This window comes from Mixophyes fleayi, chromosome 2 (assembly GCF_038048845.1).
Source record: "Mixophyes fleayi isolate aMixFle1 chromosome 2, aMixFle1.hap1, whole genome shotgun sequence".
NCBI classification, from domain to species: Eukaryota; Metazoa; Chordata; class Amphibia; order Anura; family Limnodynastidae; genus Mixophyes; species Mixophyes fleayi.
This window is the reverse complement of record NC_134403.1, coordinates 69,595,095-69,667,183: the sequence shown is the minus strand read 5'-3', so window position 1 is coordinate 69,667,183 and position 72,089 is coordinate 69,595,095. Positions and strand designations below refer to the sequence as shown.

At 39.8% G+C, this 72,089-nt stretch overlaps 1 protein-coding gene across 4 annotated transcripts; it reads left to right on the top strand.

Moving 5' to 3' along the window:
- The first annotated feature begins 13,885 nt into the window (after nt 1-13,885).
- On the top strand, nt 13,886-55,829 carry SMUG1 (single-strand-selective monofunctional uracil-DNA glycosylase 1). Of its 4 annotated transcripts, XR_012688612.1 has the most exons (9): nt 13,886-14,066; nt 16,602-16,887; nt 19,020-19,139; nt 20,514-20,666; nt 22,528-22,706; nt 26,842-26,985; nt 52,660-52,778; nt 53,444-53,524; nt 55,219-55,829. XR_012688612.1 is itself a non-coding variant. In XM_075199225.1 (4 exons), exons 2-4 carry the CDS (start codon nt 16,624-16,626, stop codon nt 20,535-20,537), a joined length of 408 nt encoding a protein of 135 aa, XP_075055326.1. In that variant the 5' UTR covers nt 13,886-14,066; nt 16,602-16,623; the 3' UTR covers nt 20,538-21,396. The 4 variants fall into 4 exon arrangements, 2 of the variants coding, with proteins under 2 accessions (XP_075055326.1, XP_075055325.1); XR_012688613.1 differs by lacking the exon at nt 22,528-22,706 and having other exon boundaries at nt 55,219-55,824; XM_075199225.1 differs by lacking the exons at nt 22,528-22,706; nt 26,842-26,985; nt 52,660-52,778; nt 53,444-53,524; nt 55,219-55,829 and having other exon boundaries at nt 20,514-21,396.
- The last annotated feature ends 16,260 nt before the right edge of the window (nt 55,830-72,089 follow it).

Below are 72,089 nucleotides of genomic sequence, written 5' to 3'. Positions count from 1 at the left end.
CTGCTCGTGTTACGTGTGAACCCATTGGTTTTGCAGGTGGAAAAAGCAGCGTCCCTAGAATTTCATATACTCTACTTTAAAACCTCTATCCTCAAACAGCCGAGAGTCAATAGGAATATAATCTTTCATCCTACTTGTTGGTTAGCATTTGACAGGTCCATGTCACAGCGGCCTTTCTTCATTACAGAATATAATACTTGGTAATAGTCAAATATGTTTGTTAAAAAAAAACCTGTTTAGTTGATTGATCATTAAAAAAACAAACACTGAATGACAACTCCCACCTATTATGTACACGAATAAGCCTACAAGCATATAGGTTAGTTTGCTTCGGCAATATGTCATTGACTCGTAGCTTTATATATATTTGTTTCTCTCCTTCGCCTGCTTGTTTTCCACTTACGCTATTGTGAACTCTTCCATCTCTTGTCTATTAGGTCTCGATCATTCTCTGCGACCTCACGGTGAACCCAGGCCCGGGTTCAGAGGTCAGCATTGGAGGGAGGATGTGTGTGAGATGTGTAGAGATGTGACACGTGCACAGCCACTCACCAGCACAGGTCTCTGGCTGGCGAGGGGTTAATGAAGTAATGCTGTGCACAGGACAGGGGTACAGAAGCCGGAGTTATCAAAAGGTAATTACTGGGCGCATTTTAATAAATGGCCTATAGAAAAATGTGACCTAAAAGATAAGCATCCTTCATTTAATCTGCAAAAGACTTAGATAACAAGAAATCTCTTAATGACGCTAGACAATTCTCACCTCCCAACAGCACCATACATCTACTAGGTGAGGAACATGGTTTTTGTCTCAACATTTTGTATCATTACAGCAGTCTGAATAGCAAGGTGATCCATTCTGCCTTTGACCAGGAGAGACGTATAACAGTTCCAACAGCTATATAAGACCAAGCCAAGTGATAGACATCACCATATAATGCAAATTTAGATAAACACAGAGCCTATATTATTAATCTTTTCTGCCATTTCCAGATAAAAATAATTCCTAAATAATATGAAGCGAAGAACGTTTTAAGTGTCTAAACAGCAACGTGTACCCATTACAGCACGAACAACTCTTTCCACACATAATAACAAGTCCCTAAAGCTGGACAGTTTTGCAGGACATGTTGGGACACTACGAAGAGACATAAGAAGTGTAGATTGAGTTTGTTACGTGGTTTAGCCAGTAAAGCCAGGTAGAGACGGTTGATCTGCAGATGGAAACTCTGGCAGAATCTGAGAAATTCAGTTGCAATATCTGTGTAGTTGAACTCCCTTCCCTGACATGTCTCATACACTAACTTCAATAGAGTTCAAATTCTCCAGGTCAAGAGGTGCAAGATCTCACTGGGAGTTTGACAGCTTGTAAGTGGCAAATCTCCTCACAACCCTAATTGGGCTGGTGTCTGTATCAAAAGCAGGAGAAGATTATCATTTTCAGATAGCGACCGTTTTAAATACGAGCAAACGATGAAAGAATAAGAGATGTAAAAAAAAAAAAAAGAAAAGCTAAAAAAGAATGACAGAATTTGAAATATAAATTTTAAAAAAAATATTAAATAGACATTTTGTAATGGAAAGTTCTGTGAAATTCCTACAAAATTAAATTTCACAACTATGTATAATTATGTCCTGGTTAGATTAGTTGGACTGTTGCACCAGCCATGTTTTTACCGATCACAATAAAATTATTTGTGTCATAGAACTTCACAATTCGTCTCCCAACTCTTCACAAACTAGATTGCGACTTCACCTATTATTAGTGTCAAGTGCTTGTAATGATACGAACTGAAACATTTAAGCATCTCCATGACCAGTATCCGACTGAAGAGAAGACCTGCCTCACGTTTAAAAATGCAGTCGGTGCTTTAAAATACTTGCATCCCAAATCCTTCCAGACAGATTTGCATTTACAGCATAATTACAAAAAATAATGAAATGTGAAAACTACATAATTACTGTCCAAATATTTATCCCCTTTTCAACATTGCATATGACCAACTGTAAAATTGGTATTTATATGTGGTGATAATACGGAAGTAAAACCATTGTTTCAGAGTTAAACATGATGGTATAATAATTCTTATAAAAGGATTATTTTTGTTTGTGCAATAAGTGTAAGGATAATAAATGCAACAAATAAAAACGGGAATGTAAATGGAAATCTGAAAAATCAGCGAGTCACAATTTCTTTTTAAAAAGGGGTCTCTAGAAAACAATCATTTCTAGATTCTCAAATTCAAAGAGTAATACTTTTCAGTCAGCAATCTGGTGTAAAAATGTATAAGACTGTGGAACGTCTTTTTTTTAATATATTAAATTAACAGAATTGTACAATATTGAATATATCAATCATTATACTTTCTTTTAAATCTACCTCACTATAAATGTTATATACTATGTGCTTAAAGGTCAGAAACAAACTAAAAAAATATTTTAGATAGATAGATGGCAGAAATATTGAGAATGCAAAGTCTGGATGTACCAAAGGATACCTACGATAATTCTCAGCTTTGTACCTCAGTTATTCACAAAGGGGCATATTTTCAGAATTTCCCTAATCACGCACAGGTGAACTCATCTGCTTTACTGGGTCAGAAATGGTCTTATCTGTTATACCAGATGGAAATGTTCAAAAGCTGACCTGTTGGGGGTTCTTGAGGTCCGGAGAGGAGAAGTCATGGTAAAGACGACAAAACAGAACATTCATCAGGATCGGAAACAAATGTTTATGATAAAGGGGAAGAGAAAATGGTCCCAGAGTGACAAAAGAAGACAAAATATTTATATTGCATGAAAACCACAGTAAAAGCAATACCAAAAACACCTGTTAAACAGTGTAAACTCTTTGTTCAAGAAAACGGTGACCCGTATAAAATGCAATGCTTAAAAAGGACAAATCACAGCTACTAGTAATAAACATACATGATATGACCAACTCCATAACAGAACACTACATTTGCATGTGTCATTAAAATGATTTCACCAACTAGAAGATGCTGGAATTACTTGAAAAGTTTCTCAGTCACATCTCTGTCCTGATAAAACATCTATGAACCATTATACCTGCGGACAGCATCAAAAGTCCTTTAGTAGTGTGAACAATGAATCCCTCTCAATGTAACATATAATAAAGATCCACTAATGACCTCTTAAGTACAACTGTCGTCATACATCATATTTGTTCTCTAATTTCATGTAACACTGTCCACTAAACTCTGGAGAGGTGAGTAATATGTATAGTCGAAGAAGGATTGTCCTGCAAGCGCTTGCTGCGATAAAAACCTTTGTTCGCTGTCCAGCTAACTGAAAAGGTATGACCTGGAAGTCAATGTCACAAACTACCTATCCACTATAAAGTGGCAGATGCTGTTTAAAGGTTTAACATCACGCATTGCTCGGTCACAAACACCACAAAAATGATATTAGCTATTTTTGTCACATTAAGATAATACCACTACGGGTTTTGTAAGATTCATGAATGGAATTAAAAAAAAAATTATGACAACTTTTTGAGTTTCCGCAGTTTGTGTGTTCCTTCAATTTAAATTGGATCTTATCACTACCCAGGGAAGTGGGAGAAAAGTTTCAGAATTTAGTTTTTCTTCTTTGACTTGGACGTTCTCAATTCCTGACTACTGTCTCCATACCTTTAACCACACTTCCTTGTGACTTGACTAGATTGCAGTGATCTCTATGTTGCCCAGAAAAAAAAATTATATTCAATATTAAAACTACTAAAATAAAAGAATCAATGAAAATCAATCGAAATAGAATGTTTTATGTGACCTTTTAAGGCTGGTTGGTACTTTTAAGTCATAGTCTAGGCCTGTAACATTCTGCTCGTAGAAAGATACCATTTTTGTATAGAACTGCACAGAAATTAGTGAGATTATGCGCACAGAAGGTTAAAACAAAGACTGTGGGCAAAATGCTGTGAGAACAGGCACCATATATTTAACCAAAATGATATTCAAGTCTCATTGCTGTACAAAGCACTTGCCGTCAATCGTGCCAATTAAAAGGTTAAAAATCACCAAAATTATAAAAAGGGAAACATTTAACATTGTACTGAGAAAATAGAGGAAACAGGAGGTAGACTGGATGCCGCAGGGCCCTGTTTAATGGATCTTGGGAAGAAGAGTAATTAACCCCTCAGCTGCCAGGTTGCCTATGTATATGCCTAATTAACCCCTTCCAGTAATATATCCCAGCTGATGTTCACAGCAGCACTGCCCTTGTTCCTTGCTTCCCCTCCCATCTTTTTCTGCTGAAATAATCCCCTCCAGGGTCAAAGAGAGAGAAAAATGAGCAGGAGAAAGAAGCAGGAGCGATGGGTCCCTGTACCACTCACTTATCTTCCGTCGGTTCAAGAGTTCAGTCATGGCCTCGGTGAAGAGACCCATTCCTCTCCACCGGACAAACACATGGGCACGGACATCAGGAGAGAATTCAGGGCAAGGGGGGGGGGGTGGGGGGGTAATTGGGAGCTAGCTGAGAGCATAGAGAGAAGAAATTCAATTACAACAGAAAAAGGCACCTAAATAGTAACGTCAAAAACAAGAAAAGCAAACAGAGGCCCCAAAAAAATCAACATACTTTAGAAAGACCCAGAAACTAAGAGGTGGCAAAATAATTGTGAGGCAACGATTACAGAACATATTCTAACACAGGTGGGGGTTAAAGGAGCACAATATTATAATTTTATTGTTTATATAGTGCAAACATCCACACACACCTTACGGTGACTTTTTTAACCAGATTTTGCAGGTACGCAGCAACTAACACTTTACATATTGTTATACATAACTTGAGATGCAAGGCTTAAAGCCGACTTATAAAGTCACAAAGAGTCACAGATCAGAGGCAACGGCAGGACACCTGGTCTGATACTTCTGTAACTCTCCACAGCCAGTATGGGTAGCAGTAACAAGGAAAGGAGGAGAGATGCTGAACACCAGATAGAAATAACATCAGGTGATCATTACGGCCTGTCTATTCATAGACATTCCAAAATATCACTAACAATGAGAAAGTACCCCTCAAAAATGGAAATAACTATGGTGCTTGACTTAGTGTTAAGCATGATGCTTAAATAAAAAAAAACATGTATGGGCTGTAATTGTGATCATTACACGTCCACCTATTCAATAAGAATAAGTGCAGGACATAAACCGTATGATGTTTCAGAAAGCTAGCTAAGCTAACATGTACACAACATGTATACACCAGCCTGGACATTGTCTGTCTGTCTATACGAACACAAGTATAACCCACACAATCCATCTGTAGAAATATTGTAAGCCCATTAGGACACACAAAAAAAAAAAGACTATGACCTGAAAATAATATTTTGGACTACTGTAATATTGGAATAGGAAAGGGCAAGGTCTGAATGGTGAGCAACCATTAAGAAATCACTTACTTAGATCCTGGACCCAGCGCTGTTGAGCAGATTTTAAGGACACCCAACAAAGCAGTGCCTCAGCTCTGTCTTAGCCACAAATCTGCTTAACAGTTCCTTGACTCAGGGACTAAGTGGGTTAGTGCTTGATGGCCTTTAAACCCTAACAATCTAACAAAGCTTAAATACCAAGAAAAAGGGGGGCAGCATGCCCCAAATGCAAAAGGGTGTCCATGGGTAGACTGAACAGCGGATCTGTTCCCTCCGCCCTCTGAGATATAAATGAGATTTTGAGGTAGGGGAGCAGCACCTCAGGGAAGCGCAGGGACGTGTGTTGACTGATGAATCCTTCATAACTTCCTCCGTGTTGCCGGGCGGGTTCATCTGCAGGACAAAGCTATCCATCTCCTTTCCGCTCTCCCTGCAGCGCTCACCCCCTCCTCTTCTGCTTTCCTCCTCACTACTCCTCTTCTGCTTTCCTCTTCGTTTTTCATTACGCTCATCTCTCCCTCTACCAACTTAATTTCCTCACCTCTTTCTCAATTTTCTGTCCCTACCCTCCCTCACTCTTTTTTTTTCTTTTTTTCCCTCTAATCAACTTCAATGAAGGTTCCTCTCTATAGCAATCAATGAGAAACAAAATGAGTAAAGGTGAAGAGAGTGATGATCTGTACTGTTACCACTGCGAATGGGTTATCTGTGAAATGCTCTGCTGTCCCCCCTTCAGAGGTTTGGATGAAATATGTAGAGTGTGCTATCCAATACATATGCATTTCATTTTTTATGAGGCACAAAACACATTTCCAGACTCTGGCTCATTCTCCAGATAAGTCATGGACACGTACTTCTCATTCCACTCCTGAAGATGCAAGGACATATACCGACAACGTACCTGAGAGTCCCAATCCTACCATATCCTACTCTGGGTCACACCCTTATTTTTATTCCAGATGTACATGAGATATATATACCTCTCACATACACAAGAGGGACTCAAATCTGAAACTTCTCTCCTAAAGATTCATTAGGGGCAGATCTTTCTCACTTCCCATCACAGAGATTTATCAAGGACACCGACCTCTCACTTCTCCTCTCAAAGATTCACTTGGGACATACGTCATACCCTATCAGACAGTCAGCAATGACACATACCTTGTTCATGCTTCCCCCATAAACAGCAGGTGCCTACACCCCGTACACACCAGACAAGTGCCAGTCCTATTCTAGCAAACTTTTTTGACTGGTTCACCCAGGAGAACACATACTGAGACATAAGCTCGCTTATGTCACTTTACTACACTGGCTAAATCCGAGTCACATACTGTTCTTGTCATTTATTTAGAAAGCAATCCGAATCCACTTCCCTTTCAAAGTGTACACATGGACAGCTGTGCGTTTCTCAATTACCACTGGGAGAGACTAGCCATATATTTCATTTCACCGCCACATACGTTCTATTGACTATGAAGACCACTCCAAGGTGGCAGATGCAATTAAGCGCGAGGTTCCCCCACTTGATGTTCATCGCTAAAAACTTCACTCAGTTTTGCTTGCACCTCATAGTGAAGCGAGCGAAAACGAGACAAAATTTCTGTACCGTAATTGACGGTACAGCGCACACTATCACCTCGCTCAAGGCTGACTTCGTTCTCAACTTAAATCTGTCCTTAGAAAGACAGTGTCGAGCACACCATTGAACCCAAAGTTAGCCATAAACATCGGCCAGTAAAACTTTGTTAAAGTTAATTACATACATTTGTAAAACTAGATAATTCTCCAATAATGATAACTGCTTAATGCTCTCTGACCTAACTAGCAGGCAGTGGGTGTGAATCTGAGGGAGATACAGCAAACTCATTTGCATGTCTGAATATGATCTACATACATAATATTACAACACGGACACTTGTTTTTGTGTTTTAGTGCTTCCTAGCTGTTGGGCTTTATTAATCACTTCCTGGTTCTGCAGGTGCATTTTCTAATTTAACCACTAGTATTTAAATATCTTTGGTGGTGAAGGTGAGGACAGACAATCCTCCAGAGAGTGCAGAAAAGATATTTGGCTAGAGACAGTCCCTCACCTCCCTGAGAATTCTGCTCTGTGTTGGCACTATGCCACACTCTTGCCCTGATTGCTATCACAAATAGTCGGGACAGAAAGTGGGGGCACATTTCCGAATTACCAGCTGAAATTATGAGCAGAAGTAGATAGGCAGGTTTCACACTTTGCAGAAAGTTGGGAGTTGGACAGAGACAGCAGCAACACAAACCTCCTACAACTGCATAAACAAACCATCTCTCAGTCACAAGTGCAAGACAGATTCCGAGTCCCCCTCTGTAGTGTTCAGCATTACAACTAGATATTTGCAAATAAAGCCAGTTGGAGCAATATTTTTATTTTTAGAGGCTTGTATGACTATAGAGTATTGACCACAACGGCTCAGAAAGCAGCCTCACAAATCATATTCTTTTCCAGGCCAGTTACAAAAAAAAAACATTAACGTCCCCTGATTTTGTCAGGCAGAAGTGTGTCTGTTTCAGCCGCATAGAAATCCAAAAGGCCTGCTAGCATCAGCAAGCTCTTAACAGCTCGGTGATGTTAGTCATTAGATGGCGCTCTAAGCACAATGCAGGGTCTCCACTTCCACTGCATCTGTAAGTATACTGGGAAGGGGGAGGGGTTAACCCTTCCTTTGTCCTGCTGGATCATAACCAATTGTATTCTAGGACTGGAGTGTAACCTGCAAAGCGTCCTAAAATATCACATGCAGACTTATACCGCTATGAATTTTCTTGGCTAGACGCTTTTCCCTTCACTGTATTGTGTCACCTTGTTATGTAACGCAAAACCTCAGGATATACACTGCTCAACCCAAAATGTTACAGCTGGGAATATCATGCCACAAAGTTCCCCATCTACAGCATTATATCTGGGAACACTGCAGCGTGCAGCAGACAGTTCAGTGACAGTTTGCCAATGTAAAGGCAGCACTGCCAGAAATGTATTACTGAAACTGTTTCAGCCCCATGAGTTAATAGTATTCAATGCATCACTATCAAAGCATACTCAAATATCATACATAATATACAAAACTGTCTACATAAAAAGCAACACGGAACTATTTGTCATGTTACATTTTATGAATATTGCTGACATGGAGAAATAGAGAAAATAAAACTCTGTATAGTTCTGTGTAAATCAACCCAAAAGCGCAATTCATACACCAGCAATAAGCATTGTTGAATAGTGCAGAGGGGGACTCAGTATCTGTTGTGCCTACAATTCATACACCTACGATAAGACCACCAGCAACCAACAGAAATAAACTCTGTAAGGTGGATATTGTTACATAAACAACTACAACTCTTACCTTCTTCCCTGAATCTGGGTGTCAGTACACTCTGTCTAAATGTTACTTGCCATATGTAGATACACAATCATCATCATCACCACCATTTATTTATATAGCGCCACTGATTCCGCAGCGCTGTACAGAGAACTCACTCACATCAGTCGCTGCCCCATTGGAGCTTACAGTCTAAATTCCCTAACATACACAGACTGCAGTATACACACAGGAGTCTGTTCACTAAAAGGTCACATCAGAGCACGTAAAAAAATGTTTACATTATAAAATAAATGGACAACGTTTAACAGTATAATCATTAATAAAAATATGGATTAAAAATATATATTTTTTTATGCTAAATACATAAATCAAGATGCTTTTAATGTGTACTGTACATACAATGCATTTATATATTCTATCTTCTTTGCATACACATTTTCTGTGCTAGCTAGGAGCATGCATATCTGCAGTTTGTAATACACAGACTATACCATGCCAGTCGGCACTTACACCTGTCCTGTAGCTGGTGCCAGCAATACGGCTGAAACCATGCGTACTTACGAGAAAGACAGGACTTGTATCGGCTGCATTTACGTTGGCACGTCCTTCTTGTACAAGGCCTGGGTTCACCCGCTCCTTCCCTCATCCGTTCCGCCTCTCAGTCACAGGTAGTCATAGGTGTCATTTGCGTTCAGACATGAATTGCATACAATTGCTTTATTGATGTGAGGTCCATTTCTGAGCATGTACAGAGCTATTTCACTCAAGATACGGCATGCAAACTGACTTACGTCCGAACATGAATCAGGCCCAGTATGTGAAACTAAGAAAGGAGCAGTTACAAATGTGCAAAAATGCTCACTCTGTTTGTGGCTGTTATTGCTCAAATTCACCCATTTCTATGCAACGTACACAGATTTTACATCTGAAAATGGTGACATCTGCGGGGGAGCAAAATTTAGTATCTTCGATGAGAGCAACTGCACGGATTGCAAAATCCCCCCCTGCAGGCTTGACGCATTTCGTTTCGTGGGATGTGATCATTTAAAGAAGTAGAAGAATAAAAGTGTGTAGAAAGTGCTGTTTAACCAGGGACCGCATAACCACAGCCTATACTTTTCATGTGACCCTTCTGCCACTTTCCAGGTGGACTTCATACAAGTGCACTTCAGCTAATGTAATAAAACATTCAAACACACAAAGTGAAACATGTAATAAAGACAGCCCAGGTTTTCCCTCGCTGCCATGATTCATATAAACGTAAATGGGGAGAAACCAAGCAGTATTTAAAGAGAATAAATGAGCAATAGAAAATAATGAAGGGGTGCCGCTAAAGGGGTAGTATACCGCCCAACTGTCCCAATTTAGGTTGGACAGTACCATTTTGAGGGCTCTGTTCCGCTATCCCGATCGGGACAATGTGAAAAATTAGGGGGCATGGCAGAGCAGCAGTGAATGGGTGCCGGAAGTGGTGTTTGGAGAGGAAGAGAGTCACGCCCCCATTATGACGTGGCCACGCCCATGTCCTGCTGCCAGAGAGACTAATGTTGGGAGGCATGGGGTGGTAGGATGGACTTTGTGGTGTTCTTACTCTTTGGGGCAGCACAATAACACACTGGTGTTAGCATTGCTGACTTACAGCGCAGGGGTCATGGGTTCGACCCCATGTGTGAGGAGTTTATATGTTCTCCCTGTGTTTGTGTGGGTCTCCTCCTGGTGCTCCTGTTTTCTCCCACACTCTGTGTGTATCTGTGTGGTAGGGAATATAGACTGAAAGTTCCAGGGGAGCAAGGACTCCCCTGTATATGAATGATTAAATATTTTCTGTAAAGCACTACATTATATGTAGATGCTATGGCCCTTGTTATGCGTAAGGTGGACAATTATGCACATTTGTACAAACAGAAATGAATTGTGAGACCTATGCATATTTTGAAGTTCATAAATTCAGTCTATAATTTTTATACATAACATAAAACATCCACACATGGAGATCTTACCTTTGACGCAATTAGGAGATGGCCATCTTGTCAACATTTAATTTGCGATATGGGGGGGAAATAGAAATGACAGGAACATAAAAAAAAAGCCTGATTAGCAGAAGCAGTGTATGACTGAATTTATAATAATGTTTAAACTTAAATATTTTCCACAGTACAGAAAAATAAACTAACAATTCAGCTCCAGATCTCCTATTAAACTGGAGGCAAGTCTATACTGAATAGTGGTGCAGAAATAAAGACGTGCCAGTTCTGTTAACACTTTACAGCTTATCTGCTAATTTGACAGCAATCAAGTGGCTACCACCCTCCTCTCTCTCTATAAGCTTGTCTGTGATGTGTCCTAGGCTTAAACAAGTGACAATGGCTGGGTCACACACAGACATGCCTTCTAACCCTGCTATCACAACCTAAACATGTTATCTGCTGGAACAGATTGAGCTGGTGCAGAAACCCAAGTAAGAATGAATGATAAAAAGAACACTAAATGAGAGTACAACACTTTTTATACATAACCTGCAAGAAAGATGTATTATTGAATTATTCAATATGCTACTTGTTTAAAAAAAAGTATTTCAAGTGTCATTGCTGAAAAACATATTCTATTAAAAAAAAAAAACAACACCCCCCCTTAACAATAAAATGAATGTCATTAGTAATACCATTTTCAACCCTTAAAACATATTTTTTAAAAGGATAAGTCCATATTTGTGGATTTTTTTTTATTGCCTATGCAAAACAGACCCAAGGTTCTATTCTGAAAGGATATTTTAAGGGATAATCGTGGGTTACATAGGTCCACTCTGCTAGAGAGTGGACCTAACAGTTAACTTTTTATGAAGAACCTAGATCAGTCCTGGACAACCTTTGGCTCTCCAGGTGTTTTGAAACTATAACTCCCAGTTACCAGATGTCTGTTAGCTGGCAAAGCATGCTGGGGCTTGTAGTTTCACAACACCTGGAGAGACACAGGTTGCCCAGGTCTGATGTAGATCTTTAGTAGGCCAGGTATGCAATCCTCTGCATATACTCAAACACAACACGATGTCCTTTGCTCAACATCACAAGTTTGACTTGACCATAGCGTAAAAGCTACTTGCAAAAGTCAGTTTGAACCTGATGACACTGATTACATGATGTGGTGGTAAGGAATAAGTTATGCAAAAGACAGCATACGCCCAGTCTACCTAAGGCTGAATCTTCCCATACATGTAGTAAAATACACTGTAATTACAGAAAACATAGGAGTTAAAGGGGTATCGCATGTAGCAAGCATATTGTTTCTACAAATCTGTAAGAAGCAGCATTTTAAAGTATAATTCAAACCAAAACTAAGAAAAGGTAGTTTTCTGTAGAGCTGGGTATGACACATTTGAATAAAAACTAATATTGCCCAGTCATCTCCAGATTCAATGGCTGCCCGTTGACTCCCAACAGTTTGGCACCAGAGATACTCTCTTCTGCTTATTCATACTTGTTTGTTTAAAACAACAACAGGGTTGTCTTAACCCCCCTGCCACCATTTGCGTCAATAGGAAGTTCAAGGAGATAGGGTTTTGACAGCTCCACTGTTAGAAGAAAAAAGTCTGTCCAAGCAGTAAGAGAGGATCTCCATCATTAGACCATTACAGCCATAAGGAACCTGGTGATTGCAGAAGCTCAAGTAAGTATCATTTTGCATATTAACGTATCATACCTGATTCTACACAAAACTACATTTTTAGCTTTGCATTGAACTATCCTTTAATTGCCTTACATATAGCAAAAATATGTCCTAATAGTTTCAGTATTTTTGCTTTATTCCAGTAACTATTACTGATATCATTAGTGGCCATGATACAGCATTTTCTAGTATCACTATCAATTTCCAACATCGTCCACTCTTTCATGATTTTCCTATGCTTCAAGTGGACCCATCATTCCTCAGGCATGTCAAAAGTTCCAAGCTAAATGATAGACTGCATTCTCATGGATATTGCTCAGCCCACAAAACGTTTGCCTCCACTGTGTGGAAGTGATGGGTGCACTTTAATTCCTCTCCATCATCCACCATGCCAGACATTTCTTCTCCATCTTTTCACATCATCATCTATTTCCACTACACCCCTCAATCAATATTCCCCCTTCTTTATCCAACAATATTTTCTTACCTTTTCCCCATTTCCAAGATGAACAAACTGTTCACCCCCACCATCCACAAAACATTAGGCATCATTTGCAGCTTCACAGGACAAGTAACATCATTCACCTAGAAAAAACTGAATGCTGATGTTCATGGACCATGGAGGATTGCTAAAAGCATCAATTGGAAAGTTGCTCTATAGGTTTTGGGGCCAGCACATCTAAAGCTTGTCACAAATGTAACCACTTGGTCTTCTAGAACAGTCTGAATACCCCACAACTTATGTTTTAACAATTTCTCTCTTTGGAAAGAACTGGTATAATATCTGGCCCTGTGTATTAAATTAACTCATTTGTGCATGATTAAAGAAATTCTCAATTTATAATTTATGACATGTTGAGGGCACTGATGACCTGAGTTGTGTAGAATAATAATGCTTAATTAAACTGTACATGTATTGATATGTATATGAACAATGAAATCTAGCTGACCAAGCTTCAAAGCAATGTATCTATCAGTTCTCTACATTTGTGTGTTCAATAAAACTAGCTTAACTTCTCTGGTGATTGCTTGGTTCACATTAAACCACTTTACCATTTTTTTTGCTTGTTCTGTGGGTGAAAGAGTTCGTCATGAATATGATCAATTGTTTAGGATGGAGCAGCTGAATACATGAATCACATGTGTATCACTGTATACACTATACAAGTATGAATGGTTCATGTATGAAGTGCAACTACACTAATTTCACAATCACAAAAAAATATTATTAAAAGCAAGAACCTAGTTTCAATTACTCCGAGGAGTAAACTAAACTGCAATATAAACATATGGCAATAATCTCTGCAGCACACCCACAACACCGCCCCTTACACCTCCTGCTCTGACCCTGTCATTCTGACGCACTCAGTATAGCGCCGCCCTCAGCAGAGCCAATTTATTACGTAATGTCCGCTCTGCCTGAGACTCAACTACGAACTCATCATACGCATCTGTGGGCGGCGGCGGCCATCTTTCCGGAGACCAGCATTCGGTACAGCCATCCATCTGGCAGTAAAGACATTTCGTGTCTGTGTTATTCGTAACAATATAGAACAGAACACACAATTACCATGAACTACATCCCCCATAATGCCGTTCGTGGTATGCTGTCTTCTCCGGCTATACGGAAAGCAGAGAACTGGAAGGTAAATATGTGATGGATGGATGAATAAATGTGTGTGGTGGTGTAGGATGTGATGGTGATTGTTACTTCTTATCCAGTGATATTGTCAGTCTACGTGGTAAAGGCCGCCAGTGCATGAAAATAAATACATCTGCGCTGATCTTTGTGGTTTGCTTCCTAGCACGGTGTGTTCGCAGTGCATTGTGGGAGTGTATCTAGATAGTAATAGTATTATTTGGGTTTAGAGAAACTCCTCATTAAAACATTTTTTTTCCATTCACATGCGTTTCCTAGTAAAAAAAAACAACAAATAACTTGCATCAGTAACCGGGAAATCACGTTATCTTTTTAATTACCTTTAATTAAAATACTAAAAACATGACATATAGCCACACTATAGAAAACAAACTGTTTTGACCAGGGTTTTTTTTTTGCTTTACGGTATACCATAATAAAAGTACCTTAATAAAATGTATCTTCTTGGCAACTGTGTTAGTACAATATTACCATTTTTATATTGCACAACCATAACTACAGAGAAGTTTGCATTAGTCACAGAGCTTACCATCTGATTTTCTTACCACTATGCATGGCAGCAGTTTTTTATATCACTGTATATTCATTACTTAATCCGTCCTAATAAGGGGAAAAAAAGGCTACTTGCAACAAGAAATATTTTATACTCTCATTTCTAAATGACTGGACTAATATTCATGTTTTTATTGGTTTATTTTTTGTTTATTAAATCTGGTTTGGTTGTATAAAGCTAGCCATATATTGACTGATCCAGGCGCATTGATGATCAATTTGCCCGTATTACTTACTGTATCTTAAGGTACTGCAATTGGGCCAATAGTGGGCAGGGGAGCATTTGCTCCTCCCCCAGGCTGGTCCCATAGTGGGCTACCTTCGGCGGGGTCACTGGGCCACCTGCATTTTTTTCCCTTTGAATAGGCTACTTAGTCGAGTCTTGCCCCAAGGGCTAAAATTTGCCAGCCCTCCCCTGGTCCCAACTGTATTTCTGAACGTGTGTGATAAGGATCTGATACATTTTGTTTGGATTATTGGGTATCGTGTTTGTTGTTGGACCACATATAAGACCATTTGCCTGATATTGATTGCAATATCATAGCATGTGTGGCCAGCCTAACAGTTTTTTTTGTTTGTTTGTTTTTCATTTTCAATCTGGAAGTACAATAAACTACTGGTGGTTAATACATTATATATAGTGCAATTCTGAATTAGAAATTAATACTTGATTTGCTTATTTAGGATGGCGGTCCACATGGGCTGCTATCTGCCAGCGTCGATCATATTCTTGGTGGCTCATTTCTGTACCTGTCTTGCCGAAGCTTGTCTCTCAATATAAGTTACTGGTGTGTCGCTGTCTTTTGTAAATAAAGAGCAGTTTAAAATACAGTGCTAAAGGTTATTGGTCGTGATCAGTGCAGGATTTTTACTGATGGGGCTACACATTTTGACTTTCATATACATAGGAAACATACATATTTCCTGACCTGATGACATTGTCAAAGGAGCAAGTGCAATGACTTATTTTCTGGTAACTTTTGTAGTATGCTAAGTTTTCTTAATTATAATAGCCGATCTGGGGTAGAAGGGGAATACTAAACACTGGAATCCTCCAGTATCTTAAGTCTAGTTTGTCTGTTTCATGCTTCTTCTACTTCATACTAGTGACATTGTATGCAAAGGAGAAACATGACCTCGAATGTCCAGTAGTATAATAGGAAATATGGAATTTGTGATCTTCCCTAATGACAGAAAATGTTTTGCAATATACCATAGTACATAATGTAATATTTATTAGTAGGTCAGCTAGGCAATGAAATGTGAAATTACATTAAAGATATACACTTTTAATAAAATAAATGATTGTATGTACTGGATGGAAGCCTATGCAATGAAATGTCATAAAATCAAGTAAATGCTGTTTCCACATATAGTTGTGTGCTGACGAAACACCTCGGATGGCTGTAAATTGCATTAGTTTACGAATACTTTTTATAATTCATAAGGATTGAAATCAATCATCAGTAGGACTCTGCAAAGAGAATGTTTAAGACAAACTTTTCTTGACACATCCTGTATCCCATAAGGATGCCAGCTCTAAGATCGCCTGCGCCTAGTATCTTGCAGCATGTGTCTGTTTTACCTACTGTATGTTCTTTGAGGTTCAGACATAAGGAGAAAGGTAAGATACAGTTACAGCACTAAGCCATGTTCCCCAAATATCCCAGCAACATGTACAACAATAGAGAGTTCACACTCCTATTGGATGTGCACCTAGGCAGCTAATGCCGCGTTCAACCAAACAACTGGGCGTGATTGAGATGCAATTTACTTTTTTGCCAACCCTTTTCTAAAGCCATATAGGCAACTGTGGTGTCCGTACTTATTGGTTCGTATGCAGGATATGGACCGTTCATAAGTATTTTGCTTTAAAGCAACTATATGTCTATTTATTTTTTAACTTCTTTATAGCGGATTCACAAGATCGCCAATTCACTAATGTATAACAACTGCTTAATTCTTACAGGTAGTAACATTGAGAAGAGGGAATGATTCTCTCTCAGCCCCAATCTGGGATATCCGACAACAGTTCTGCTGAAGGAGATCTTGCAAATGGATTCCTACAAGTGGAATTAGAGTTGAATTTAAAGCTGGGAAATCTCCTATTTCGGGATCCAATAAAGTATGTGTATAATCCTTTGTTATATGCCTGGGAGCCACATGAGAGATATGTGCGGACATACTGCCAATCAAGAAAGGAAGTACTTTTCTTAGGGATGAACCCTGGACCATTCGGCATGGCTCAGACAGGGGTAAGATCCTCATTGAACAAGGTTAATTTGTGCCGAGGGTAGGGACTGATTTTTTTTTTTTCACGTTTAATTGCATCTGTGCCATATTAACCTGCATAAAATTGCTCAATTAAATATGTCCTCAGCATTTTGTACCATTAACTCATCTCTGATACAGACACTTGTTAAGCATTTGCTCATCCATTCCTTTTCTGCAATAAATCTGTCAAGGTTTACTTCATTAAGCTTATACCTGCTATATACCAGGTCTGCCAACATTGTCCTACTCACTTGCCTCTACCGCTCTATTAATACCATCCCTGACACAGACACTGCGGCTCAAAGAAAAAAAAAAAAGAACTGTTAATGGCAGATGGAGAGACTGGATGGGAGTGGGAGGAGTGACTCTATATGAAAAGGTCAGACAGGCTTGCTGGCTGTGATAATTGGTTACACCTCTCTGCCCCATTCCTTTATTAAGCTGTGTGATAATTTTGAGATCATGCCAAACTGCGTCATACTTCATCTTAGGAAAAGAGTTATGTGGCTAGGTGTTGCTTCAAACTGCTAGCCATATTGTAACAAGTGGTCTTCCTAGAATTGCCCTCTCTCTAAATTATATCTTATCGGCATCTCATGTAATAGTCCTTTTCAACCTCTGCAGTTTCTTTTTTTGCACAGTACATTTGCCTAACCTGATTAGAAGAAAAGTTAGTTTTGATAATAATCTATGTGCATTTACCACATGAAACCTGTTTAAAATACATTTAATAACTGTTTGGGGGGAATTCAATTGGCCACATTACGAGTAAAAGTAACGCGCCCTACGCGTTATTACCGCTATTATGGTAATTATGCGCTTTATTACTGTTTCAACACCGGCTCAGGGAGCTGCAAGCAGAAACCCGGGTTAAAACTGCCGTAATATTGGTAATAGTTTTAACGTTGTGGAAATTCGGGGGGAATTCAATTCCCCCTTTTATGTCTTGATGCGCTACAAAAAAGGTGTCAATGTTATTCGGTTGTCTGACCCTTTATTGGCTTGTATTTACAGTCCATTGGGCTTATTCAATTAGGTGCCGGATCGCGGTAACGCGCGGAGTGCTCATTGCCAAAGGTAATACGGTACCACAATAACGCGGATTTTCCTTCACAGCCTTATGGGGTACAAGGGAAAATCATTGCGTTGCCGTGAATTGCCTTTGCATCCCGTTACTGCGCGTTACCGCGACCCCGGCATCTAATTGAATATGTCCCCATATGCGTTTGCTTATTATTTTGTTTTCTTCTCATACTCAGACATTGCAGGCTTATTACTAACCCATTTCACATAGTTCTACACACCCGTGTGACATGCTATCTGAGGGGGGGGTTCTCATCCGACACTGCCCACAAGGATGATAACACTTTTATATTTGTGCCTCCCATTTACAAAAAATGCCACATTTGGGTTACCTTACACTATGGGGTGAATTCAGTTGTGCGCTAAGTGTCTCCGTGACCATTCTGGAGACACCTCACATGTATTTTTTTTTAGAGAATTCTCCGCTGATCTTTCCTCGCGCCCCATAGAGGTGGATTTTTACTGTACTAATGGTAAAAATGTGCAGCCATTGAGGCTACTTGAATCTCCCCGTATGTGTGACATCGTTAATCCCAAAACTCTTAGGGGGATATTCAATTGTCCGCGGGATCGAGCGCGGAAAAACTATTACCGTTATTAGGGTAATCTCCTGCTGGATTTCAGCTCGCAGCTCCCTGAAATCCAGCGAGTAAATTACCATATTAATGGTTTTTCCGCGCAGGATTACGGTAATCCTGTGTGTACCGCTGGATTTTCGGCAATCCCGCCGACAATTAAATACCACCCTTAATGTCTCATATACCCACTGACAGTTTTTCTATTTAAATGTATTGCAAACTATTGTTTTTAGCGTTGCTGAACCCACTTGCGTTTTTTGCTTTGTAGTACAGGTTTCCAAAACGCTACTTGTTCTGTTTTTAATTTACCACATGTAAATGCATTGGAAAACCTACAGGGCGCTCAGAAACGCTAGTAAAAACACCAGTGTGTATGAGGCCTTATGCTGATGGGATCACTCCTTATGTTGAGAGTACTACAGCTACGTATTTGTCTTTCTTCTCTTTCTCAGGTTCCCTTTGGGGAAGTTAAACATGTGCGTGACTGGCTTCAGATTGAGGGCCTTGTCTATAAGCCAGAAGTGGAGCACCCAAAAAGGCCAATACGTGGATTTGATTGTCCCAATAGCGAGGTGAGTGGTGCCCGATTTTGGGGTTTCTTCAAGTCACTTTGTGGCCAACCTGAAACTTTTTTCCAGCATTGCTTTGTGCACAATCACTGCCCTCTCATATTTATGAATGAGACGGGCAAGAATCTGACTCCAACGGACCTTCCTAAAGAGCAGAGGGACATGCTACTGAGTATCTGTGATGAAGCCTTATGCCAAGTCGTTAAGACACTTGGGGTTAAAATAGTTATTGGAGTGGGCAGGTTCTCTGAACAACGGGCAAGAAAGGCTTTGGCTGCAGAAGGGATGGACGTGACAGTGAAAGGTATAATGCATCCCTCTCCCAGGAACCCTCAGGCCAACAAAGGCTGGGACAGTGTGGTAAGGGCACAGCTCCAGGAACTTGGACTCTTGACACTATTGACTAGCTAAAATGCTCCCCTTTTATTTTTGCTGAGTGATTCCTTATACACTACATTAATGCCACTCATGTTCAGCCAACAAATGTATGTGTTATGTATGTTTTTTTTTTAAATAACGTGTAAATCTATTGTAGTAGGAAGTGTATGTTATCAAAAATCTTATCCATTTTAAGCTATTGTGAATCATCTAACAGTGACCACTCTGCTTTCATCTGAAGACTGCCTTTTGGAAACCCTCCATAGCTCAAGACTCTAAGTGACTCTGGAACATAATAAAGAACAGATGGATATTTGATATGTATTGTTGTGTATTCCTGTGTCACCTACACACTCCATGTAACTCTAAAGCATCCAGCGCCCAGGAATCAGGCCTGTAGTATTAAGAACGTGTATTGAAGGAGTTTTTAGTCACTACAAAATATATGAAGTGCTTTATTTCACAATGCATCATCAGTATGGATTTCTCAAATTAACCTGCTTAATGTAGAAAAGGTCTCATCCATGTTTCCTGGTCAGTCTTTTGCCTGGACACGAGTTACTGTAGGTCTGCTGCAAATGTGTAGTCTAGATTAATCCCTGCTTTTAAGCGTGCAGCTAGGTTAGGAAGAGGAAATATCACGTCATTGGCCATTTTCATATTTTTTTCCATTGTTTCTTGTATTTACCTTCAGTGGACATTTTCAGATGTACCCATTGTCTACATGCAATGGAGCCTGCAGTTTTGTGAGCTGAAGCAAAGCTCATGAGAAGCACCCTATTAGTTCACTAGGAATTGTGCCACTTGTTTCAGTGTTGTCATTTGTCCGTTGTGCATAAATATTGGTTTAGCCCAGAAAGTGGTTTCCTCCACTGCATGCCGGCAACAGGTACACTTTAAACCACTTGACATTTTACTAATTCCACTTTACTTTACACCATGTTGTATTATTTATCTTTAGATAGAACACTTTAATGTTCTTTTTTTCTCTCCCAACAGCTTTTCCCCCATGAACTGATTTAAGTTTAAGCATAGAACAGTTAACTCTGGATAGGAATCATGTTTGTCAAGTAATGAGTATAAGCCAATGACCAAGATGCAGTTTGAATGACCTCATTTGAAAGCTAATGTCAGTAAATGGTACTTTTCAAGGTAAAAAATATTAATTGGTTCATAATAAAGTGTGGCACTGTGTAGCTAATAATAATAAAAAAAAAAGAAAAGCTTTTACAACGAAGATTGTAACTGTATGGGCGATACGTTTATACTTTAACCTAGCACTGTAGTTTGTTTTTCCTGAATGTTTCGTAAATGATGATGGTAAGTTATAACTATATAGCTCTAGCTTTTCCTGCAATGCTTACAGCATCATCGCTGCTGCTTCAGTAATCACCGCTGTGTGGTGAGAGAGACTGACTCATTGGTAGCAGGTGATGTGATCTCTGCTGCTGCTGCCATATGCTCTGCTGTTGGCATCTTCTGTTTTAGAACCTGGTGTGTACGGGGAAGAGCCTGGATAGCAATAAGACGAGGCGAACGGCTTGTTACAAGTCCTAATGTATGTCTGGAAGGTGCAGTGAGGCAAGGGGCACAAGCAGACTGTTTTATTGCACTAATAAAGTAGCCCATCTTGCTTCATTGCTTATCTAAACCATTCTCTCCTAATTAAAGAGAAAAAGGATTACTGTCTTGTCACGTCTGATTCTGCCTGCCAACGGGAGGAGTTTGTAATAGCTGCATGCACGGTGCTATGGATATCGCCTGTGTTTAATGAGGAACCCTTCAACTATTATTTGTGTGTAACAAGTGGGCTGTATAAAGCAACACATACACATTCTATTTATATTGGTAAACATAGTTGGTGAGTTTATTTAACTTCTGTATGGAAACTCATTGTTGGCCCCTTCATGTGTGATGTGCAGGGCCGGATTAACCCAAGGTCTAACTGGGCTATAGCCCAGGGGCCTCAGGCATCCAGGGGGCCCTTCAAAGTCCTCAGCATCATTATTGATCGGTCCGGGGGCGGGGGCGCCCCCAGCCCGATCAATGCTGCTGAGCACTGTCACTGTAGTCCTCCGTCCCCTGCGCTCAGTAATCTGCTTACTGAGGAGATCTCGCGAGTGAACTCTCGCGAGATCTCCTCAGTAAGGAGCTTACAGCGCGCCAGGGACGGAGGACTACAGTGACAGGTAAGCGCTTGGGGGGGGGGGGCTCACATTGGGGGCCTCACGGGGGAATGGAGGCGCCCTTAGCCCAGGGGCCTCCATTCCCTTAATCCGGCCCTGGTTATGTGCCACAACTTGATATACAGGGCCTGAGTCATTCAGGAGACGGAGACAAAAAAGGAGAAAATTTGATCCGGGACAAACCATGTTACAATGCAAGGAGTGCAAATTAGTTTGTTATTTTGCATGTAAGGAAAATACTGGCTGTTTTTCATGTAGCACACAAATACTTGATGGCTTAATGTTTTCACTGAACTTTAAAGTTGATCTAGGACATGCCCTACCCCAACTCTAACTCTTTACATTTACCCCCCCCCCCCTCCTCCCTCCAATGCAACATGGTTTTGTCGAGGTGCAAAGTTACTCCTTTTTTTTTTTTTTTTTTTTTTGCTTTGCTCTCCTTACTGACTCAGGCCCATAGACTGTATACATCAAAGTTGTTTCAAATGTCTGTAGTGAATGTTTCGTGTGTGTGTGTGTGTGTGTGTGTGTGTGTGTGTGTGTGTGTGTGTGTGTGTGTGTGTGTGTGGTAAAAACTGATGTAAATGACAAATATTCTCTGTACAAAGCTGGGTGATTGGTAATAAATAAATAATGATAATAGTAAATTCTAACCACTAACTCTTCACATAAATGTGAACCAATGGCACCCAGTCACTCCTCTGTTTTGATCACACAATATAAAAATCTCTCTTACTTTATCAATTTATCTTTTAATTTGCTCTTGTGCTTTATTGTATTTTAAATAGTAAAATTAGCAGACTAATCTCTTCTGCTATTTTGAGTAGTGACATCACTGAGTCATGTAGCAAGAAGCTGGTGCCGAAATGCTGGGATACAAAATGGCTGCCACAATTTTGCATAGATGAGAGCACGCGTTAATAAAAATCTAATGGGAAGACGCATTAGGAGCAAGGCGCCGCATAACATTGCCTCAGGGTTTAGATGCACATGTCCGCATATTATGGTGAGCAGTCTCCGCTGATTCTTCCGGGCACTTCAATGGGATGTGAGGGGGAAAATGAGCAGAGATTTCAGCCTCAACATCATGCAGATGTGTCTCTGCGGACTGTTTCTGCAATTATCAACTCTCTTTCTGTACATGGAAGGTTTATCACATGCAGCCACTGGTCTCTAGGTGGGATTTTTGAAGAGTGACTTGTTGAGAACTGCATTTATTGTACTGTACTCCATATAATGCTAATTACTATTAGCACTTCTTGAAAAAGTATCTATATTACCTCTTTCACATATGCAAAAGCAAAACTCAGTTTGTCACTGTTACTATACACTATGTTGTAAGTTATGAAAGTAATTACATTCAATATTAAGATCTAGCAACTAATATATAATGTGTGTGAACTAAATATATATATATACACTTTTTTTTATGTTATTTTTAACGTATGAAATCCATTTCTCTATTAACATCCTACGTTTATATCTAAATGTGCTGGCACGTTTAATCCTCATCATCATTTATTTATATAGCGCCACTAATTCCGCAGCGCTGTACAGAGAACTCGCTCACATCAGTCCCTGCCCCATTGGGGCTTAGTCTAAATACACACACACACACACACACACACACACGTCAATTTTGTTAGCGGCCAATTAACCTACCAGTATGTTTTTGGAGTGTGGGAGGAAACCCACGCAAACACGGAGAGAACATACAAACTCCTCACAGAGAAGGCCATGATCGGCAATTGAGTTCATGACCCCAGTGTTGTAAGGCAGGAGTGCTAACCACTACGCCACCGTGCTACCCATAATATAATAAGTTTAATAGTAAGTATATACCCTGCTATTTTTCAGAACATGGCAGGCCTGCTCTCATGCACACTTGTTATGACAACTTAGAAAGTCATGTGAGGCTTGAATGCTAGATTTATTAGATTTGTTAAATGGTAAATGTACAAATGTCATTATGTTTTATTAGATAATTACTAATTGAGATTAGAGGTCCTTCTTCTATGCACATTGTGTAATATCAGCTTTGTGTCATCAGTGCATACATTTGCCTGACTCAATTTAATATGATACTACATAAACAAAGTAGAGATAAATGTTTGTTCAAATAGAAATGACTATAAATACCTGGGTAATTGATAGTGAATATATATGGAAATCAAGGACAGGTGTTGCACGTACAGGTATTTTGCTGTCAATGGCTACCCAATACTCTATAGCAGGGGTAGGCAACCTGCGGCTCTCCAGGTGTTGTGAAACTACAAGTCCCAGCATGCTTTGCCAGTAGATAACCAGCAGAGAGGTGGCAAGGCATGCTGGGATTTGTAGTTTCACAACACCTGGAGAGCCACAGGTTCCCTACCCCTGCTCTATAGTCTAGTTGCCTTGTACTCTGAAGTAATTCACCAATAACATGATTGCGGCATGAGCGGTAGGTGGAAACGATAATGTCTTGCTGTTCGATTTCTGTGCATGATTTTAGACCATCTGTAAATAACATGAAACGGGGTGTTTTACCGTGTAGAGATTTTTATTAAGTAGGTGTTTGTCGTGCCCCAACCAGACTCACCCCTACCTATGAATCTTTCAATCGCTCCCTGATTTTTTTTTTTTTTTCACAGTTGCCCCCCCCCCCCTCCACCCCTATTGTCTCCATTTACTTCCTTAATCCACTTGAATATAAACTCTCATAAGTTTGGCCTCTCTACTTCCTATCTCCTCATCCTCTGTTCCAGTTGTGTTTTCTCGTGTAGCTGCTTTCTCTGTCTCTTTTTATATATTTTTACTGATCATATTGTTTTTCTTGTCCCTTACTGTCGAATTTGATCCATTTATATTTTTGTTGATTGTATGGCGCTGCGGATTCTATAGCATCATAGAAATAAAATATGAGGAATAAGTGGGTCACTAAAAAAGAGACAGTTCTGCGTAACAGATTCAGGGTACTTGCTTATCATAAACGTGGGAGGGTGGATCAAAAGTTCAAAGAGAGCTGCTCCTGGGACCTGTAGTGCACCACACCATGAAGAAGCACCCCCTACCCCCCCCCTTCCTTTTTTTTATTACAGATTTACTGAACCTAACAGGATATGGGTTATGTAAGGGGGAAGCTGAAGACATTTAAAAGTCAGAGGGGTAGATTTACTTTTAAAAATGAAAATTTGGAGGTGTTGCCGATAGCAATCAATCGGATTCTAGCTCTCATTTTCTAGTATGTACTAAATCAGTGATGGGCAACCTGAAACACTTTGGGGGTCGCATGTACAGCCCGTCAAAAGGGCCGCACATTACCCTTAATCTAAGTAATAAGTTCAAATAATACATTTGGTGAAAGAAAGAGTGACAAGTTAGAACAAACAAATCTGCCAATAAAGCAGGGGAGCTGGGGACTGCAAGTGACGGCTCTGAGGGCCGCATGCAGCCCATCACTGCTGAATAAATGATCGCTAGAATCTGATTGGTTTCTATGAGGAACGCCTCCAGTTTTCCTTTTTAGAAGTTATACTAAATCTACCCCTGTTGAAAGCAAGTCACATAGTCTCCTGCTGAATTGAATAAGAAGTATTCCATTCTTTAAAGGAGCGGCTGAATAAACTGTGCTATTTATTATCCAAGATCACATCACTTTATTAAACTTCACTTTTAATCCTTTTTTTTTTTTTTTTAGCTTTAGAATGATTTGCACTATAAAAATTGTTCTATCATTCTATAATTTTAGACCATATTCCTAAATCATTAGCAGTTTGGAGTTGTCTTGATGTCCCAGCAAATCGCCAAGTTTAAGGTCACTGTTGCTTCTTTTGGAGCTGGGATAGTATTCGTTTAACACAGATCCACTTGTGTGGAAGGCCATGCTTTAGATAGTCCCCTTCCACTTTGTATTCTACTTTTCATTTATCCAGATGTATCAGTGATATTACACTGCGCTATATAATGACAGAATATATGAGGGATCACAGTTTGTTAAGACCATGCTCAGGTGAACGTCAGTCCAACAGTAAGCCTCTCCATTTCACTGTGTACCCCTGGATGGAATATATACCCATCCGAACTAACTGAATATGTCCAGCCTATAAAGCTTAAGGACTGAATAGCTAGCTCTTCTGTCTCTAACATCCCCAGCACCATCTGACAATTGTTACACAGAACAGCTGGTTGGTTGTACAGGTAAAGTCACTGCATTAACCAAATAAATAATTTGATTATCGCATCCCCAACACAAGCTATACATTAGCAATAATTTAATTTCCGCCACTTCTAGAAGGGACCAGGTGGGCTTCTTTGTTCTAGACAAGGCTAAAAGTTTTTTTTTTAGTCTGCGGTATATGCACATGAGTTGCTAATAGCATTTTGTAAGCAGTAATGCCACTGCAGGTCCTGTCTAAGTACTGCTGCACTGCTATTTCTGCCACTGTTGAGTGCTGTCGGTAGAAGTGATGGATGGCCTTTGGTGCAGTGTGCTGGTCAAAGGCAATCAGCAGTCCCTGCTAACTTAATTCACTGCTTCATAATCTGCCATGGGTCCACATGGAATTAACTTAACCCTTTACAAGCTGCCAATCCTTCAAGTGTAGTTAACCCCATCATCAAGATAAACATTGTACTTGTTGCCATGGCTATATTCTCAATCCCATAGAAAAACAATGAACAAAAAGGCAACATCCACAACTATTTTATTGGTGTCGGGCAAATCAAATGACCAGAAAGGATGTTAACAAGGAAGTGGCCTGTGTCTAGAGAATGTATCTATGGTGTCCATGTACCGTTGGTGTTCCATGTTGTGGGTATCTGGGTTATACTACTGTGTTTCCTTAAGGTAGTGGGACACTATTGATTTTTTTTTCTTTATTAAAAAAATACTTCATTTGATTGTTCTTTAACAAGGTACATGATTGGGCTGCAGTACATCAGAAATGTAAAGGGCAAGGCAGTCATTTGTTTTTCTTTTCAAACCAAAAATTCCGAAGACTACATAAGCGTGTGAGGATGATCTGGACACACAATAACTGATGAGATCCTAAAACAAAAGTTGCAGCACAAATCTATTATGTATTATAAGATGCTCGGAGGCACATGACTGATCTGGGAACTGGTTACTGACAATGCAATCATTTATCGATTTTTCTTAGTTTCATTTGATCACATTCGCACGGATCTGTGACAGAGCAGCTGGAGGGAAGCAGGCACGCTCTGAAATAATAATTAAGGAGGATGACTTTTGCGAGACAGGTCGTAAAATGCACCAGGGGACAATTATAAAAACTGGTGCACAGGTAATTACAAAAAAAAAAAATGTTGTAACACATAGTAACCACTCAGATGCTTCCTGTCATTTTTGCCCAGTTTATTATATAATGGTTCTATTTAATGCTACATATATTTATATAGTACACCGTTTTCAATCTAGCTCTAGATCTTGGTCCAGTAGCATTTACACACCAGATAGTCCCTCTCGTAGTCATACCCCTCCTAACTGGTATTTGTGATTGCATTTATGTCAAGTCATTGATCAAAGCCGATGTGGATGATGAGAATGGGGGAAATGTGTAAACTAACAGGAGCACGGTACATCTGTACCTCCAATATGCAGATCTGGGTATGGTGTTAGCCTCACCTACATTATGGAATATCTTTGCTAAAAATGTTCTAGTGTTTACATGCATTTAAATTCAAGTGATCGCTTTATTTATTTTCTGGCCCTGCACGGCTATTATAAGGTGTATGTGGGGTGTGTTAGATGTTAAACCATCTGATTCTTTTTTTTCCCCACTTCAAAAAATGTAGATTATATATGACAATTTGTACAAAGTTCCACACATATCAGAGGTTTTAAATGGCTTTTAACAGGCGTACTATATTGACAAGTGTCTTGTACACAACATGGGGGGGGGAATTATATTATCCAATTGAGTGTAAATATGCACCTTGCAACTTGAGAAAATTAAGCACTATGGAAAGGCAAGAAGTTCAGGTGTCTGATTTACAGCTCTGGTATTAAAGTGGCAATTTGTGATACAAGAAGCTATTTGGTCTGAGGTTGGAGTCCAGGGTGTAGAGGGACACACACCTCTTCATTATAGTAGTAGTTGAATTACTGGCCTCTGCCTTTTCATTAGGCCTCTCCACCTTATTTTCAGCTTTAAGCTGGGTACACACTACAGATAATTACTTTTAGATGCAATTTCTGTAAGGATATTACCAACGACTGAAAGTCCCGATGATGATGCAGAGTTATGTGTACACACCTACACCATATACCTTCAGATCTGAGATCTTCATCTGTCATAACCCTCTGCTGAAAAGAGCGTGACTCTGCACACTCTATAGAGATCTGCCCACACTGCACACCGCACTTCCACATTTGCCCAATGTCATTCCATCGTTGATCGTGATTTTTAGGAAGTTAATAAAGCCAAATCAACAGATGCCAAGTGTTTTGGTAAGATAAAACATGATCATCAGAGCGTACGTTATATTTGACCAAACGGACACTTATTGTGTGATCTGCGTGATAATTTTTTGTAGTGTGTGTCCAGCTGTATTTGGCCAGAGCCAGCAAGAATGTTTTGCTTTGGATTTTATGCTTTGAGATACCATGTAGTGGAACATCTAGTTGTTGCTGTTGTGATTCTTCTACTTTAAATATGGCTATAAGTTGTGATCCTCTTTTCAGGTACTAATATTGATCTAGCTTTGCACTATATATATATATTGTAACAAAACCGCACCCTTCTCTTGGCACTTTTGTTACCTTCTGTTGCAAGAATACCCAGTAGACATCAGCAACACGAAACTTCTTGTTTTCAATCAAACATATTTATTGTTGGCATCACAATAAATAACACTTCTGTCAGGATGACACCAGCAAGCAATACCTTTACTTGCACCTCCTGGTGACCCTGAACATTAACTAGACATAGCCCAGCTCACTACTGACTGGCCAACTAGTTCAGCGTCGGTCACCTCTGACAAGAGACAACTCCAGGATTAAATACAGATGTCTCCTCCCACAGGCTTGGATGACTGACAGGCGACACTTCCACCTTGTCTTTAAAGGATGGCTCCTCAGGTGTTCTGTAACGCCCAATCAGCACAGCCACCCCTATCAGCTCTGTGGATACAAACACGTTAAAGCATGCAAGTAAATTACTTTTTACATTTACTTTACAGCATGTCTCTGACTTGTACATTACTGAACTTAAGCCCAGTGCTACACCTGTCTCCCAACTATTAATGATATTAGGGCTTCACTGCGGTTGCTGTTATGTAGAGGTGTAATATGCTCCATAGTGGCCAGTGTTGCTGCTTTTTCTTTTAGGTTGGGTGAAATTGATCTAGAGATTTAAAAAGAAAAAAACGTATTGGTGCTTTTAGTGCGGGATGCATTTTTTGAATGTTCAAATCAATTAAAAAAAAACAACTTAACTTTAAAATTGGCAAATGCATTGATAAAGAAATTATTAGCATTAAAAAGCAAGAAAAGTAATTTCTTGAAATTAATATATATCAAAAGTTGTGTTGTGTAATTGAACTGAATAATATCGATGACATGAATTGCGTTCCTATACTTAAATATACCCACCATGCTCTCTTTCAGTCCTTTGCAGCAAGTTGCTATGTTAGGAGGGAGATGCTTCTCTAAATAAGCAGGCAGTATAGTATAACTGACAGCTTCGAAGAGTTGATGTACAGAAATGCTCTGTGTGAATTGGAATTTCATATGGTGGTGATGTCACAGCAGCTCAGATGACTGCATTCTCAGCCTTTTGTGCTGTATGAGTTCACATCATTACATTGTCCTCAATATGTGGGAGGAGTGGGAAGATTACACACACACACACACACACTGCAGTGAAATGTCATGGTAATACTGAACACTAGACTAAAACAAAATTATCAGTGCTAGGAAAATGATGCTATAAATATATGAGAATAAGACTGGCAACCCTATTATTAAATAATGCTAAATCATCACCATCTGCCCCACTCCAAATATTGATAAACACTCTCTGCTTCTGTTATCCCAACCACAAATAAGAACCAAAAAGACATATGAAAGCACTGAGGGTAAATAACAAAAATTGTGCACTAATATACTATCCTTATATTTATAAAGTGCCACAAGGATTCAGAAGCACCCTACACAGCGATATATATCATCATCACCATTTATTTATATAGCGCCACTGATTCCGCAGCGCTGTACAGAAAACTCATTCACATCAGTCCCTGCCCCATTGGAGCTTACAATCTAAATTCCCTAACATACACACACAGACAGAGAGAGACTAGGGTCAATTTAGATAACAGCCAATTAACCTACTAGTATGTTTTTGGCGTGTGGGAGGAAACCGGAGCACCCGGAGGAAACCCACGCAAACACAGGGAGAACATACAAACTCCACACAGATAAGGCCACGGTCGCTGTGAGGCTAACCACTGAGCCACCGTGCTGCCCAATACATATATATATATATATGTTTCAAAACTGACCACAGAAGCTTTGCATGGGTAATTGCATAGATCGAAGACACATAAGTATCCTTTAATTAGGCAAAAGTCTCCTCAATCATTGAAGTCCTTAGAGTTCTGTTTGTTGTGACAGTTCTAAAACTTATAGTTGTCATCAATACAAGGGGTGTGAATCAAGGGTAAATTAAACTTTCAAGATGCTACTTTAATGAAAGACTAATCCTATGAAAATGACATGCCTTTTAGTTAATATCCATTTTTTTTTTTTATATCTGAAACTTACATTTTAGTTGTCCTTTTGAAGTCTGAAACATGCATTGCTTGAAAATAGCATCACATTAAGAGGTCAAATCTCAGTCCCCTAAAGCCCAGAAGATCTTGGCCTCATGACGCAATTATTTTATTCCCATGGCTCCCCACCGATCCAGAAGAGAACAGAGCCCAAGGAAAATACATATTTATGTGGTGATCCCAGTATTTCAGACGCACTGCTCTATCATAGCATCCCACAGTATCGGCCTGCTACTGTTTTTTGTTATAGTGTTGAGCTTGTCACAATGGCAGTGCTATCATGCATGCATCAGTCCACCACAACACAGGGGTCTGGGAATTGCCTCCAGGGAGTGACCGGGGACCAGGGCCCTCTTAAGAACATCTTGGGCCCCCGGGCACAGCAGTGCACTGGGGCCCCTATATATACAAAAAAATAAATAAAAATATTATATATATGGGCCCTGCACCCCAGGGGGGCCCGTCGGAGGCAGGAAAAAAAAAACCTGAAAAAAAAGAAGAAAATACTTCCCTTGCGGTCAGCTGGCGATCCGGCTCCCTCCATGGTCTCCTCCTCCGTTGCGCTCCGCAATGGATGTCGGGTGGGCATGATGAGGTCACGCCCGACATGCACTGGTTTGGTTTTTTTTTTTCTGCCTCCGACGGGCCCCCCTGGGCTTCAGGGCCCCCGGGCACCTGCCCATTGTGCCCAATGGGAAAGACGGCCCTGCCGGGGACTAGTTTGCAAATTGTTCAAACCTTGGCTTAGTGTACTTTTTTCTCGTATTATTCTTTAGCAGTCCTACAATCTTTTATGAATTGACATGGTCTTTTTCTAGCCCACCTTACATCTGTCATCTATACAGGATTGCCTGCAGATATCACAACTTCAGTTCACATACTGGTGTAAGAAAATAAAAATGCTGCTTAATATATTTGAACACCTCCCAACATTTAGAATCCTGAGAGCGGGACAAAATAAACCCTGCTCCCAATTTGACCAAGCTCTGCCCACAAACCGACATATTTGGCTAAAACACCACCCAATTCCAGTTAAGCTCTGCCCCTTTCACAGCCCCCCGAATCTGTGTATCCCACCAAAATCAGGACAGTTTGAAGTATTAAATTGTAATATGTCATGCTTCATATCTAGGGCAAAATGACACATTCTTTCAGAGATATTTGAATATGATTATGGATTATTTGTGTTGAATGCAAACAGATAAAGCACAGGTTTGTGTACAAATGCAACATTTGTGCTTTATGTTAATTATCAATTTCTATTTGTATATGATTAGTTCATCTAACTTTACAGTGGTATGGAAAATGTTTGCAATCTATATGACCTATAATTAGTGAGCTGCACCTTTTAAGGTACATTGATGCTGACTCAGCAGTATTATGTTTTTGTTTGGTCATGGGGTCATTCTTTTAATACAGAAATCTTCAGGTGGCATTGAACAATTCAGTGCATAGTGTTCAAATATTGCAAATGTGTCACAGCTACAACTTGGCATGATGGAAGGTTCTGCAGACGGGACAAACCTGCCTGAATAATGTTGACTGAGCAGTGAGCTCCCACCTCGATAGCTAATGCTATTAAATGTCTGTTTGTAAATGCACAACTTGGCAAAGCGATGCATGTTTGGAGAGATGAGATACGAGAGTTTAATATGCAGCCACTCTCTGTGTAAACAAAGCCCCCAAATAAATGTAATTCAGGCTGCATTCTAAGCACTTGATCTGAAAATAAGAGAGAATTCTGGGATGTGCCAGTAACAGAGCGAGCGGAGTGGCTGGCAGCTGCTTCCAGGAGGCTCGCTTAGCATGCATCTCACCTCCTCTCTGACTCGTTTGGAAGCGATGTCTCTACAGAAGGAGTGTGCACTGAATTTCATAGGTATGGGGTGAAATTCAGGTCACAGGCAGCTATTCCACTTCTTTGCCAGAGGAGACTGTAATGCTCTGTTCTCTGATATTTAGCAAAAACCTTACACAGTATAGCAGTTAACTGGTTAGATACCAAATGAGATGCTCAGTTTAGAAGCACAGCCGTCCACTAATGTCCAGCATATTAATCATTTAGCAATCTTAATATATTCCTTCATATTTAAAACCGAGGATTTATTAGACTTTGTGTGTCCATACCGCCAGGTAATATAAAGCCAATTAATCATATTCTCCAGATTTGTGTATTCAGGATATATTTCTGTTATGCAATGATACAATATGCAGCCCTGTCATGTTTCAGCACATAGGCTTCTATGTAGCTATATTCTTTCAAGTCCGCATGTTTCCATTAAACCGGCTTTCTATTAGCGAGTCTTCCAAATCTCATTCATTTGGCCCCTGGATCTCATCAACGACATAGAAGAATAAAATCGGTATAATTAATGGAGCAGCGCTCGACAGATGTCTCTTTAGCAGGTGAAACAATTACAGCTACACTAGTCTCTCGCAGCGATGGGTTTAACTAAAGGGTCTGTGCTGCTAAAAAGACCCTGCAGGGCCGTGGTAGCAAAGAGTTAATCTGGCGCTGGAATAAAATGCAATCACAGATGAAGGCGCAGAGCTGGCAGTTGCGGGTCGGTCTGCAATCTGCACCGCAGCTCGTTACATGTTTACAATTAACAGCCAAGCTGTCTCTTCTAATGAGTATGCAAATTCCAGCACAACACAGATTAACTATGTCCTTTCCACAGGTCTTATGCGCTGCTGAGTCGGATTTACTGTTTGTATTGACTGGGTTAAATCAAATGTAAATAATAATAAAGCAGGTCTGACTGGCTTGTACCCAGTGAGGTCATTTTTAACACGGCACCCTCTCTGGGGATGGATTACTGTATAGCTTCTGATTCTTTTCTAAACTTAATGACAATCTAGATTTGTTTTGATTGCATATATACTGTAATTAGGAAATATTGACTGTGTTTCCCAACCTTCTGATGATATCTGTCCAATCTTTATAACTGGATTGTGTCTATTATCCTGCTTCCTCTTTATAATGCCAGATTAAAATACAGGCCAAAACTTGTGCTATAGCGAGGGTGGCTTTATGGAGAGTACCATGTAAAGGAATTACTACGTTTTACTCTACTCTACACATACAATATACCTGATGGTAAGACTATGTGGTGTGACGGAAGTGGTATAGGGAAGGAGTACTGTATATTTTTCCTCTGTAAATTAGTCTGTCAGCTATAGATCCAGTTATAATCATTGAGGACCTAAGCAGGTAGGTTGAATATTAATATGACTTTTTCACTCACACTAAACAAGGGCATAAAAACCTCTGAATTCACCTTGACTCTACTGATATGATATAACACTTAGGTTTTGACCACACATTTCTGGATTTCATCCAAGTTCATGTTTTTTGGACATGTCAAACCGGATTTCAAATACAACAATACCACATTGATTTTATGTATTGTTTTTGTATTTTGTTTCATGCACTCAATATATGTGGTTTTGGTGCCTTCATTAGAACCAACCAGTTTCAGTGCTGTAGCATTGTGTATATCTCACTAAAATGCATCATACCATTTAGTCCTAGGGACTGGTGTCCCGGGGGGGGGGGGGGGGGGTAGTATAAATACACTTGAGGCACACTTGTCCACTCTCCCACAATGTTCAGGAAACTCCCAAATCATGGGTAGGTCTCCCATAGAGCAGGTCTTTCTCCTGCTGGATAGGGACCTTCATGAGCAGATTTGTTGCATAACTTGCAAATTTGACCCCCCCCTCCTGTTGGCAAGTATGACTTAATGGCTTATTTACAATGTATATAGTTGTGCAATATGCTCTGAACCACAGCAACCAATCAATAATTAGCTTTTATCTTGTCCAATAAAAAATGAAAGCAAGTTTCTGATTAGTTGCTGTGGGTTAGTGCAAACTTTGCACCTACATGCAATGTTAGGAAGTTAGGGGCAGATTTATTAAAGGGCTAACCGTCTTTGACCAATACACCAAAAGGGTTACTGACAACAGTAGTCCCCACTGGCTTTAGTCCTTTCGAATGTCAATAATTGCTCCAAATCCTTAAAAAAAAATAAAAAAAAAATATTCTTATAATAAAGTATTTTTTTCCTATGCAATAATATTTAAAAATCTTCTTTAAATTTTATCTATTTTGTTTTGTTTTTTTATAAAACAAAAAAAAATAAAAATTAGTGACACTGAAGCCCAAATTTGGGCTTTCAGGTCAACTGGGCATGGCTTGGTAAAGCAGTGAGTTAACCCTTAACTGCTCAGGGACTTTGCGATTTAAGTTTGTTTTTTTTGTAAAATGCAGCGATTAAGTGATTATATTTTTCATTGGTGCAATAGACTGATATAAAAAAAAATACTACTTACGACTGGGATCAAGGCTTTAATGATATTTACCTTGACCGTTCAAATTTATTTAATACATTACAGTGTAGATTTGACCGTTTGGCTTTGAAATCTGCTTCTGTTTAGAACTTCATTTTTGGAATCTTCTTTTTTTAACAAAAAATAAAAATGCCAATGAGGCTTTTTATTCATTTAAGCCCATAGATGAACTGATCAATTTCAGTTCCATGCTTTGGACTTCAATAAAGTATAGTCCATCAATTCCCATCATAAAAAAATAATGTAGGGAAAATCTACAACTGAAAACATGTATTTTTGTTATCCGTATGTTGTATTCTTTAAAAAAATGAAGGCTATTTATTGGTTTATTATAGTGTGCAATCATATTCTGGTGTGCAGTGATTAAACCCAAAATTGCACATTACAGAAGGACCGTACAATAACTAAAGGGATCTGCTTATAATAAAGAGATTAGAAATTAGGGACAATAGCCAATGAACCTGAAAATTTAATTTTACTGTTCATCTAAAAAAGTGACATGTTTTAATTCTTCACAAGTGTGGTTTTGCTGTGAAGCGATTGATTGCTTTAGTGAAAATAGTAATATTCAAACCATACAGATTATTTAAACAAGTTGGATGTATGAACTTCATTTCATACAGAGGTGCATTTGACGCTGCTATTTCCTGCATCAGTGTGACCACAGCCTCATATCACTACTCTGTGCTGTTGGACTTTGCACCTTCCACTGTCTTAAGGGGCATATTTAATAAAGCACGATAGTGCTTTTAACGGGTCATTAAGGTCCCACAGTGTCCTCCGCAAATTTATTAAGGGGGCATCGCAGCAGATATCATGGATATCTGCTGCTTTGTATTCCTCTTCGTTTTTGGGAGCAGTCACCATTCAACAGAATGGTGACTGCTCCTGGCCGCAATCTAACAAGTCCCGAAAAAACATTTTTTTCGGGAACTTGTCATGTTAATGTACGCCAGCTGCAGCTGGCGTACATCATCCGAATTGAGGAAATCTAATGCTGTCAGCTCTGGTCCGGAGAGCAGAGCTGTACAGCGCATGTGTGGAGGGATCACATGATCCCTCCCTGTCACTCAGCGCTCTCTCTCTGCAACTATCGTTGCAGAGACAGAGAGGGGATCTGTGTGCGCATGTCCAGTTCTTGGAACTGGACATGCGCACTTGAAGAGTGAAGAGAAGACCCGAAGACAGCGCTTCCGAAGAGGGGGGTAAGTATGTTTTTTTTTATCACTGAAACAGCAGTTTTTTGGAACTGCTGTTTCTGTGCACGGCTGTACATAAATGTGAGAAGTAGTTCAATCCTTATCATTGCGATAAGGATTGAAAACTACTTTTCACTTTATGTGAATAATGATAAATGTGCCCCTAAGTCAATCTAAATATTGGGATGACCGTTGGCTAACAAAGAGGAAAGAGATGAATATTGAATACAATTGGGCTGCTTAGAACCTAGTCAAATGTACCTTAAACATTTAACTTAAAATAAAAATGCATACAAAACTAATTGAATTTTACAACTTTATGAAATAATGTCATTGTTACAAAGCACTTTCCCACTCGTAATGGGAGAATAAAACTACTGCTTTTGGGCAAAAAAAAAATCTACAGTGTTTATTCAGTATTAGGAAGTATTCCACAAAGTCACAACATTAAATATGATGTTAAATGTTTATAGATTCTAGGTTTGTATAACAAGTTTTATGTACACTGTATAGAATAGAAATTCACTATTGATAATATACTAGAATAGGTTACAGGCTCTTAGGTTGGGTTAAATAACACTCGGTTGTATTGCTCCAGAAAACCCCCCCAACATAATTATAAATGCATTACAAGCCGTAAAATCTGCTGCAATAGAGAAAGCCTCTGTATCTGAGATCTGGCCTGTAAAATATAAACAAGTTTCACTACTTACCTTCCCTTGTAGTACATATTTTATTTAACAATGGAAAACCTCCCCCTTGATGGCAGCTTATAGGAAGCAAAGCTTTAAAAGAGAGAGTTTTGGTTTCATAGGTTTGCAATAGACAGTCGGTGACCAGTAAAAGAGACTCTGCAGCTGTATATCACTGTGTGTGTGTTTTTATGGAACTTTATCAAGTAATAATTTTCATGTAGCTGTTAACACGTAACTTTTATCATTCCCAATTCATCTTGAGGTTGTTCTGTAACGTGCTCTATATCTTTCATGGGGCTTAATAAGTACATACAAGTAATATCAGTGTGCTTTCGTGACTGGGGCCAAGTCACTGGTTATACACACAGAATGCAGTGTGGCTTGAAAAAATCATATTTGCTAAATGTCCCTAATATCCAGAGAGAGTCCCAGATATGAATGGTTTGCCATTTTATTTCCATATTAAACAATTGCACAGTACAATTCTTCCTATTTTGTATATAGTGGATACATACTATCTATTACTGTATGGGCACTGTAAATTAATGTTTAAAACAATAATTCCACAAAAAAATAAAAAGTAGCTCAGTGTTGAATTAGATGAGATATGTAAATTAGCAGTATATCACTGCGATCCGGATGAGTGAGGAGCTCATGTGGTTTGGTACCTTGATGATGCAGCTAGAAGTTTGGAGAAAGCTCACCCTGAGTAGGAGAGAAAGTCTTCTGCTCAGACCATTAGAGGCATTGGAGGACCCACTGGATCAGGTTGGCAGAGGCAAGAGACAGTTTGTGTGTTCGTCTTGCACATAATTATCCTTTTAATGAAGTGGCGCATTTAGAATTCCAAAATGTCTTTCCGTCAGCATTACATAATAATCAGTTCAGTAATATTATACAATTAGTATATATTCGTGAAAACTACATAACACATTACAGAAAATTTCTCCTGATGCAGTAACGTTAATGAGTTTACCAACGACTGAAAGTCCCGATCAGCATGCCGATTCATGTGTACATACTATACACATTGTACAAGATTTACCCTCAGGTCTGTGCTTTTCATCTGACATAACCATAACCGGCTCTGTAAACTCTATGGAGATATGCCTACACAGCTGATGTTCCATCGTTGAAACAGATCTTTAGTTCGGTTATAAAATCAAATGAAACGGTACAATGTTCTTTGGAACGATAAAACATGATCATGGGAGCATACTCACTTATGTGATATCAACCAAACAGTCATCTATCGTGTGATTAGTGTGTACCCAGCCTATTTGCATCTCTCATTTATCATACGTGTAATGTGGCATAAGGGGAAGGTTAATACAGTAGAAATTAGGTGTACGCAAGGGTACCTGTTATCTACATGTATGGAGGTAGCCATTTTGTGTCTACAACGATATTCAGGAGGGTAGAGCCGATCATGTTGGTGGGTGTACTATCACGAATATAGGATCAGCCCACAAAATGTCTATCTCTGCTGTGTATATGCTAACATTAAACATTTGCATTTCATGAATTTGCTGGGGGTTTTTTTTTTACTACATATTCTTTATTTCTATATGTGTCTTATTAGTACTATTGTAAACTGCAGGTTTATTTTTCTACATTCTTTTTGTTGAATAGTTAAATACAGGGTCGGACTGGCCCGCCGGTGGACCGGACTATCCACCGGTAGGCCCCGACCCTGAATCGCTCCCCTCTTCGTTGGTGGGGGGAGCTAGAAACTTTAATAGAAAAAAAACCAAAAAAAAAAAACCTCACGTGACCGCAGCGCCGGCTCCGTTCGCACTGAATGCCGGGCGTGATGACGTCACGCCCGACATTCAGTGAGGAGCGCCGGCAAGACAGAGGAGAAGAAAAGGAAGAAGCAGATAGAAAAGGTAAGTGATAGGGGAGCATGGAACAGAAATAGGAGTATGGAACAGAGAAGGGGGAACATGGAACAGAAATAGGAGTATGGAACAGAGAAGGGGGAACATGGAACAGAAATAGAAGTATGGAACAGAGAAGGGGGAACATGGAACAGAGAAGGGGGAGCATGGAACAGAAATAGGAGTATGGAACAGAGAAGGGGGAACATGGAACAGAGAAGGGGGAGCATGGAACAGAAATAGGAGTATGGAACAGAGAAGGGGGAACATGGAACAGAGAAGGGGGAGCATGGAACAGAGAAGGGGGAGCATGGAACAGAAGGGGGAGCATGGAACAGAGAAGGGGGAGCGTGGAACAGAGAAGGGGGAGCGTGGAACAGAGAAGGGGGAGCATGGAACAGAGAAGGGGGAGCATGGAACAGAAATAGGAGCATAGAACAGAGAAGAGGGAACATGGAACAGAGAAGGGGGAGCATGGCAGAGTGAAGGGGGAGCATGGCAGAGTGAAGGGGGAGCATGGCAGAGTGAAGGGGGAGCACAGACAGTATGGCAGTGTGTGAAGGGGAGCCAGGAGAAGGGGGGAACAAAAGCAGCATGGAGGGTGCAGTGTGATTATAAGGAGGCACATCATGGTGATGAAGGGGCGGAGTAATGTGTGTGTGATGGCACAACGGGCTTTTGGCAATGTAATGTATGTGTGGTAGGTGGTGGCTAAATAATAGGTGCTATTTTCTTTGTAGGGTGAAGATGGGGCAATTTAATTTTATAGTGGGGACTATTAACTTAAGATGGGGTGGTTTGGGCGCTATTGAATGTGGGGCTGAGTTTGAGGAGCATGAGGTATATTTATTAAATGTGAATATGAATTATTTAATGGCAGTGACGGTTGCAGGAAATAGGTATATTTATTATATGTAAATGTGATTAATTTATTGCAGGGGCTGTCTGTTGGGAGGGAAATAGGTTTATTAAATGGGAATACTATTACTTTTATGTTGGGGCTGGAGGAAGTCCTAAGTATTAAATGTGGGTCCTATTGATTTAACGCCGGGGCTGGTTGGAATTTTCTAAATGTACCCATAATTTTTTCCAAATAGGACCCCTCAACATTCCAGGATCCAGACAAGCCGCAGTTAAAGAAACCAGCAGCCACAGGTGGTGACAAGAACAGGTAGGACAGTCTGTCAAATGTTCTGAGTCTAGTGCAGGCTTGGCTAACCTGTGGCACTCCAGGTTTTGTGAAACTACAAGTCCCAGCATACCCTTCCAGCAATAAGCTGCTATATATTGGTAAAGCATGCTGAGGCCTGTAGTTTCACAACACCTGGAGTGCCACAGGTTAGTCAAGCCTGGTCTAGTGGGATAATCCCGATTTTTGGTGACTGTAATGCCCAATCTAAGGTGCAGATCAAGACTGTACTCTTTATACACACTGCATTCTTTATATACTACACTATTGTGCTAGCTGTCCTTTGTGGGCTGACCATTCCCCCTCTAGTGTCTGGTCTCGCCTCTTTGATGGTTGGCCACACCCCCTCTGGTGGGCCCCTAGCGTTGCTGTCCCCTGGTGGGCCCTTCATGCCATAGTCCGACAATGGTTAAATATGGTTATTTTTTCAAGCTAAAATATATATGTATGGTTTAATTTAATATATATGTATTTGTCACATCCAGAACTCACCTGAGTCAAAGGGATAATCATCATAAAACCATTTGATCTGTCTAAAAATGATTAAAATTCCCCTTTAATTCAACCTTGCATTCACTATTAATTGTCCAGTACTGCCACCACCAAGATTTGCTTCCAAACCTAACACTTTTACTGAAATTTTTTTGTTTCTCCTTGATCTGTCCTACTATAATCAAAACTTAAATTACACACTATTTCCGATTTTGACAAATACTAAAGACTGTTTCCAATTGGCGGAGCTGGAAGAGTCTTTGGACCAGGAAGACTTGTCAGATGTCAATGGATGGTGTGATGCTCTATCAATGTCCGCCTCAAAAAAAATACACGTATAATGTTCCACAGGTGGTACTATGTCCCATCTAGACTGTATAACATCTATCCACAGGTGAGCGGTACCTGCTGGAGGAACTTTGATCGCATTGGCACTTTCCTGGATGTATGGAGAAGCTAGCCTAAGCTTCATTCCTTCTGGAACCCTGTCATCTCCTTCACCTCTGTCATTCTCTGTGTCATATCCCTGATCTCCCTTCTCACACCCACAGACTATTCCGACACATTATGAGACGGTGACCTGCCAGATTGCAGCTTCTTGAAATGACTCCTCCGCCTACACTCCATTCGGTCTGCAGCCGGGTGTGGCATATTTACCAAATGGAATATATTACTAGCATCCTGAAGGGCTTTTTCGTTTTCCATAAAGTTTGGGCTCCTTACCACAATCAACCACTGCTCCGTTTTAAGACAGGACTCTGTTTAAGGCACAACCCTTAAAAACACAAAGACAGAACATTATTAAAGGGACTTTAATATGACGAAAAATGTCACAATACTTAAGGTATAAAAAGATATAATAAAATTACTATAGTGCACAATTTATTCAATCAAGTTTCAATAACGTATAGCCATCTGATCTTTTGGTATGGGGGTCAACAAGAATATGGACTGCTCCTCAGTCAGATTGACCTCCACAAAAACTGACTATGGATAAAGCTGTAATTGTAATGTACTTTTATAATATTACTTGCATACATGTTTTGTGCTAGCTAGTGGCATGCATATGTGTAATTTTTAAATCAAAGACCATGCCATGTCAATTATCACTATCAGTCGGCACTTACACCTGCCCTCTAGCTGGTGCAAATGATATGACTGAAACCAAGAGTACTTATGAGAAACCTAGGATTTGAATCTGCCGCATATGTGTGACAATGTTCTCTGCATGTCCTTACTGTACATCTCCTTCATTAGTCCATCCCTTCCCTTCCCCATTCCATACCTGAAGTCATAGGTTGTCGTAAGTGTCATTTGTGTTTGGACACAAATTGCATGCCATTGTGTCCATTGGCTTAATATCCGTTTCTGAGCATGCGCAGAGCTATTTCACGCAAAGATACACTACACAAATGGTCGTATGACCAAACATGAATCGGGCCCAGTGAGTTCAGATGTTGGGCAGCATGGTGGCTTAGTGGTTAGCACTTCTGCCTCACAGCACTGGGGTTATGAGTTCGATTCCCAACCATGGCCTTATCTGTGAGGAGTTTGTATGTTCCTGTGTTTGCATGGGTTTTCTTCCGGGTGTTCCAGTTTCTTCCCACACTCCAAAAATATACTGGTAGGTTAATTGGCTGCTAACAAATTGACTCTGTGTATGTTAGGGAATTTAGACTGTAAGCTCCAGTGGGACAGGGACTGATGTGAGTGAGTTCTCAGTACAGTGCTGCGGAATTAGTGGCGCCATAAATAAAATGGTAATGATAATGATGATGATGTTAAAAGGTGTCATATCATTTGTATACAATAAATTTTTATTTTATTAAGTCGTGATTATGCCATAATCGTGACAGTATTATGATACCAGTACAATATGAAATGTGGCAGACTAGTACAAAAAAAGAGACAAGCTCCAATAGTGGAAGTGTATGGGGTGTAGGAATACATTATGAAACGTAATTCCAAGGAGATGATGAGAGAAACAAAGTAAAATATATAGAGTTGAAAGGAAAGGACTGTTTTTTTCCAAGCTTTAAAAGAAAAATGAATGCTATCGGGAAAGGTAGAAAATCTAAATGGAAGATATAACCATAAAAAATAGTAGGAAGAAGAGCTGTACTCTCACAAGCATTGTCTTGGTACATTTTCCATCTCATCCATAACTGCATCAAAATGCCGAGCTCAGCAGAATGGATCTGTGATTCATGCAAATTAGAAGGAATGGCAGCTTCAAGTAATATGCAAAGTTAGTTTTATTAGATGATTTGGCACTTGGTCTCATTTGTCACCAGTTTCTACCCTCCCCCAATCCACTGCAAAAGAAAAAAAAATGCAAACAACCTATAAACAAAACAAAATCCTTTTGCTGTTGCTCGGGCAAATGGTCAAGAAATGATACTTCCCATCAGCTATCAAGTGTCCTGCTAGTGTGCACTGCTGGTGCAAGGGGGAGGGTGCCCCCTGAATTTCACATTACCCATACTTCTTGCACATATGTTTAGTTAGTTACAATAGCTAAATATAAAACAAAATACTTGATCACAGCTAAATATTCTAAAGCAGGAAAGAGAATAATTTTCTTTAATCCACATTCCTCAGATTTGGGATCTTTTATTTACTACAGTAAATGTAGGTACCTGTGCGGTACGGCTGTGGTTTGCAATTTCACATAACTTACTTTATGTACCTTTGAATTACGGTGTGTATCAAGCCACCATGTTACCTGCAGTAGCAAGTACAGTCACACTCTTGTCATTCACAAGATACATTGCCCCCACTGTACATTGACGTCAATCTGTGCCATTTGGATCCATTTTTCTACTAGGCAAATTGTTATTATCCTTTATTTGATGGGAAACAACCAAAACTGCACAGCCGTACATCAATGTACAGATCAATAACAAACATTAATAGAGCTTGTGTGCAAGAATCTATACAAAAACATTTGTAGTGAACAGTATAAAGTACTACCACTGCACTCTTTATTAGCACTGCCAACATGGTAGAAATCATTCTTTGTTGTCCCTACTGTCCCTTTAAAACCTGATTTGTGAGAGAGCTGCCTCATTGGCATACCTCTGTATAAAATCAATGGGAAATAGAGTAGCATATTCGGATGGACATTTGAAAGCAATTGCATGTGCATTTGCAAGTGCTGTGGTTCTGTGGATAAGCAGCACGGTGACTTAGAGGTTATCACTTCTGCCTTACAGCACTGGGGTCATGAGTTCAATTCCAGACCATGGCCTTATCTGTGTGGAGTTTGTATGTTCTCCCCGTGTTTGCGTGGGTTTCCTCTGGGTGCTTCGGTTTCCTCCCACACTCCAAAAACATACTGGTAGGTTAATTGGCTGCTATCAAATTGACCCTAGTCTGTCTGTCTGTCTGTCTGTCTGTCTGTGTGTGTGTGTGTGTGTGTGTGTGTGTGTGTGTGTGTGTGTGTTTGTATGTGTGTATTAGGGAATTTAGACTGTAAGCTCCAATGGGGCAGGGACTGATGTGAATGAGTTCTCTGTACAGCGCTGCGGAATCAGTGGCGCTATATAAATAAATGATGATGATGTGCACCTACCAGACAATTTTGTACTTGAGAACCAGTATTTAAACTAATTTCCCTCACTAGAGGTGTCCGTAGCAATTTGCATGACCAAAAGTAGGTGAACACCACTTCTAATTAGTGTGTTGGACCATTTCAGCTACATCCATTTCTAGGTGCATAAAATCAAGCATATAGCCATTCAATCTCCATAGTCAAACAGCAGTAACATGGGTCGTACTGAAGAGCTAAGAACTTTCAACATGACACTGTCATACAATGCCACCATTCCGACAAGTCAGTTTATTTAATTTACGCCTTTGTACAGCTGCCCTGGTCAACTGTTTGTTATGTTATTGTGAAGGGGAAACATCTAGGAGCAACAACAGCTCAGCCCCTAAGCAGAAGGCCACACAAGTTTACAAAACAAGACTGCCGATTACTGAAGTGCATGAAAACTGCCTGTCTCCGATTGCAACACTCATTATTACATAATTCCAAACTGCTTCTGTAAGTAACATCAGCATAAGAATTGTTAGTCAGGAGCTTCATAGATTGAAATTCCATGACCGAGAAACACAAGCCTCAGATCACCATGCACAATGCCAAACGTTGACTAGAGTGGTGTAAAGCACACCGCCATTGGGCACTGGAGCAGTGGGATCTCTTTCTCTGGAGTGATGAATGACGGTAAGACATCTGCTAGTACTGCTAACTGTAATGGTTGGTGGAGGAAGGATAATGGTCTCTGGCTGTTTTTCATGATTTGGCCCCTTGACTGGCCCCGACCTTACCCACATAGAACACCTCTGGGATGAATTATAGTGCTGACCGCTAGCCAGATCTCCTGTTAATGTTGGGTAACCGGCCACTTTTGAATTTGTTCTTATAACCGATTCCCCTTATTTGGGACCTAAATGAAAGTATGGTGTGGAATTTATGGCTTCAACAAATCTCCGGTAACGTGTTGTGTTTTTTTTGAGTAGATGCTGTTTTGTATCCTTTGTTTATATAATATAATTTCTAATAGCAAATTTAAATAATTCACTAGACATTATGGCAGTGTGTCATTCTTCAAGCTACTTTGAATACCATATGGTCTCAGTGATGCAAAACAATAATGTCTAAATATATTTAACATATTGCTAATATTATGTCTTGATAACAGAAGGGCAGTATGAGTCTTTGAGCAGTTGTGTTATTGAATCAATCATGGTTATGCATCATTCGCAGATAGATGATGCTGAACTGTGTAACCTGGTGGAATTTTGCCATATATTAAAAAAAAGTATTGATGTGGACAGATTTACATGGAAAGAGCTTTGCCCATGACCCAATATAGCCTCAAGGAATGATGCCCAGAGACAGGTCTAGGAGGTGGGGTTTACAGGCCTTTGTCATTAAAAATGCTACACACCCAACGTTGATAAAAGTTAAAGTTTATTGGACTTGCTTATTAGTCGTTATTGGGGGGTGGGGGTGGCTATTCTACAAGTGACACACCTGTGTTCATTTGCTGTATTCTTTGGATTAACCATGGATAATTATTGCTTCACAATAGTGGTTTTTAAAATTGTGATGCCAGCTTCTCTAGTGAGGCTTGAGATGAAGAAGAAATCAAAAGGAAATTGATGGCCCCAAAGCATTGGATGGAAAAATGAATAATTGATACATATTGAACTACAAGAAGGGATATAGATATACCCATCAGCCACAACATTAAAACTACCTGCCTAATATTGTGTAGGTCCCCCTCATGCCTCCAAAGCAACTCTGACTAGTTAAAGCATGGACTCTGCAAAACCTCTGAAGGTGTCCTGTTGTGTCTGGCACCAAGGCATTAGTAGCAGATCCTTTAAGTCCTGTAAGTTGCAAGGTGGGGCGTCCATGTCTGCCTCCAAGTTTCCCAGATCTCAATCTGATCAAAGTCAACATCTTGATTTCTTTGTCATGTTCCTCAAACTATTCCCGAACATTGTTTGCAGTGTGACTTGGTGCATTATCCTGTTTTAAAAAGGCCTCTGCCATCAGGGAATATCGCTGCCATGAAGGGGTGTACTTGGTCTGCAGCAATGTTTAGATGGGTGGAACATGTCAAAGTAACATCCACACGAATGTCAGGACCCAAGGTTTCACAGCAGAACATTGCACAGAGCATCACGCTGCCTCCGCTGGTTTGCCTTTTTCCCATAGTGCATCCTGGTGCCATCTCTTCCCCAGGTAAACGATGCACACCAACCTGGCCATCCACATGATGTAAAAGAAAACATAATTTATTAGATCAGGCCACCTTCTTCCATTGATCCGTGGTCCATTTCTGGCACACACGTGCCCACTTTCGGTGGTGGACAGGCTTTAGCATATGAGCACACTAACCAGTCTGTGGCTTTGCAGCCCATAGGCAGCAAGCTGTGATGCACTGTGTGTCCTAACATCTTTCTATTATGACCAGCATTAACTTTTTCAACAATTTGTGCTACAGTAGCTCTTCTGTGGGGAAGGTTAGACCAGATGGTCTAACCTTAGTTCCCAATGCACATCAATAAGCCTTGGTCTCCCATGACCCTGTCATCTGTTCACCAGTTGTCCTACCTTGGACAACTTTTTGTAGGTACTAAGAACTGCATACCATGAACACTCCACAAGACCTTCCTTTTTAGAGATGCTCTGACCCAGACGTCAAGCTATCACTATTTGGCCCTTGTAGAAGTTGCTCAGATCAATACGCTTGCCCATTTTTCTTGCTTCCAACATATCAACTTCAAGAATTGACTGTTCGCTTAATGCATAATATATTGCACCTCTTGAATGGTGCCATTGTAACAAGATAATCAATGTTATTGATTATACTTGTCAGTGGTTTTAATGTTGTGGCTGATCGGCGTATGTATCATACATATGTTATGGGCATAGTTAAGACCTATTATTTCTTTTAAATAAGTTTTTGGTTGCAGTTCATTAAATTGGTGAAAGATATCATCAAGATCATTTACTAGTTGACATGGCAACCTGTTGTACGTGTACTCATCTTTCAGTAAAGGCATAATTTTTAATGTCTGTAAGTTCTTGTTGGTAATAAGCATGTGAGACCAGGTGGGAAAAAAAGTTTGCTGCTCAGTAATGGCCGTGTTAATAGAAGCACCATTTTCATTTATAGTTTTTCCATCATAAAAAGTGTATTATTAAGCTAAATCATGTCTCAAAGTAACCAATTTACAGAACTAAGTACAGTTAAATAACAAGCCCTGTATATTTTCTGTCCCATCCCTTTAGTGAAAGCTGACATGTTCGATAATCTGCAAGGGCAGGACATATCAAGCTTTCAAACTACATGTGTGCTTAGTTGTGTATTTAGTTGGCCTTAAAAAAAAAAAAAAATAACAGGATGGCTATTTGAGCTAATCCTCATATTGTAAAATGGTTGTTATCATGGAATTGGATGAGGCCTGACCTGGCAGATTTATCTGGAAAATATTTTAAACTCCAACTTTGTCTTTGTCACAGCAAACTCCATTCAGCAGGATTGTTCATTTCATTTCCCCCACCTTTCAGCAGAATGGAAAGGATCCCTGGTACCTCTGCCTTTTGGAATATGCATAAATGTACAATTATCAAGGAGTAAAGGGGGTGAGTATCCTCCTGGACATCAGACCCTGCTTGTTCACCTACTTGCGAGTTTCATCATGATCATCAGAGATTCTGCAGCAGCGTACAGTCAGCAATACATACACAGAGCATAATACAAATAAACATTGGAGCAAGAGAACAAACAATAACAGAAGACACAATTTAGAACAGTCCACTCTCCCAGAATTTCCGGAAGACAACCAACTTGTGCGTACATCCCACTGACTCCCAGGAGACCAAGCCCTTCTCCCACATCATACCCACTTCCTAGTGTCTAATCTCTACATTAATTGTCCTTGGACATTTCAGCTCAAGATATATTCTATCCCCCAGTAGGGGACAGAGTTTTGTTTTTTTTGATTGCATGTATATTGTATATATTTGGTATGTGAATTAAATATTTATTATCCATTCAGCATCGTGTTTGATCTCAATCAGTTTCAGCGCTGTCTTAGTCTTTACAATTGTTTGTATGCATTGCATGGTAGGACCGCACAGCCCTTGACAGCTGCGTCACTCATTGGGTATTTAAATATTATATTTGGTATTACTTATCATTTAATAAAAAAACTATTGTGCCGTATGGTGCGCCAATTGGATCAAGTGTTTGTATTTCTAAAAGAACTATATTGATTAATATATTTCTATATTTGCATACTTTGTTTGGGCCATCACATGTACATTTTGTATGTATTCAATATGCACATACTTACCTACTTTTGAAAAATCATTTCAGGGAGGTTGTGAATGTAATTCCACCCGTGGGCATACCTAATCCAGGGGCATGGGTGGCACCACCAGAAGGAATCTATAACAGTGTGCGCAGCACTCCGCCATGGCGTCAGGGACTATATAGTGGACTATATACTGGGATTCTAATAATTTTATATATATATTATGCACAAAAGAGCAACAATAAAAAATTTCTATAAATTCAAGCCTTGTGCTAATTCACTTGAGTCACGAGGATCCTCACACTTCTTGCTGTTCCCTGATGTATTATTATTATTATTATCTTTAATTTATAAGGCACCGCAAAGGGTCCGCAGCGCTGTACATGGCATAGTGAAAACGGTGAGCCATGACACAACATGATACAGAAAGAACAAAAATATATACACAGACACAGGTAACATGGTAATGCAAATCAAATTATTACTGGGACAATGAGTGAAAGTGATGGTAGATATCGGCGAGAAGTAGGCCGAAGCTTAAGAAAACAGGGCTAGGGAAGCAGGCCAACAGGTACAGAGGGTGATGGAATAGTAGAAGGTGCACACAAGGAAAGAGGGCCCTGCTGCTGAGAGCTTACATCCTAAAGGAAAGGGGGAAACACAAATAGGGTGGTACAAACTGGGGGAGAGAGCCGGGACGGGACATATGCTCATACCAGCTAGTGTGCTTATGGGGGACTAAAAGAAAATGACGATCGCTCTCCTGAATGGGGACAGGTGTTGCTGTACATTAATTATATTTATTTTTCCTTTAGTGTTTCAGTAACTGACCTCAGATTGTCTATAGAGAATAGAACAAATTAAATTCAGTGACTTGTTTACTTAGCCGGATAAACATCTGTACTGCATGAAATTGGCAGTGGCTATCTAGCACACAGATGTAGTCATTACTTATGCTTCATCCCAATGTTTCATCCATGGTGGGGGACTGCAATGCTGTGAATAGCGACATCAGGCTATGATCCACCCAACGATTCTCTGCCCAGCTTATGGGAGATTGCCAGGCTTTCTCAGTAGTGTGGGAACTCACCCACTACTATGGGAGTCTCCCAGACATGCGGGGAGAGTCTGCAAGTGTGAATATGCAGCAGGGTGTACTTGTGTTCTTGGTCCACACACCTTTAGGTGACCAATTATTATGCAGTGTCCCTCTGAATATTTGGTTCATTTATTATCTGTCAATTTTACATTTATTTACTCATTATGCTTTTTCTCTTTACCACCATCATTGGGCTGTGAACGTGAATTCCAAAGGGACACACAAATAATGAAAAAAGAGATATATATTATAGATAAAGAATTGATTACTGGAAGAGAATGAGACGAGAGGCCTCTCATTAAAGAGTTAAATTGGGCCATCGGTCTTACTGTCACTGAAGAGCGTAAGATCTGTTTTTGTACTGATTGTCTTCCTATCGCTCTGTCAATAATATACTCTGCCTGCTGTGTATAATGGACCCTGGACTGTAGGGTTTGTATATATTCCTTGTTCTAACCTCACCTTTGTCCCTAGCAGATTTGTATCATGTAGACAAGGTGGCTTTCTGTGTATTTAGATTTTTATTACTGTCTGATCTACAACATTTACCAGTGCTGTTTTTAACATATGTGACCCTTTCCCCTTCACTTAATTAACAGTGCTGTTTGCTAGACCGCAAATATAGGAAGTAAAATAGCTTTGTCCCCTGCTTTCTCTGGTCGGTAACTCAACATTACTAGACATGTGATAGCAGATAAATTAGTCCCATTTATACTGATATGGTAGTTGCTATCACGAGCTAGTTATTATTCTACAAGCATTAAAAGAATTACTCTTAGGATTTGTGTGCGGAACAAGGGTGTATGCAGCTTTCGTTTCCCATCAATGCTTCGCCATGTGTTTCCCTTAAAGTGGAACTAAGCTAAAAAAAAATGAAAGCATTTATTTTAAAAATACATGTATGAGGTATCCATTCATACATGTAATAGTGATAAATGGACCTTTTATACTGAAAAGCTAAAGGAAAACCACTATTGAACAATTATATATTATTATTATTATTATTATTATAGATTTGTAAGGCGCCACAGTGCTACTCAGCGGCGTACAGGAGGGAAAACAGGACAAACATAAAGCAGGGACATACAAGGTAGACCAAATAAACGCATACATGAAAAAGAGGCTAGGGGGTAAATGTATCATGGTGCGGGTTGTACAAGTCGCCGGAAATCGTCGAGATGACAGCTTAAATTTAAAGCGGCGCTTTTAAGCTGTCATCTCGCTGATTTCCGGCGACTTGTACAACCCGCACTATGATACATTTACCCCCAGGTGTCAAAAGCTGTGTATTACTGAGCTAAATAGTATATATGAAGTAACATGTTAGGAGTAAGGTGGCCCTGTCAGCATTGGGTGAAACTAAGCCTAGGTACATACTATAGTGACAGCCGATCATCAGGTCAATAAACGACTGATTGGCTGAAATCACAGTATTATGTACCCTAGACCGATGAACGATTATCGTTCCATAGCACATGAAATCGTTAATTTGAGATTTTCAAACTGACTTGAAAATCTCATTCAACGATGGAACAATGTCGTCCCAATTCCAAAGTGATTTCATGAGACAGTGAGGTTTTGTTATTTTTATATACTTGTATATATTTGATGATAAATTGCCATAATACCTGCTAATTAAGTACATAATCCTGGTTAATTTTTTATAGTGGCTTATCTAATTAATTGGTAAATAACTGGTAGGGGAAAATCCCAGAATCAACCCATAAGTGCTCAAACTTGGGAGTACTAATCCCAAGTCTATCAAGATTTAGGTGGAAGCACTGTTCCATATTACTAAAAGGTACAGTATTACCTGGTTACAAGGGTTACATAAGTACGCTTGAATTCAACTGTATTTTTTTACACCCGTTACAGGGCAGCTGTAAATGCCGAATGATAGTGATGACCAACACAGCATAGTCTACCTCGCCCTCCCTCATCTCCCATCCCTCTTATGTACTCGTCTTGCCCTTGATCCCCTCCAGTGACACCCCCTTGTACCTGTTATGTGTATATCCCTTTAGAGTGTAAGCTCTTATGAGCAGGGTTCTCTTCCCTGCTGTCTCTACACCTATTACTTGTGCTCCAGCTACACTGGTACTAGCCTTGCTTGGAGCTTTTGGAGTCTTGGTAGTACTCGTTTCTTGTTCTGTGCTGTATACCCTGGATTGTCTACTGTTTGTAATCTGTACGGCGCTGTGGAAATCATGTGACGCTTTTATAAATAAATAATAATAGTCTTTGTATTAACGTATGCATGTCAGTAGCTATCGCAGAACAACTGTATGCTACATACTATCTAAATGCATTGTATGTACTATATGCCTCCTGTAGTTATGCAAACAATGTAAAACAATTATTACAAAAAAATAAAAATTTATATTTGAAAATAACATTTTTTTAAATTATTATAATGTTAATAGTTGTTATTTTAATTTATGACCAAATACGTTTTATGCGTTTCGATGTGAACTTGTATTGTACTTATGCATGTGCGTTTAAACAGACAAACACTGTTTAGGCAGAGCGTATTTCCACCCATATTCAAATCGTAATATATCTTGAGATACGATTAGATTTGCATAGGGGTGAACTACACACAAGTTGCACTCATCAGTGTGCTAGAAATCTCAAATCACTTCTCTGAACTGTTGGGAGGCCCTTCTCTTTGCACTGTCTAACCCATTTCGACCTTCTTTCTGCCTTCCTTCCCCCTCACAGATCTTGACATTCCCCCTGTTACATGCAGTAAATATCCTAACTTACTCACACGTTAGTGAGCAGGTCATTGCCTCTCACAATGTCAGCAAAGTAAAAAACTAAGCACATCCAATTTTGTAGCCACGGAACAACTTGTAGCCAATCAGATCAACAGAATGCTCATAGTAGCTCATTAACTGCTCATAGTAGCTCATCAACCCTGCTATTGGGAACCTTCTGATTATCTAATTGGATACATGTTGTTCTGTGACTACAAAAGTGTTGACATATGGACAATTAGGAGTTGAATATGGATTTTAAAATGGTGCTATGACCTTAGTCAAATGTGCCATAAAATAAATTCTGCTGCAACTTATTTTTGTTCCTAACAAGGCTGCCTATCAATTCATTAAAGTCAGTAAAATGAAATTTTACAGAAATATGCCGCACTCAGCAGTATTTTTAGATCCACAATAAGCCTGATAAACACACAGGATCATTTAACAAGGAGGGTGAAATGGCAAGAATATTTCAAAATATGTTTGAAAACTTGGTCCTCCTATCCTTTTCCTCCTGCCAAACACAATAAAAGCCATTACGACCGCTGGTTCACAGTGCAAATGATGATGAAGTCATGCCCCTGTTGTTGTACAATTGTGCTAATTATTATGGCTACTGTATAAATCTCTGCTCAAAAAAGATGTACTTAAGAAGTGCTTAATTTTGTATCTTCAGGTTTAAATATCTAGACGTTCCGGTTCCTTGCTCAACTCAGGCTTGTTGGATTGTATTAGGCTCGTGCAAAAAATGTGTTTTGCAGGATGAGATATACAGCACATCTAGATGCTTACTTGGTAAGTCATACTGTGACCTATACTTGTGGAAGCATTTCATATCTGAAAAATAGCGTATTTAAGGAATATTTTGGTATGTAAATCCCTATGCATTTGTTTATTTTATTCTGACATTTTATTGGGGCAGAGGGTCATTAATCATTATCCGTGTGATTATCTAACTAGTTAAGTTTGAGGCACTGCTGGGGTTCCATTAGAATTTAGGGGACGGTTTAGTGCCCACTAATATTATTTAACAGTTCTAAAAGAGTTGAGCAAGAGTGGAACAGGGAAACCAATTACATGTCGGATAAAAATGGAAGCATTCAAAATACACTATTAAAACACAGTCAGTAGTTACCGACAGGAGGTGATTTTCCCCTGCATTTCATAACTGTAGTAGACCTGATATGATGTTGCAGCTGTACGTTTAACCATTCCCTATAGACTGTTAAATGGACACTACTACTACTGCTCACACCTTGACACAACTTTTCCTTGGACTATAGAACACCAAATGTTTGGCACTAATCAACTCTATTTATAATCTACCAGCAGTGCCTGTCTTCTGCCCTGTGGTCACCTTCGGTGTCTGCTCGTTCTGCCATTGTTGGAGTACTGTAAGCAGAGCCGGCGAATCACAGTCAGTGCTCCCACGCCGAAAAGATATATTTTTTTCGCCACAGGTGCCTTCTCCCATAACCTCCGAGTCCCCGCTCTCTGAACAGAGCAGTGATCGGAATAGGACTTCACTGCGCAAATTGACGGTAAGTGTTCCTTTAAATATTTAATGCCTTCTTACACTGCATTCTTCTTTTACATGTAACCACACTTGCTGGATTGTTTTTGTGGCCTGCCATTATCTTTATCTAAATCCTGTTGGATAAGTGACCATAAGAGAATTTAACTATAGAAGTTGCAATCTGGCTCTAAATATTTACTGATATACGGAAAATTAAAGTTACTCAATGGCTTTTAGAAGTTTACAGCATATGGTAAAGGGGAGGGGTTATCTAGATAGGAAAAGCGCACACAAAACCCCCAAGCACACCGCTGTGAGCCAGTAAAACAGCTGCCATTTGTACATAAAATGCAGGAATATTGGTTAGATACACAAAGGGGGGTATTCAATTGTTCCTCCGGGCGCCGCCGGAACGAGCGCGTTAAAACTATTACCGTTTATACGGTAATTACTCTCTGAATTTCATCTCGCGGCTCCCTGAGCTGCGAGATGAATTTCTGCGAGTAAACTACCGTATTAACGTTTTTTACGTGCAAGTTTACCGTATAAAAGGTAATAGTTTTAACGCGCTCGTTCCGGCGGCGCCCGGAGGAACAATTGAATACCCCCCAAAGAATACAAAAAATATACATTACAAAGATATGATATGATAAGCCTCCAGCCACTTTACACCCATCCTGGAATGGATCTAACTCTAAACAATGAGAGTCCCTATGTTGGGTTGCATACCATGTGTTTTTAAATTGAGAGCTAACCTGGGGGATCTTCTATGTGTGCTTCTTTTCTAAATAACCCATCCCCTTTCTAGCACCTGCTGTAAACGTATAGATTGATTGCGCAACTTCCATTTCTGTAATATTGTCTGTGAGGCATGCACGTGATCAGTAGCTGACAAGCAGTGCTGGTCCTTCTATTGCCATTTTGGGTACCACTGGGTAAATTAGCTCTCCGTTTAAAAGCACATGTACATGTAACCCACCATAGGGACTCAGGTTGTTTTAGAGTCTTTTTTTTACTGGTTCTAAGCAATGTGCTGAGGGATTTTTCTGTGTATGTTACCACTTTAAACCTCTCCCTTGTTAGACTACTGACTACTCACCAGATGAATTTCACTCCATAGAGGACTCGTATCCCATACCAAGGAAAGTTGTTTTATGAAGTCCATATACAACTGGTGGTTGGCTTCATGCACATAAATGTGGGGGGCCTTTAAAAGAAAAAAAACTCCCCTTAGAAGATAGTTGGCCTATCCACACATTGCCGGACGTACTTGCCATCATATCTGAATCCTGGCTTCGTCCATCCACACCAGTCAATAGGGTCAATGGGCCTGATTCATTAAAGAAAGTTAAGCAAAAGTAAGTAAGTCAAAACCATGTTACATTGCAGTGGGAGGTAAATTTAAAAGTGAGATTTATATTTTGGGTAGGGCATGTCCTCAATCAACTTAAAATTTCAGTGTACAAATAAGTTCTCAAGTATTTGTATGCTACATGAAAAAACATGTGCAAAATAATAAACTAATTTGCAGCCCTTGAATTGTAACATGGTGTTGTCCAGAAAACTTGAGTAAGAAAATGTAGTGAAGTTTTTGCTTTACTTTCCTTAATGAATCAGGCCCAATATCCCCAACTATCTGTTTTTCAGAGCTGATAGGCTAACCAGAGGTGACGGTGTTACCATCTATGTTAACCATAATTTCACATTCACTCCTTTCAGTGGCCCTCCGCTTCATGGGATGTTCCTGTGATCCCCATCTTCAAGGTTACAGATTTGTCCCATGTAGCATCTACAGAGTACCAACACAATGGGAACACTTATACCAGGAGGCTTTAATTACTATTGGCTCTCAAGTGCATCTCTTCCACTTAAATTCTTCCATAACACTCCTGGGCTCACCCTTCTTATCAATGAACCTATTCGTAAGTAAACACCATTTATTTATTTATCTCTCGTTCGGGTCTTTTCTGCAGATTTTACTGACTGCTGCTTGTATGAGAGCAGACTCTAAGCCTACAACATCAGTAAAGTTCTATACCAAAGATCAAAACCAAATATTGACACGCTTGCCTATATCGACCTCCTGAAAGCCTCCCTGCTTTGCCAGACCTTTTATTTTGCCAAAGCAGTAGAATGGGCATATGCAGTAATTCAAAATATAGCTGCAATTTGTGTGTACGCAGTGAGAGAAACTTTACTCAAGTCACAATTTCTGTGTGGCGTAAATGGACTTAACTCTCAATCAGATCCTTAAACACTTCCACAATCTCACCATGCTCATAGCATTCAAAACCTATATATTTATACCAAGGCTGTTCACATTGCAAAACATTTATAAGCAGAGTACAATACAAAGTGTAACTTACCTGCTCTTGTAGTCACAAAAGTTAATTATGCACAAGGATATGTACTAGCAAATTAACCCAGAAAGTAAAAAAGTCCTAGGGGTATATTTACAAAACTGTGGTTTTGAAAAAGTGTAGATGTTGCCTATAGCAACCAATCAGATTCTAGCTATCATTTGTTTAGAACATTCTGCCAAATGACAGTTAGAATCTGATTGGTTGCTATAGGCAACATCTCCAAACTATCATTTTGCAGAATGTTCTAAATAAATGATAGCTAGAATCTGATTGGTTGCTATAGACAACATCTCCATTTTTTTTTTCAAACTCGCAGTTTAGTAAATATATCCCTAGTCTGGTTGTGATGGTGACATTTAATTGGTCATGTAAATAGCAACCATGTTTAAAAGACATCCTAGCCCTTACATAGTGCAAATGAGGTAAACCAATCAAATTGGAATAGAGAGTACCCCTTAGTGTTGGGGATTAATCCCACCCCTACTCCCCCTTAACACTGTGTCACCCCTGTTTTCCGGTCAGGAACTTTGGTGACCTTCTTGAGCAGAATACCTTACCATTGGCTTACGACAACTCGTTGAGTGCGTCCACTGTGGATGGGCAGGGTCCATACAATTCAATGTTGTTTTGCAAATTAGAATACTAATATTGCTCAGGTTCTTACAACGGTTACTCACTTGTACCTTTTGACAGTGGCTTCACTACACTTGCCTCAGTTAAGAAGCTTTCTTAGTTTAGGAGAATGTTTAGCACAGTTGTACAATGACACATGAATGTATTAATGTTATAGATGAGGGATCTCGCTGCACTACTCTCACACTGCATTTACTATGGTCAGGTGGAAGAGCTTATCAGCAAGGTTGCTCCATTCATAATAACAAATGTATGTGTCCTCTTTACCAGCTGCGGGAAAAAAAAAAAGTTGTCTCCTCTCATTGGCTGTACTTTATACTGTCTCTGATAACCTCACAGCACATACTGGAAGCAGTATGAATGTAGATAAGTTCTCCATTCACAATGGTAGTATTGTCATTCATTCACAACATTGATATTGTAAGAACTGTATCGTGATCAGAAAGTACTTTGGGTTGTGAAAGGGACTGCCCTGCACCACAGATCAAGAGGTCTCACTGGAGCAAGGTGTGCCCCAGTTCAGGTACACATTTTTAGCATTGTACTAACCATTCATTTTTGTGAAAGCACTGCTAAAATCTTAATGAATATGTATGCTTTCCCATCTTCAGGGCCACCAAAATGAATTTGGGGTCCCGGTACACCAAATTCCCCCCTCCACAAGCGAGCAGGGAAGGTGCTGTTTGTCGCCGCCCAGCGGTGGTGCCGCCAGTTAGGCGTGGCCACATTGTTGGGGGGCGTGGTCAACATGGGACTTGTCTGCTCTTCTTTAGACATGACATATCGGGGAGATTCAATTACCGGCGATATTACAATAGAAATCCCCACTCAATTTCCGGTGCAAGGAAAAATGGGAGGGGACTTCTGTCAAATCTCCGCCGCAAAGTGTCTTGCGGACGTTCCCAGAGACACTTTGCGGCTATTTGAATTTCCCCATTTTGTATTATGATGGTGTTCCTCTCGCCTACCTGTTATGGCAGCTGTCACAACCTGGTACTGGATTATTGCATGGATCCTGGAATGTTGGGACTTGTTGGATAATGTAAATATGGAAAACCGAGCAATACGTAAACACCGTACATAACAGATCACGCAGTATATAATATATTATAATAAGATATTACATTTATCACACCATCCCTCAGCTGTATCACGCCACCCCTCAGACATATGCAACCCCCCCGTTATATTATCATGCCACCCCAAGACATATTACAACCTCCCCAGACACTTTAGGACACCCTCAACAAGACATTAGGAGCCCCCCAGCATATCAGCGTTCCCCTCACATGCCCCCCAGCTTACCAGTCTTCCCCTCACATGCCCCCCCAGCTTACCAGTGTTCCCCTCACATGCCCCCCCAGCTTACCAGCGTTCCCCTCACATGCCCCCCCAGCTTACCAGCGTTCCCCTCACATGCCCCCCAGGCTTACCAGCGCTCCCCTCACATGCCCCCCAGCTTACCAGCGCTCCCCTCACATACCCCCAGATTACCAGTGCTCCCCTCACATGCCCCCTAGCTTACCAGCGTTCCCCTCACATGCCCCCTAGCTTACCAGCGTTCCCCTCACATGCCCCCTAGCTTACCAGCGTTCCCCTCACATGCCCCCTAGCCTACCAGCGTTCCCCTCACATGCCCCCTAGCCTACCAGCGTTCCCCTCACATGCCCCCTAGCCTACCAGCGCTCCCCTCACATGCCCCCTAGCTTACCAGCGTTCCCCTCACATGCCCCCTAGCTTACCAGCGTTCCCCTCACATGCCCCCTAGCCTACCAGCGCTCCCCTCACATGCCCCCTAGCTTACCAGCGCTCCCCTCACATGCCCCCTAGCTTACCAGCGCTCCCCTCACATGCCCCCTAGCTTACCAGCGCTCCCTTCACATGCCCCCTAGCTTACCAGCGCTCCTCTCGGATGCCCCCACAGCACACCAGCGCTCCCCTCACATGCCCCCTCTGCACACCAGCGTTCCCCTCACATGTCCTCCTTGCACATCAGCGCTTCTCTTATCTAATACACAATTAATGTCAGCAGCTGCTCAGGAACAGGTACATAACTACTGCTGCTGCAGCAGCAGACTCCTCACCTTTGTACCATGTGACCGCAGAGTCACGTGATCTGGTGATGTCATAGGATCCTTTCCAGGAAGGTGATCTAGCCTCTACTGTGTGGGGTGTTGGAACACTGTCTGACTCCCCCCCCTCCCCCATTCATGTGTGCTCACGCGGGAGCGCACGCACCACCGCGGGCACAGCAAAAAAACCTTTAAACTATAGTGCTTCTAGTCGGGCCCCGGGCCTACCAGGCAGGCCCAGGCCCGGGTAATTTGTAAAACATAAACGTGGGGTGACTTTCAACCTAGCCATTCATAATTGTAAACTTAAAACAAAATAAAAAAACATTGAGATTGTAGTGACTCATTAAGAATGATTTTGTTTTAAATTAATCAAGCTGGAGATGTGTGTCCGCTCTTAATGAGGATCCATATTCTCCTGCTATGCATGATCACAATGTCTATAGATGCACCTGCCAAGCTGCACACTGTACATAGAAATCACTATATGTAATAGCTTTTATGTCACTGTATGTCAATTGCACAAAGGTCCCTTTTGTGTTGGGTGCTTATGTATATGTTTAGCAATGTTCCTTTCCTTAGTATGTTTGAACCCTGGACGTTATTAATCACCTCTAACTTAGTGATTGTAAGCTTGCGAGCAGGGCTCTCTTACCTCTCTGTCTGTCTGTATTACCCAGTGTTATATATTACTATGTGTCATGGTGTACGGAGTGGCCACTAGCTGGTATTTGCGCTGCTGAGCAAGGAGGGGCGGAGTCTAATGCACCCCAGGTGTTCACCATGGACCCCCGCAAAAGAGTTTGGGCTTCGCTGTAAGAGGATGCACAGTTCGCGGTTCTCCAAGTCACCCACCAGAGTAGTAACAGGAGTAGACAGACATAGCCGAACAATCCGGGTCAGAACCAGCCAGGCAAGGAAGTACACAAGCATGATCTGAAGAATAGTCTCGAGCAAGCCAAAGGTCAGGAACCAGAACGGGCAGATAGGTACCAAATCTTTATCCAAAAGGTAAGTCATGGAGCTTTAGCCAAGTCAGAACTAGGATTAGATGCAGGACACAGGAGAGCAGAAGTGCTGTATGTGAACCAATACTCTGCCACCCTAGTGGTGCCAGAGGCTTCTATATATATATATATAGTACAGTATAGTGTGCCCTGATTGTAAGGTGTGACTTCGGCGGTTAGGTACACTGACGGCCGACAGGTGAGAAGGAGTCGTCTGCGCATGCACATGCATTGTGCCTCACTAGTAAACTGGCCAATGGGACACGACTGCTGGGGAAACGTGGGCGGCCGTCTCCTGCACTTAGTGTCAATGCGGAGACTGCGTCGGACACTATATTTGTTCCCAATTGTAGAGAGCTACAGAATTTGCTGGCCCTATATAAATTAATAATGATGATGATGATTCGCTGGCCCTATATAAAGATGATGATTCGCTGACCCTATATAAATAAATGATGATGGTGAGGATTCACTGGCCCTATATAAATAAATGATGATGATGATTCGCTGGTCCTATATAAATGAATAATGATGATGATGATGATTCGCTGGCCCTATATAAAGAAATAATGATGATGATGATGATAAAAAACACAATGGTATCACTTTTTGCAGATTTTATTTCTGCCTCAGACAAGTAAGTCATACAGTATAGTGTACAGACTTGGGAGTATATTTACTAAGCAGCGTTTCCGACGAACCGACGATTCTCTGCACTTTGACACCATTTTTATTTATTTTTTTAAAACGGCAATTTTTTTTAAAGACAAAACCCAATAGGCTTTGTCTTTATTAAAATTGCTGTTTTCAAAATATGACAACCACTTAGTAAATATGCAATATAAAGCTGGTCAGGGAACTCCTTGTATATTTGTACAATGTGAACATTATTAAACCTTGCATAGAATGGTAATACAACTGTGTAATATACATGACACATGACATCTTAATAAATAGGCAAACTCAGCCTATACATAGCATCAGCATATTCAGCTCACATAAATTTTCATCAGACATTACAGGGTGTGTGTATACGCATCTGATAAGCAAATCTTATTTCCATAGCAATAGACTATCTGTTAACACTTACACACCCAATATCTTACTAAAAAGTCATGTGTCACCAAGAATACATTTGATATTAAAATTGAGCCCCATTACATTTCTTAATATGCTGCCATATCAATCATTGATAATTATCTATTACAAATGTGCAGATAGGTCAAAATGTATTACAACTACTGAAATATTTACACCCCGATCAGTAGATAATCATATTTCTATTCCGCTATGCCAAAAAACTGTGATAGTGTACATTTTGCCAATTTATGTGCTGCACGGAGAACATGAACGTCAGCCAGTGTCGTTTTCTATTGTAGCCAGTGTGCTGCACGTTATTGCTTCTTGATTATTTTATTTGCAGCATAAACTTTACCATTTGTGTAAGGATCATGGATTACATAAGTGGCTGTGTCAATTTCAATTTCCAGGGGCTATTATACATTAAATTGTATGTTTACTTTTTATATGCTGCTTGCACTAATACGTTTTTTCATTGTTTACAGTCTTTCTTGCTTTGTCGTGCGAGTTAGTTTTATTAATATCTTATTGTGTTTATTAGTAGTTTGTCACTTTAATTGTGTTTTTAAGCAGCGTGCTTGTTATGGCTTTTGTCTGAATGGGTCCCAGAGATCGCAATGTGTTTAACTGTGCACAACATTACCACTCCCTGGCATTTATATTGTACCTTTGTGGGCATTGTGTCTGTGTATTGAGGTCCTGGGAACTGTTTACTCACTCACTTCCTATTAACTGGATATGGCGAGAAGGCAATAGTTACCAGTGATGGCTGGCAATCCCCAAGGTATGGACTCCCACTGTGAAATAGCAAACGCGAAAAATAGATTTTCTCATTCAAATTTACTCATTCTGTATATTTTTTACTCTCTTTGACTGGAGCGTCTGAGACTTATGTCAGAAAGTAGAGTAGGCTGAAAATGACATAAAATATGGTAAAACCTTAGTCATTTTATTAGCTCTTTATTTTGTAAAACACAATTTTAGGATAACATTTGTAGGTGTTTCATCAAAATGTTGTTGTTGTTTTTAAAAATGTGGTGTTAAAATGTCCTTTAATGATTTTACTTATGGTTTAAACAGTAATTTTAACAATAAAAAAATAGTTTTACATAATTGATAAAAGTAATTTTAACAAAGATCTACAATTCCATTTCAGATTAGCTTTTTTTATTTTTAGCATCATTTTACTATGGTGGAATTAGGTTTTAAACAATTTGGAGCTATGTCCACTTCCTTCTAAATAAAAAAAAACAAAACTTGTGATGTTATACTGGAGGAGAAGGTGATGGTGGTATTTTTTATTTTTTTTAAATAAAACATGTTAACACCATTGTAAGTACAATTTCAAACACTATCCAAGCTACAGATGTCTTCTGTTAAAGCTCCATTGGCTACCTGGTAACAATTATAAATAAGAATTTGCCATATGGGCTCATTCCTACATTCAGACCTCAGTGAAGAATGACAGGATCTGTTTCTAATTTTTCAACATGTGAGTGTCCAAAAGGATGGATCCAGATCACAAGGGGACATACACACATACACAGGCAGATTTAAAGACAAGCCTGAAATTCAGCATGACATCAACCAAGTCTCCATCACCAGCTTTATTCACCATGATATCATCAACCGACCAGGATAGAAGGCAATAATAGGAAGAACAAAAGGACCGTAGAAAATATATCTCTCTCTCTTGGCCTTAAAAACAACAATTGTATACCAAAGTTAAATACATATATTAGACATACATATCATTGTGTCCAAATGTTTAAGCACCCAAATAAGGCTGAAAAGTTGTCATGACCTTTAATGCACAATTATTATTTGCAGGTTTTTTTATTAACCATTTATTATATTAAAAATAGCATGCACTGAATGGGCAAACGTTTGGGAACTTTTTCATTTACTACTTTGCATCAGCCTCTTTTGGCAGGAAAAACAGCTTACTAATATTTCCTGTTACCAACTTTATATGGCTGGTTTTGGAATCTTCCCCAAGGATCCTTGCTAGAAATCTAAACAAATATTTTAGGTGTTTTTCGCACGCATTCTACTTTTCAATAATACTCAGGTCTGTCAACTTTTAAAACCACAGTTAAAATATTCATCTTTATTTCGTCTTTGTACTTCATCATTGTGGGTTTTCTTCACTAACATCACATTACGGATTTCCCTTGTACAAATCACATTGTTGCAAAAAGTTTCAGGCTTATATAAGGTTTGTTGAGTTAACTTTAAATAATGACTTTTAGATGATGTTTCATTGTTGATTTGTAGGCCATTAGTCAGCTTTCCAGCTGATCTTTGCAGAGCTGCATGTTTTTTGGGCAGTTCTATCATGCGCACCTATTGGGCAGTTTAGGCAATAGACAATAGGATTACCATGCTCTTTTTTAGTAGTAATGCACTCCGTTTTATCTAAAAATTGGTATTTGGAGGGGGGGGGGCACAGTGTTGATTTTAGTTCCTTCAGCAGGAGCGAGAAAGAGGTCTTGAACAAGCTTGATTACCTTAGATCCTGACTTGGAGGCTCTAAGGTTTTGTTTGGGTGTTAAACCCACAACCACTGTATTTTCAGTGGCTGCTCTTCTGGACTTTTGCAGACTGTGCATCGGTATGCCCATGCCCAATGGGAAATCTACTTGGGGTGCACCTACTACAGAGTAGGGGGCCCGGGAGGCTAGGGTGACATCCCTGGGCCTCTATGCAAATTTTGATATGGGGCCCAGAGACACACTGTCCCGCCCCTGCCCCTATGCTTTAAAATTAAAAGCCTAGTACCATCATACCCGATTTTGTCGCGCGGAGTGGAGCCCCTCCCGCCCTCCAACCATGCCCCCCTGCCTGGGATCTCCCGGAATTAACTTACCAAAGGTTGGTAAGTATGACATACCTTCTAACTTACCAGGAGTCAGATCAGTGGGGCAGTCCCCAAATCAAGACAGTTGGGAGGTATGCATAATGTGAAATCTTTTTGCAGCTAGGAAAATAACATTGAAACATACTGTACAATCTCAGAAATATAACTTGCATAAGAAGCCTGTCATACACTCTATTTTTTTTTTATATTACACTGTCTAAAAGCTTCAGTGATAAAACAATCCTTGCATAAAATATTATGGTAGAGCAGAGTTGTAGATATTCCCATTTACAACCTTAAGTTACCACAGCTCACTTAAACATACATACTGCAATATTATCCTTGTGCTCTGAGTTCCAGTCTGCAGAAAGTGAATTATGAATAATCTTTCATTTCACTTGTGTACCTCTGCTGTTTCATGGATTCATGAATAACATCATTACTCATTTAATGCCACTTTGGTCACTGAACAAAACATTTATATCTTAGAGATGACAAGTGTGCAGTAGTATGTTGGTTTACATTTCTTACTTTACCATCTTTATAATAAAATAAAATCAAGAATCAAGTATAATTCTTCCATCTCAAGCTCACTGTTTCATCTGTCAAGTATTCTAGTCACTTAGGCCTCTGATTCTCATATGCATCCTTACCTGAAAATTGGTCTACATTATTATCTCTTATTCTTAAGGAGACTGAACAGATACAGAGTTTTCTATACAACGTGTATCAAGGTGTAACACCCAAAATATCTCCTGTTGCAGGTAAAATATGCATGGCTCATAAACAGCTTAAATGTGTCAAAAAGCTGAAATAGCAAATCATAACATGTCTTCAAAATTCCAGTGATCACAACTCATGCCTCTATAGAACTGGTCTCTGAGTGTAGCTGCTTTAGTGATTGTAAACTGATTTTTGTTAGCACCTTACTCCTTGCCAAGCAACTCTTCCCCTCCCTGCTAAACTTTATGTATTATAAGTATATTTTTGATTCATCACTTTCATCATTTTCCGAACTGTGACACAGCAAACTCTGCCCATTGATGCCTATATGGCCCATATCATCCTCACAGTCTCAAATGCCCTTTTCTTCATGGGAGAATGGCATGCTGTGCAATAGCACACAGTTACATTGTGTGGGGCAGGGCAGTATTTACTCACTATAACCAAAGTGCATCTGTATAACTCCTAACATTTGTGCAGACAAGAACAATAAACCCCACCCTCATTTATTAAACCATGCCCATTTTCTAGTTAAGTCCCACCCACTTCTCTGTAAATCCCACACTGTCCTGCTGTGGCGTCACGGAAGGGACAGTCAGGACTGCCCTGATGAGGTGGGGCAGGTGAACCATCACTATACTGCTGTACATGCTGGTCTGGTTCTGACAGGTTGTTCCTGGGTAGAACAGTATGGAACTGATAAATAGGGCACTCCCTACCAGTTTTGACTAGGGTTATTTTAGAAAATATGCAGCAAAGTAGACTTGTCACATCATACATAACTTATGTGCTTCTTTCTTAACATAGTTACTCTCGAATGCTGCCTCTGTGTTACTCTGTACTGCCTCTCTACACCTAGTTTCTATCCAGTAATATAAGTAACTGTCCTTGTTCCTGCAAATTCTTTTTTTCTACTATCAATAAACAGCAAAACAAGTTTTATCTGTGAAAGATTTAAATAAAAAAACTGTACTTTATTTCCTTTAAAAAAAATATGCCAGAAGAAGGCTACTAGTAATGTCAGGGAAGGAAACCTCTATATAAACACATCCCAGGAGATCCGAGACATGGAGACATGGTAACAGAATATCTCCTCCAACAGTCACTGTGAGGAGCACCGTTAAACAATTTAATTATAAGGTATATACTAGGAGCAGTTGGGCGAGAGGTGATAGATATGATCAAGTTATTTAAAATAGATTTTTTTTTCCCATACAGTTTTATGATTTAATGGGTGATTGTTAGATGGGATAAATATTCATACAAATGGGAATTGTATGAAATGTGAATTTTGCATCAGATATCATAGCGTTTTGTTTGTAGATGTGTTGATTAACAAAAGGAATTCACAACTATATACAGATGTTTGTACCAATCCCACTTATTTAATCTGGGGCAAGGGGCAATTTCTTCCCCCCCCCAGAAGAATCAAAGGTGGTGTTGAGAGATTTGACAATAAGGCATGTATCTTAATATTTAAATGAACTCTAACAGGCTATGATCCGATTAAATTAAAAACACTTATAAAATAGATAAACATTTGAATTAAACTGATTTACTGAGGAATCCACGCCAAAAGAACTGAAATAAGAAAAAAAAATCACATCTTCTACTTACAAAGAGAGCAAGGATCATATATCGCAATTGAAATATGTTGCAAACAGATGCTAATTTTTGTGAAAAAACCTTGAATCATGTGTAAAAAAATAGACCCCTGTGTTTTGGTTTTGGATCTGGATTAACTTTGTGTTTTGGTTTTGGCAAAACCACCCCTGTGTGTTTTGGTTTTGGATCGTTGTTTTTTTTTCTAAAATCACATAATTTGGCTCTTTTTTTGTTCCTACATTATTATTAACCTCAATAACATTAATTTACAATCACAGTCAATTTTTGTCAAGTGACAAGAACACTGCTACCCCTGTTTCTGTGTGAGCAATGGCACTGAGCAATGTGACTGGAGAATAGAGAGTGACAAGAACACTGCTACCCCTGTTTCTGTATGAGCAGTGGCACTGAGCAATGTGACTGGAGAATAGAGAGCATACTTGCCAACATTTTTTTTTTTTCTTCCGGGAGATGCCGGCTGGGACGTGGGCGTGCAGGGGGCGGGGCTGCGAAATCGCGTCATTTTGGCCCCGCCCCCGTGACGGAATGACGCAAATCGCGTCATTTTACAGTGGGGGCGGGGCTAAACGCCGCGATTCCGGGTGAATCGCGGCGTTTAAACTAAATTTTTCCCCCTTCCTATCAGGGAGATTGCCACACTCGTCCGGGAGACTCTCGCAAAATGCGGGAGTCTCCCGGACAATGCGGGAGAGTTGGCAAGTATGATAGAGAGTGACAAGAACACTGCTACCCCTGTTTCTGTGTGACCAATGACGCTGGATCTCCTGGGGAGGGAGGTGCTTATGGAATCCAAAACCTGGGAGATCCAACAATGCAATAATGATGTTTTGCCTCAATTCAGATCCAAAGACGCGCTAAAGTATTGAGCCGGCTCGCGAGCCTACTCGGATCCCCTAAGTTCGGGTGGGTTCGGTTTTCAGAAAACCGAGCCCGAGCATCTCTAGTATAAAAGAAGTAAAAACATAAGAGCTGTTGTGGTACAAGAGGATTGTGCAATTAACATATTTTTATTTATTTAAAAAAAAAAAACTCTCTCCCATGTCTATCACACCCATCCTGTACTTCCATCACTAAAGGTGATTTTATGCACGTGCTAGTAAAGGGTTAGTGTTTCCGTATGATGTATTTTACACATGCAGTACGTAGAGCAGTAGTAATGTAGTTTACCTATTGAAATGTCCATGCGAAGTTGGCTAAGTAGAAAAATTTAAATAAGTACCTCTGAACACAAAATTGGAATTGGATATTATAATCCATAAACTAATGAAACATATCCTAAACTTGAAACCTAGAGAGTACATTACATTTACTTGTGTATTTGATGGGTTATGAGTGAGGGTGTTGAGTTGGAGAATGGAATGCATTGTTAGAGTATTTAAAAATAGGAAATGAAAATTGAGTTGAATTTTGTAGAGCTTACCTAATGGTCTTTTAAATAAAGTCCTAAAAGGATAGTTACCTGGTATCTAGGGTATGGAGGACACACCAATGTAGTTCTCATTGCTCTCATTATTGCTCGCTGCCTCTTTGAAAAAATACAGGGTTGGCAAAAGCAAGGAGAGGCGCAGGATATCTGCCTCACTCACCTCATTCATGCTGACCCAGTCTTATTTCAGATCATTGCCAATCACAGCAGGTACACTCAAAATGTTGAGGGGCCCCATGGATAGTCTGAACGCCGAACCCAAGGTGAGATTTTGGGGCCAACTTTTTCTTGCAATAGTCCACTGAATTTTCAGTTTTGAGTGCAATAATCCTTTAACCACATATTCAAATCAAAATCATTTGGAATATTGGTTAGAAGTCACTTTGATGACATTCTGATACTGCCAGGATTATTTTACTCTTCTACTATCGATCCTAATTACTAAACACAATGCATCATCATCATCGTTCATTTATAAGGCACCACAAAACGCAACAGCATGGGTCATTTTGTATAATAAATCATACATATAACAAATCATACATAACAGTAGGACAAGTACATATGAGGGTGAAGAAGAAGTGGCAGATGTAAGACAGAGGGTACATAAAGCCACGCTCACGAGAGCTTAGATTCTAGGTGGAGAAGGCATTGTTGAGACAATAGGAGTTGGTGGGACTTGGGGTGTAGATTGAGAATGTAGCTGGTAGAACACGCAGATGGATTAGTATCAGGTTGGTTAGGATAGGTTATAGTGAAGGGGTAGGTTGTCACTTGAAACATTGAAATTTGCAGGAGAGTCAAGAAAGTCAGGGTAGGAATTTCTTGGAAGTGGTGGTATCAGATGATTATTCTTAAGAAACACAATCATGATACAAGTTAGAAAAGTTGTTATAGGAGGGCTTGTGGTGTAAACTTTGGTCCTCTATTCTTTGAGAAGTCATATAACTTTTATGGTACTCTGCATCCAGACCATTTCATGCACTGTATGAAATGAAGACCACTTCTTCCTAGATGGACTGATGCTCAATGTATCCAATTTATTCAAACATGTTAGCAAAGTATTTAATTTTACTGTGACTATAAGAGTGCACTTGGATTCAGGAGTAATGTGTTCTACTAGATTGACACAGGAACCCAGTAGACATGGATTCTGGCTTTGGTAGTAGTGACCAATCTGTTGGATTTTTCAGTAGTCTCACTCACTTGGTAATTTCTCAGTTTCCTTATAAATAAAAAAGAAGAAAAATAAAATTGAGTTTTACATTATAATGAAGAGATATTATATTTTGAGTTCCCATACGCCCATACATTTTAATTGGCACAGTTTTAAATTCAAATGTAGATTACAGCAAAACATTTCAGAAAGCAATCCTACATATGTTTATTTAAACACTTTTAAATGTAAATGTTATTTTAACAGTTGGGTTTAAGTCACACCAGCAACTGAACAAGCCAAACCCACATTTTCATTCCTTTTAACAACATGCTGATAACCATGGGCCCCCTAATCACTTTAGCCAAAGATTTATGTTACTGTCCCTGTAGGGTTTATCTTGTTCTTGGTTAACAGGGTTTGGTAAGCAACATTTTTATAAATATTTCATCTACTGTAGACATAGTGGTCACCATTGCTGAACAAATCCTCGTCTACTTATCTCTGAAACATTTCTGTCCTAGTAATAGGCATGGGATTGCATGGAAGCCCCTTTCTTTAAAGTTCCCACAAGCATAACACTTCCAAAAAGTGGAAAACTTGGAAGTAGTTTAGCATCTGTTTCTATCTCCGAGAAATATTACAGTATTACTGTGGACAGAGAAATTTATCACATGGTACAATATGATGTATGTGGAGATTAATGTCTACATCCAGGCCACACCTGGATCTGATCATACCATGTTCCTAAAACGTGCAGCAAAATAAATAGAAATATTTTTCAAAATATTGATCAAATAATTTCATATAGCAAAGTCATTCAGGACATATCAAATAGAGATAAGCTAAAAGAAGTGTAAAATCACTCCAGTATAAATTATAGTATAATTAGTTGACCTGTAATTTGACTATAAGAAACTGGCTAAATATCTTGCTCTTGGTGCCTAAATAACTAATATTGCTCTGTATTTGCTAATCACAATTCATAGGGGTCACTTGTATTAGAGAAAAGAGATACAACAGTACGGAAGAATATGATTACTATTGATGTTTTCTTACAGGCTAGATTTGTAGAACTATACTTGTGAAATTGTTAGAAACACTTAAAAAAAAGAAAAGAATTGACTATTTAAATTCAAACAAATTACAAGATCCAAGACACCATTGGTTTTGCTGCTGATCTAGTGATTTTTTTGACTCTGTAACTAAAGTGATAAATCAATGCATATGACTTATTTAGATTTTAGCAATACTTTTGATCCATTATCCAACAATAAATTAATTCAGAAACAGAAATTTTCTCCCACAAGCTATTGGATCCTCTTCAGTCAGGCCACTCCTGGATCTCTCTGCTGCATTTGACACTATTGACCACTCACTCCTCATACAAATGCTACAATAACTAGGTCTTCAATGCACTGAGCTATCCTGGTTCTCATCCTACCTATCTAATCGCTCTTTCAGTGCTAATTTCTCTGGAGCCACCTCTGCTCCGCTTCCTTTATCAGGTGGAGTACCACAAGGCTCAGTCCTAGGTCCTCTGCTATTCTCCATCTACACCACTTTTCTAAAACTAATAAGCTCCTTCAGATTTTAGTATCATCTCTATGCAGATGATACACAAATTTATCAATCATCTCCTGATCTCTCACCATCTGTGTTGTCTCACGTTACTGACTGTCTTTCTGCCACTTCATCTCGGAGGTCCTCTCGCCACGTCAAACTGAATCTTACAAAAACAGAGTTAATAATATTCCCGTCCACCAACAGAAGCTTCCTGCCTGATGTTTCTATTTCTGTTGACAACATGACCATTAATCCCACCCAGCTTGCTGCCTAGGTGTGATCCTTGACTCAGAAGTATCCAGTATTTAGTTGTTTTATTTAGGAACCATTCAGCTGCTAGACATGACATGGGCGAGCTCCTTTAAAAGTAAGTTACAACTACATAGGAGGCTCTTTGGCGCATAGATGTGTTTCATACCACATGATGTGCTGAAAGCATCTCCAAACCTTTTCCTTTATGGAGGGTGGGAAGATGTTAATAAAGCTTTTCCACATCTCAAAAAAACATTTGAGTTTATTTCCCATTTTGGAGTGACGCCGCTGTCCAGTCCATTCTGAAGATGTGGTTAAAGTTTCTCTTTGCATAGGGTAAAGGTGGGGGCAGAATTCTGGAGCCGTACTTGGAGAATGTATCTTCTGGCTATAGCAGATAAAGCCAATAGTAACTTTTATCTCCTCGCTCCCAATTTGACAATTCTCAGGTTGGCCCATTCCACCGATAAAGACAAACTTTTAATCTGGTATTCATTAGTATTTCTCCTAATGTGGAGTGAAAACATTTGATTTTAGGGCAGTCCCATAAGCAATGATACATGTCTGCTATTGGGACATTGCATATACAGCATCCATGTGTATTGGATAGTCTAATTAAATATCTGTGGGGTTAAAGGTTCTATGGTAGATACTTCATCATCACCATTTATTTATATAGCGCCACTGATTCCACAGCGCTGTACAGAGAACTCACTCACATCAGTCCCTGCCCCATTGGAGCTTACAGTCTAAATTCCCTAACATACACACACAGACAGACACAGACTAGGGTCAATTTGATAGCAGGCAAGTAACCTACCAGTATGTTTTTGGAGTGTGGGAGGAAACCGGAGCACCCGGAGGAAACCCACGCAAACATGGGGTGAACTTCACACAGATAAAGCCACGGTCGGGATTTGAATTCATGACCCCAGTGCTGTAAAGGCAGAAGTACTAACCACTAAATCACTGTGCTGCCCACCCCTGTCTTTTATATCACAACTTAACACAATAACTTACCAAAATTATTTTTCCATTTTTATGTTTAACATGTGCATGAAATTATTTCAAGTGATTTAAAATAACATACAGTTTAGAAGCCTGAACTCTACGCATAGCTTTGGCACCACACATGTGGGGCCTCACAACTTGAATGTCCAGCGCAATAGTAGTTACATTCAATATACTGAAACTATTTGGGCCCAAAACTGCAGTATAAACAACATATGTACAGGTTTACAGTAGTATGTGCCTGGAGAACTGCCAAAATGTGTTGGTCTTAAATGGCACTCATGCATAAAATGAAATTAGTTAGTATCGGTGTTGTTCGTGGACTTGGTTGTTCAGGGTGTCTGATGTAGGTATAAGGATGCAATATAATAGTTTCTCAGACATGATGATGGTACTGGACACTGGAGTTCTGGGTGGTTCAAATGATTTTGGGGGTAGCTGGCACAGTGCTTACAACCTGTGTAGCGTAAAAATAAATTTTTAAGTATTTCTAAAATAAAAATGTATTGGAAAGATGGTGCTACTGCAGTAGGCAAGCTATTCTGGGGGTTAGCCTTTTTTGGTTTGTTTTTAACTAAAACATGACGAGAACACCCCACTCTGAATAACTGTTTAGACATTTTTGTAAAGATATTGTTAACCTAAAGTATAAAACCTCATTTCAGGTATATTTTTAGCATAATGTTACACAGGCTTTGATATATTGAAAAGGAGAATAGCATGTTAAATCGTCTCCTTTCCCCCAGTTAACTGTGGGGTCCCATGGATTTCAGGAGATTCTCATCCCTTCAGACCCTTGACCACGAGCATGGAGA

Coding starts and splice junctions, on each gene's coding strand:
- SMUG1 (XM_075199224.1), top strand. CDS start 16,624: ATGATTCTCTCTCAGCCCCAATCTGGGATATCCGACAACAGTTCTGCT. Junction 16,888..19,019: donor TCGGCATGGCTCAGACAGGG/GTAAGATCCTCA, acceptor TCTCTTTCTCAG/GTTCCCTTTGGGGAAGTTAA.